The sequence below is a fragment of the Vidua macroura genome, chromosome 32, assembly GCF_024509145.1.
Source record: "Vidua macroura isolate BioBank_ID:100142 chromosome 32, ASM2450914v1, whole genome shotgun sequence".
Taxonomy (NCBI): Eukaryota; Metazoa; Chordata; class Aves; order Passeriformes; family Viduidae; genus Vidua; species Vidua macroura.
Genome location: NC_071602.1, coordinates 567,071 through 637,262, shown reverse-complemented (window position 1 = coordinate 637,262; position 70,192 = coordinate 567,071). Strand labels below are relative to the sequence as shown.

Here is a 70,192-nt window from a genome sequence, read left to right as displayed (position 1 = left end):
TCCAAGGCCTTCCCCTGGAGCAAGCTCAGGCTGCCAGGCCTATGGTTCCTGGATCATCCTTCCCACCGAGCCTTCCTGTGCACAGCTGTTCCATTTGCACCTTTGTGCTCAGCTCGGACTTCTCCACTGAACCACGAGTGCTGGGGAAGGATGGAGAGCAGCCTGGCAAGCTCTTTCTCCAGCTCCCTCTTTACTCTCAGGGAGGTAGAACATTCCACAGGAAAGCAACTGCTGCCACAAGGAGCGGGTGGCCTCAGGCACCTTTGGCAAGGAAACAAGGCCTTTGTTTGACAGAAGGAAGCACAAGCAATTCACATGAGTAAACAAGTAATGAGCACAGACATACCGAAGTATTTAGCACCAGTTAGCATAAGAAAAACCTGGCAGGCCTAACTTGACCTGAGAGTGACTTGACAAAAAGCTTTAGCCATAGTCTACCAGAAGAACTAAGGGCAGGTGTGGAGTCAGCCCTGTGCAGGGAAGCCATGAGGAAGACTTTGTGCTGCTTTGGGGCATGGAGACGGCTCCTGGCCAGGGCCTGGACATCAGCTTCAAGTACAGCAATCTGACACAATGTATTTCTAACCCCCTGCCTATCGAATCACCTCAGCAGTGTAAAGATGGATGGTATGTTTGATACAATTGCTACATCAACCCCCTGAAATTTATAGGTGGTGGAGAAACATTTCAGTGGGTGCAGACCCCTGCCCTCCTGCCAGGTCAGTAAAAGGGCTTTTGGCAGACAGTGCATTTGTCTGCCGATTTCTTTGAATAAGGGAGACCCCTCAGGACTGCTGTATCCTGAGGGAACACCGTTGGCCTTGACCTGTAGGCACCTGCACAAGCTTAAAATCAGCTGCCCCAGCTTGCAGGACCTCTCTTGGCCAGCATCCTGACGTGGATGCAGGACTGCTGCGAGGCACTGCTGGGACCCAGCGGGACGGGACCGGCTGTCTCGTGTCCACGTAGCACCCCCTGACACAGCCAGGGTCATCCCAAAACCAGAGAAACGCTCACGTGTCAGCACAGGGGAGCAAGGAGCACTGGGCTCCTCTCAGGGTATCTCAGCTGGGCTGGCTCCACAACACAGCCCCATTTTAAGGCCTGCTGATGCCCAGCTGCCAGAAATGCCTACCTTGCTCTCTCCAAGATGCACAGGGAGAGCCAATGAGCAGGACACCTTGGGAGGCAAACCTTCCCAGCCTTTTCTGAGGCCAGGGACACACCAAGATCAAACAAGACTCTCCACGCTGCGTGGTCCACACAGCCCAGCTCTGTGCTGGCCCTGGGCCACAGCAGCATCCACCAAGCAAGAGGCAAATGCATATTGCCAAGAGTTGAAACGCAGCAGACAGGGAAGATGTGAAAAGTGTGTGCATAAAGGCCTTTTAATTCACAGCTCTCAAAGAGAGCTTTGGGGCTCGTGGCTGGACAGAGGCGCTCCTGCTCACACCTCTGTCCAAAGGTGTGGGAGGGGTCCCCGCCCTCCCTTGGGAGGCAACTTCAATATAGCCAAAAGTTGTCAATCACATGCTGTTTCCCTCCCCAGTTGAGGCTGTCTGTCAAAGCTTAACACACTCCCCAGTTCTAGAAAGTTCTTCTGTTCTGTTAATCCCATTGGACCCTGTTAGAATGCCACTCCTCTCCTGTATCCCGATTGGTTCATTACATATCACCCCATCCCGTCTCCTCCCCTCTATCCTTTACCCATTGGTTGATTTGTCCCCTAGCCACTCCTATCCCTCTGCCCTTATATTCTCGGTCCCGCCCTTGTACTGGGCTCCCCAGAGTCAGCCTTCCCTTCGAGAGGTTGCTGTTCCTTGCCTTCTCCTCCTGCTCTCTCCTACAATAAACCTCTCGGATCCTGCTGCTCGGGAGACGTCTCGTCTTTATTTGGTGGAGCTTTCCGGGTTTCATCTACCCCTCCCTGCGGACCGGCCAGCCGAGGATCACTCCCCGGACTGGCTGGGAACCCAGGGAACCCCCGGAGGACCTAAATTTTATACAATTGGCGCCTCGAACACGGTGATCGCTGCCCCGGTCTCCGACGAGCGTCTCCTGCCGTGTGAGGATCTGTGACCCTGCGCTGTGGGACTACAAGCGCCGTTCGCCGCCAATCCCAGGAGTAGCTGTTCTTCTGTTTTAAGAAGACTCCTATCTCCTGGATCTGCTGACAAGTCGTGGATATCCGACCCTGCAGCTTCAAGGGAAGCCCCGGATTCCACGACACCAGCAGAGCTCCACTACCCCGCCTCAGCTTTTCTTTTCGCCACGTCGTAGTTGGGTGAGTGCAGCTGCTCGAGGAGAGCAGCCGACACAGGCTCTTATCCTTTCCTTTTTTCCTTTGCTCGGGTGGGGATTCTCTTCTGCAGCAAGGAGATGGGTAACCGCCTCTCCCCTGCAAGACGAGACTTTTATTGCCAAGTTAAAGCTACCCTTCAGTTGGGGAATGTTTCTTTTAATAAGCGGGTCCTTAAATCTTTTGTTATTTTCATTTTTGATCATTTTCCAGATGCCTCTACTGAGGATGTTCTTTCTATTTCATTCTGGGGAAAAGTTGGGCGTTATATTTATGATTTACAAGTTTCTGGGAATTTTAGGGTCGGGAGATTTTTTCCTATTTATGATATTATTTTTAATTTAGTTAAACAAAAAGGGGAAAGTTCGGGTCCCAGTTTTCCTACCCCTTATTCCGCCCCCCTCGCTCCTAACCCCATTTCCCCTAAGGGTGGATCGGGAGATAGATCCTGCCAAAATAAGGCACAGGGTTGCCACCGTCTCCCTGCTGCCTCCCGTTCCACTCTGTCCTTCTCTTGTGCTGGGACTGGCCACCCCAGCACGAGCCCTATCCATTCCCTCGATCCTCATGCCCCCAACCCCAGTTTTACTCTCAGTTCCAGTTCTGTTTTAATAACACCTCAAAATGGCGGCGGCCTCGTGGCCGATTGCCCTGAGACACAAAATGGCGCCTCCTCCTCCTCAACCCCTCCGGTTCCCGCCACTTTACCATCTCCGCCCCCTTCGTCGGTTGCCGCCCCCGCGTCGGGTCCCGCCCCCCATCACGCGTCGATCTCGGTGACGTCGGGACCCTCCCACCCTGCCTCCCTAGCCACACCCCTGGGCGGGCCCCTGGTGGGTGGGACAGGCCTACCAGAAGGCCACGCCCCAGTAGGTGGGTCAGGCCATGCCCCAGTGGGTGGGTCAGGCCACGCCCCCTCTCCTGCCACTTCCGGTTCCCACGCTACCGGAACTGGAAGTAGGCCTTGCCGGAAGCAGGCCATCTTGGCCTGCAGGGTCTCTCATAATCAGGACCCACCGGCAAGGGAGAGGCTTCGAGCCCTAGCCTGTCCTGCCTCATCTTCAGAAGAGGATGAGGACAGTGACGACCCCCGGCCAACAACCAAGCCAGGGGAGGGCTGGGCCCGGATAAGAGCCAAGGCCATTAGGGATGGGGACCTAGATCTCGCCAGGGATCTAGGCCCAATCGCGGCTCCGGTTAGGCTCAAGAGGGGGAAGGAACCGCGGTGGGAACAGCTGCCATATACGGAGGTGAAGGAATTGAGGAAGGCAGCCAAGGACTATGGGAGAAATTCCCCGTTTTTTAAAAACATATTGGACCTTACTTTTACTGGACATACTTTGGTGCAGCATGACATTCGATATATAGCGAAGGCTCTGCTGTCCCCCACAGAATTTCTTCTGTGGGAAATACATTGGAAAAAGCTATTAAAACCTATTCTAACCAAATACGACCTTAAGGAGGTGCTGGGAGATGGCGTCGAGGGCCTGGAGGCACTGGCAGGGGAAGGGGAATTTAGTAAACCAGAAGATCAGATCCTCCTTCCCGACAATCTGCTAACTGACATCCGAGAAGCTGGGAAGGAGGCCCTACTAAAAATACCTGATGGAACCACCCCTCTCCAGAACTTCACATCCATCCTCCAGGGCCCTGATGAGACTTTTATTAAGTATATTGACAGGTTAAAGGAGGCTATAGACTGGCAGATTGAGAACGTCGAGGCCCGAGAAGAACTGCTGCGCAAGATGGCCTTGACCAACGCTAACCCGGAGACAAAGAAGATCCTGCGAGCTCTCCCCCAGGATCCGGAGCCGACCATCGCCAAGATGGTCGAGGCGTGCACAAAAGCGGCATCGATGGAGCAGACTGTGGCGTTTGCGGTGAGCAGGGGTGTGGGGGAGGCAATGGTGGACCTCATGAACACGCGCTGCTTTGGCTGCGGCCAACTGGGCCATATACAAGCCAATTGCCCACACTGGCCACCAGAGAGGTCCTACCCTCATTATAACCCCTCCCCGAGACCCCCTTACAGGAATCCTCGTTATCATCGGCCGGGAAACGGGAGGCGGAGCGCGCTGAGGGGCCGCGCTACGACAACAAATGGCCCGTCCCAACGCCCTGCGCTGCCATCGCTCCCGAAGAACCACTGCCCCAACGGCACGTTTCTCCGGACATCCGCAGCCAGGAGGACGGGCTCCGGCTCTTCAGACGGACTCAACAACTGAACAGTGCCCGCCGCCAAGTCCTCCGGAGTTCTATCCACATCATGTTTCCGGATGAGGACTTAGTCCGTGTCCCGGTAGGATTCCTGCCGCCACCATACTGCGACCACCCCGTCACAGTGCTGTTCATCGGGGACTCCATCAGCACGCCGGACGACCTCACCATCATCCCGGAGGTCGTCTACTTCGAGCCAGGGGCAGAGCTCAACGTCTCCGTGGTGTGCCATCATCCTCCGTTCTCTCTGCCGAGAGGGTCTCCTTTAGCTCTGTGCTACATCTTACATCTGCACTTCAAGGACACTGGTTGCAACATTCTATCGGACTTTCCTACCGATCATATGCACTTCAATGACACTGGCTGCAACATTCTATCAGACTTTCCTACGGATCAAGACCCTTCTGCTTTCTTCATTCAGAACGTTAGCAGACAAAGACCAATTATTAAAACTACTTTTATCTTTCAGGGGAAAAACATTTCGTTGGACCTGATGGCAGACACCGGTGCGGACGTTACCATCGTCCCTCAGGCAGAGTGGCCGCGCGACTGGGAGTTAGTGTCCCCTTGTGGCACAATCTCCGGCGTGGGAGGAGCCGTCAATTCCCGACGCAGTAAGCACCTCGTGTGTGTAGAGGGGCCGGAGGGCCAGATTGCCACCATTCGGCCTTTTGTAGTTGCATCCAACATCAAATTATTAGGCAGGGACGTATTGTCCCAATGGGGTGCCCGTCTCGACATCCCTAGCCCTGCGTGGGATTTTTAGTCTGGGCCACTGCGGAGCGCACCTCCCCACCGCTTAATTGGAAAACTGATACACCAGTGTGGGTGGACCAGTGGCCCTTGCCAATCGAAAAACTTAATGCGCTCAACGAACTAGTAGAGGAGCAGGTGCGCCTGGGGCATTTAATACCTTCCACCAGCCCCTGGAACACACCTGTCTTTGTTATTAAAAAGCCCGGCAAAGACAGGTGGCGCCTGCTCCAAGACCTACGCAGGGTTAATGATGTTATTGAAGATATGGGACCCTTGCAACCGGGCCTTCCCTCTCCCTCTATGCTGCCCCGGGATTGGCAGCTCGCAATCCTTGATATCAAGGATTGTTTCTTCAACATCCCGTTATACCCCGGAGATGCTCCCAGGTTTGCGTTTTCGGTTCCCTCTATCAACCGAGGTGAGCCGTACAAACGGTATCAATGGACCACTCTGCCACAGGGAATGAAGAATTCCCCAGTGCTCTGCCAAACCTTTGTGGCACAGGTCCTTTCCCCAATTCGTTGCCTTTTTCCAGAGGCCATCATCCTTCACTATATGGATGATATTTTGATTTGTGCTGCTAGCTCAACATATCTACAAGCAGCCTTGGACAGGACCATTAAAGCCATTAAAGATGCGGGGTTTCAAATCGCAGAAGACAAGATCCAGCTGTCGTTCCCCTGGAAATACCTGGGCTTCCTGATTACGGGAAGGACCGTCGCGCCCCAGTCTCTTGTCATCAAGGACGACCCACGGACCCTGCGGGATTTGCAGCAGCTTTGCGGTACCATCACCTGGATTCAACCTCTCCTGGGGCTCACCACAGAGGAGCTGTCGCCACTTTTCCACCTGCTGAAAGGCGACGGCGACCTGGCATCCTCACGACATCTCACACCGGATGCCCGTGAGGCCTTGGAGAGAGTCGCAGCTGCTATCAAGTCCCGCCAGGCGCATCGGGTCACGCGGTCCCTCCCAATCCAGTGTGCCATCCTGGGTAAGTCCCCCAACTTACACGCCCTGCTATTCCAGTGGGACGACAGCCAGAGAGACCCACTCCTTATCATCGAGTGGCTGTTCCTCCCCCACCAACCCGCCAAGACAGTAACAACATTTCCTGAACTTATGTCTAAACTAATTATTAAGGCCCGCCAGCGCCTCCGGACCCTCGCAGGGTGTGACCCAGCATGCATCTATTTACCATTGAATTTGGACCAATTGGATTTCCTCTTAGAAACAAATGAAAATTTGCAGATTTCAGTAGACGGCTATCCTGGTCAAATTCTGATACATTATCCCAAGCATAAATTATTTAAAGACACTTTATATCTGGCTCCAAAAATTTTTAAAAGCAAAATACCACTAAAAAGTGCTCTCACGGTGTTCACTGATGGGTCGGGAAGATCCCACCAATCAGCGATCACTTGGAAGGACCCGGACAGTCAGAAGTGGGAATCTGACGTCCAAATAGTTCAGGGATCCCCCCAAATCGCTGAACTTGCAGCGGTTGTGAGAGCCTTCAGAAAATTCCAACAACCTTTCAATTTGGTAACTGATTCGGCATATGTAGCCGGGATAGCAGAGCGGGCCGAACATGCCCTGCTCAAAGAAATTCAAAACAAAACGCTCTATAGCTTGCTCTCAGAACTAATTTGGCTGATCTCCCACAGAGAGCAACCTTATCATATTTTGCATGTTAGGTCACACACAGACCTGCCGGGAGACATTACCGAGGGCAACCGGAGAGCGGACACTTTGGCCATGCTGGTGAACACCGCAAACTCAGCAGCTTTAGCACCCACCCTGCCAGATGTCCATATGCAGGCTAAGATGAGCCACGCCTTTTACCATCAGAATGCTCCAGCTCTATGCCGCCAATTTAAGATCTCTAAGGAGCAGGCGCGAGCCATCTTAGCCACCTGCCCCAACTGCCAGGCCCACGCATTACCATCAGTAGTGACGGGGGTTAACCCCCGGGGACTGGGGGCATTGGACATCTGGCAGACAGACATTACTCATTTTCCTTCCTTTGGGCGGCTCAAATATCTCCACGTGTCGGTGGACACATTCTCGGGGGCAGTGTTCGCTTCCACACACACGGGGGAAAAAACCAAAGACATTATAAAACATCTATATATGGCTTTCTCCACTCTGGGTGTCCCAAAAACTATAAAGACTGATAACGGACCAGGGTTTGTGTCCAAACAGTTAATGGAATTTGTGCAACTATGGGGCATTGACCATGTTACTGGAATTCCACACAACCCTACAGGGCAGTCAATTGTGGAACGGAAACACCAAGAGATTAAGAAATTATTAGAACAACAAAACGATTCGGCCATCACCACGAGCCCTGTAGAGAGGTTGTGCAAGGCCCTGTATGTTCTCAATTTCATGAACTGTTCAGACCGCGAGCCAAACCCCCCGATCCTGCGCCATTTCCATAATAACACCAGGGCGCAGTTGAAGGAGAGGCCTCCTGTGCTCATAAAAGACCCTGAGTCTAAAGTTATCAAAGGTCCATACCCTCTAATAACGTGGGGGAGAGGATATGGATGTGTTTCAACAGAACAGGGCCCCAGGTGGATCCCCGGAAAATTCATCAAACCATACCGGGAAGACATCTCTACAGAAAGCCAACCCCCGGAACACTCCCCCGAGACGCCAGCTCCATCAGAAACCGCCGTCGCGTGGAGTCGAAGGAAAAGGAAGAAGACTAGACCAGCCAGTATCGCCGCCAGGACCTTAATAACTAACCGACATTTCCCGCCGGCTTGGACTGTTTACCCTCTGACCCCATCCCCTACCATCCCTCACCCTTTTCCGTCCTACCACTTTCCTCACCCCTTCTTCCCTCATACCTGACCTGATTTTGTTTTCCTGTTTTGTTACTATTTCGATTTACATGGGGGAGGATGGGGATTCAAAGGGGTCACTATCCTTATTTCCGTTATATGTCTATTTATTAGATTTTGGTCCACCCAGAATGGCAGTCGCAGCAGCCAGAACACCCTGCAGTGACCGGCTTCCTGCAGCAGCACTTTTCATCATCGTGTGGTTTCACCTGGCAGGAAGCTGGATCGTACCACAGCCCAAAGAGAACGTCTGGGTCACGCTGGCAAAGTCCATCGGGCAGTAACAACTCTGCATGGCCATGGGAGGTGTAGACAACCCGTTGTCTACATGCCTGGTGGGAGTCCCCCTGTCGGAAAACGATTTTCCACTCACAGCTATGAAACCCAACTCGGCGGACTCCTGGGGGAGTTGGATAAGGACACTACCGCAGGCACCACAGGAACCCCAGGAATTGGACCTACTGGGGTCCACGAGGGCTCATTTATGCATTAGATTCTACACTAAGGCCCCTCAAGGAAAAATAGAGTATAACATAAAAGAGGTCACACCAACTGATAAAAGATCTATTAATGAGTGGTGCAACTATACTAGCCCAATTCTGACCAAGTCCTACCCATACCCTAAGGAGCTCCCTCGGGGTGTGTTTTTGATCTGTGGGGACAGGGTGTGGGCTGGGATCCCCTCTAAGATCAAAGGGGGTCCCTGTAGCCTTGGCAGGCTTACTACCCTAACCCCCAACAAAACACAAATTCTTGATTGGAAAAGGGGAAGTCAATCGGCACGCCAAAAAAGATCTTATGGGGAATTCGACCCAAATTGCGACTTGGAAATTTATGATTGGGGCAAAGGAAAGAGGGTCGCCGCGTCCATTTTTTTACCGTGGTATGCGGCAGCAAAGGCCCTCGGTGAGATTTCTCACCTAGGGTGTTGGATGAGTAAGCAGGCCAATGCTACTTCTGCCGCCTTATCAGATCTCTTGGCGGAAGAAGAGACCACCAGGAATGCCACCTTACAAAATAGAGTGGCCATCGACTTTCTGCTGCTCGCCCATGGCCACAGTTGCGAGGACTTTGAGGGGATGTGCTGCTTCAATTTGTCATCAAAGAGCACATCCATCCAAGCCAGCATCCAGCGGATCCAGGCGTTGGTAAAGGACTTAAAGACTGAAACTGGGGCTGTGGACGCTGTGAACAAGATCTTTTCTCAATGGGGTGTTCCTGGGTGGGCCATTCCAATTGTTAAAGGTTTAGTTTGGGTTTTAATCATAATTTTCTTAATCTCTGTTGCGTTAACCATCTTTAAGAAATTGTTAACTAGGACAATGGGAAATGTTTTTTTAATAAACCAAAAAGGGGGAGTTGTGGGAGGGGTCCCCGCCCTCCCTTGGGAGGCAACTTCAATATAGCCAAAAGTTGTCAATCACATGCTGTTTCCCTCCCCAGTTGAGGCTGTCTGTCAAAGCTTAACACACTCCCCGGTTCTAGAAAGTTCTTCTGTTCTGTTAATCCCATTGGACCCTGTTAGAATGCCACTCCTCTCCTGTATCCCGATTGGTTCATTACATATCACCCCATCCCGTCTCCTCCCCTCTATCCTTTACCCATTGGTTGATTTGTCCCCTAGCCACTCCTATCCCTCTGCCCTTATATTCTCGGTCCCGCCCTTGTACTGGGCTCCCCAGAGTCAGCCTTCCCTTCGAGAGGTTGCTGTTCCTTGCCTTCTCCTCCTGCTCTCTCCTACAATAAACCTCTCGGATCCTGCTGCTCGGGAGACGTCTCGTCTTTATTTGGTGGAGCTTTCCGGGTTTCATCTACCCCTCCCTGCGGACCGGCCAGCCGAGGATCACTCCCCGGACTGGCTGGGAACCCAGGGAACCCCCGGAGGACCTAAATTTTATACACAAAGGGGGGAACACACCCTGCTGCAGGTGCTTGGCTTGGTCTGCATAGGTCCAGGCGGATGCCAAACCTGCTCTTCACAGCCTTCTCCCTTGCCCTGCCCCTCTGCCAAGTGCAACGAGCCTCAAAGACTGAAAGGACCACAGAGAGACAAAGGGGGACACTTGCACCTGCCTCCCTGGGAAGCACTTCCCTTGAGAAGCAAGCCCCTTTCCTCCAAAGGCATTTCCCCAAACGTGTAGCTTTCCTGGGGAACACCAACACACTCTTAAGAAAAGCTGGCAAGGCTGAATGACTTCAGGTCCTTTCAGGACAGGCAGTCCAGCTGTAGCTCCTATTCCCCCAAGTGTGTTTCCAGGTGGAGGTTCAGAGGTGCAGCCCCAGGCCCTCTACAAACACAAGCTGCCCGCTGCCTCTTCACCTGCCTCAACTCCTGCCTGGGGTCACGGCAGCAAAACCAGGCTGTTCCAGCCAGAGCCCAGAGCCCTGTTCCCGCAGGATGCTCTTGCCAGTACCTTCCTGCAAAGAAATATCATCTAGGATATCATGCCCTGGTTCCACGAGAAATTCCTCTACCCATTCCCCTTTTTCTTTCTGGACAACCCAGGCTCTATTTGTAATAGATTCTAAAGTTTTCTTTACACAACAAAATACTGCCAAAGATAATAAGCACAGCAAAAGTGACAAGAAGGATTCTACTTCCTTCCATCAAGAAGGTTTTCAGCCATCCACTAATTCCACATTCCTTGAGCCATTTGTCCAAAGGATTTTCAACAATAGTAAGCTTTTTCATATTCTCTTGAAGTAGAGAAAGTCTCTTGTGAATGGAAGCAGAGTGATCAGAAAGATTCATGCAACACATTCCTTCAAAATCCTCACAGCGATGTCCTTGAGCCAGTAACAAGAAATCAGTTGCGGCACGATTCTGTAATCCAGCGTGTCGTCTACTGCCAACGTCAGTGGTGAGCTCACTTAATATTTTGCAGGTGATATTACTTTGTTTCCCTGTCCAACAAGCCAGTCATCTTATTAGTTCACAAGCTCAGGCGGAAGCAACTCCTGGTGCAAAAATTGATGCTAAAATGACAGATGGTCATCCCCACAATTGAACATCATCTCTACAGCCAGGTCCTAGTTCTAATTGGTGTACGCTACGCTTAACACGTTGAGACTTGTGACTTATGTTGAGTACCTGTTGGATGCTGGGGCAAATGATGTTAATTTGCCAAAGTAACACGGTCCTCCTGCTGCTTTGCAGGTATGGCAGGCCAGGCATGATCCCCACAAATGAGGAATACTCCTGGAGGTTACATCTGTGCCGTGGCCCTAAACCATGGAACAGGCCAAATCCAATTGTCACAAACAGCAGGAATGTTGTTGTACCAAGGGGATCCAGGGGCAATGCAAGTACTATTACTTCTTGGTTTGAATGCCTGAAGGATTTCGGAGCTAATGTCCTTTCTCTGAAATCCAAAAACTAGACAGTAATTTCCTGGAGCAGACCCTAACATGTCAAGCTCCTGAGGTTCTTTTTATACCTGTAACATTCAGTCCTTTTTGCAATTAAGAATGCTCGGGACCCTAGGGGGGTTGGTCGAAATGTTGAGTTGTTTGCAGCAATTAATTGGAACGCCTTTTGTTTCATTTCATTGTTGTGGATATTCTTAGTTCAGTCAGAGAGAAAAAGAGAGATTTCTACCAGGCTGGGCCTGGGAGAGAGTTGGAAAAGAATGTAAAGAATTCACTATGTCTCTTGTTGTTCATATTGTTTATAGATATATTCTGCCACCGTGCATCATTCAGAGCGCACCCATGGTGTGAGATGATTTTACTTTAAGACCAATGAAATTTGTCTGCACAATGTTCTCACTAAAGAGAGTGGTGCATTTGAAATAAATCAGTTTTCCTTCTCGCCTTCTGAACTGGAGTTCTTTGTTCCTGTCCTGCTACAACAACAACAACAGGCGGTAGTACAAAACTCATCTGCTGCTTGTTCAGGCTTGGGATATACTTTATGTTTTGTCCAAGGCCTGATTTCTGTGAGATTGTTCAAAGGAACTCCGATGAAGCAAGTACAAAAGGGATCAGAGGGGGTAGCTAGTGATAAACAGAATGATTTTTGCTCTGTCTGATTGGCCCAGGTAACCCACATATTTGTTCATGGTTGGATGTTAATCCATGCTGTCTTCTTCAAGGACAGTTTTGTCAGTCCTAACTGCCCTATAATCAAATGAAACAAGAATTTTGTAATTTTTGTTCCTAACTGGTAAAATGAACACCACAGGCCAAGAACTTGCGTTCTTTTTGTGGCTAAGACAACAGTGTAAGCCTTGGTTACAACATGCCAAAATAAACCTTTGTATAGGCCTTCAATATTTTCTGGTATCCATGTTTCTGGAAAAGGCTGATCTGGCTCAAGGTTCAGAAATGCTCTACCAGGTTCTTCAAAGGTAATACTAACAATGACATCTCAGCAGTCTGAGCACAAAGCATGATCATTTTGCAAGTGGTTCCACTGTATAACAAAATTCTTTCTACAACTACTGCAATGTACCACTATGTCAGCCTGCTTTCCACAATTCTCACAAGCAGAATTTTTATAGCACTTTCTTAACACAGCATTACAAGCTAGCAGTCCAAATGATTGTGCTGCTATGACTTTTGACACGACGTCTTCTCTGGAAGGTGGGATTGGTCCGAGTTCTTTGTGGAGTCTCTTGAAGATTGGGAAGAAGTAGAGTTGATATCGATATTCCCTTCATTCTTCTGAGGTTGACATGCAGGGCAGACAAATCTGCTAGGGACCCACAAAGGTTCTTTACCTGTGGAAATACAGAAATATCCTTGACCAATAAAGAACACTGGACTGGGTCCTTCCCAGTTGCCCGTAGTCACATGTTTTTATAATGAACTTGCATCCCAGGAATGGTTTGATTTTGACTGTTTTGAATAGCCTGATGATGTATAACAACAGGAGGCCCCTCTCTTCCTTCTGTTAGAGACAAGTAATTCCATGTAAAAATTACTTTATTTAACCGTTTACTTGCATCCATCTCAGTTGTCTTTTCTTTCCTCAAGTATTCTTTTATTGTGCGATTTGCTCTCTCGACTGCGGCCTGTCCTGTAAGGGAGTGGGGAATTCCCCTGGCATGTTTCACCCCCCATGTTATCATAAATCTAGCAACCCATGAACTACTGTAAGCAGGACCATTATCTGTTTTGATTTCTGCAGGCACTCCCATAACTGCAAAACAGGCTGTTAAATGTCTTTCAACATGAACTGCCTTTTCTCCAGCCTGGGCAGTGGCCCAAATGAAGTGAGAGTATGTATCAATTGTTACATGGACACATCTAGACTTTCTAAATTCAGGAACGTGTGTTACATCCATTTCCCAAAGTTGGAATGCTTTTAAACCTTTTGGGTTTAAACCCTATACCAGGCCCATGATGACTACACTGAGGACAGGAACGAACAATTCCTTTTGCATCTGCCAAAGGGATTCTGTTCTGTCGATGCAATGATTTTGCATTTGGATGAAACATTTTGTGAAAAATGCCAATCACTTCCTTTTAGAATTTTTAAAAGTTTAATAATAATAAAATGGTTATAGAAATAGCAATACAATTAGAGCAATAAAAATATAGAGTTAGGACAATTACAAGACAATTAAAAGCAAAGAATTACAGACGTCAGGATGTTCTTGGGCACTAAGCCACCAAAAACATGCCTTGCGAGCAAAGGAATATCCCTTAAAAGCAACAGCCTGTTGCATATTCATCTATCTCATATATGATGCATAAATTCCTTGCTAATTAAGAACTTTTCTGGTTTTTGTCAACTTCTTCCCCTTAATCCTGGTGCTTCCATAAAGATGGAGAGAAGGTAGAAGAATGTTTGTCTTTTCCGATAAGGAGGCCGTAACTCTTTGTGTCCTGTCACTGTTATCTCTCTGCGGAGAGTTTCTTGATTATCTTATCCCTTTCTTGAGCTAGTAAAAAATCTTACATTGCAGAGTTTCCATGTTAACATTATGTTATAACCTAAAACTATATTTAACACACCACTCGAGAATTAATACAGCATAACTGTCTACTATTACGCATATCATATTCATTTTAATATTAGTGAAAAGCCAGTCATAAAAGATGCATTTTCACAATTTCATGGCTGTTTCGGGCTTCTTTGAATTTGTTTCTTGGAGGTGTTATTGCAAAACAACTGACTGCTTCATCTGCTTGTGCATTGCCTTTGCCTAATCTAATGTTCCACTGATGGCTTCTGATATGCATCATGCAGAATTCTTGCTCTCTTTGCTGAAGCGTGGTATGTAACTGTACAAACAGTTCACCAAGCTGCTGATTTTTTCTTTCTCGTAGCAAAGCATCTTCAATGCACTGCACTACGCCGACTACACACAATGAATCTGATGCTGTGTTTACAGGCGTATCTTTCCAGTTTCCAAAGCCCAGCACACGGCTTTCAGTCCTAAGGTTTGGAGGCTGTCTCTCTGTTGCCCAAGGATGATGTGCTTCTGCCAGTGATTTTCTGATTGCCACACACATGCAGCCTTCTTCATTTTTCACCCTGCATCTGTAAACACCATTGGCGCTTTAACTGGCCTTTCAGAACAGAGTGGCCCTTTGACCCGTATCGTTCAAGCATCTTCCAAAGAGGCCCTTTTGGTCGATTATTATGTACAGTTCCTGTAGAGCCTATCAAGGCTTCTTGCACTTCAATCGAATGCCACAGGAGCCATTCCAAATCATCTCCACGGACCGGCATGCTGATGTCTGCAGCCTCAGCTCCATCTCGTTCAATGATTCTGTCCCTCCCTTTTCTTACCAAAGCTGCTAATGCTTCTGACCGACACGAAATAGATGCCATAGTTGCATTGGCAAAAACACCCACTCAAGAATGATGGCCGTGTCCTCCCCCTTTTTCTTTTGCCATTGTAGGATAATGGCAAGGGGAGAAGTGGTGGCGTTGCAGATCAGAAGAGATAATGGCTGATCTGGCAATCGGCGATTACTCCATCCTGTTTGAATCTTACGAGCTACTGCGTGCAGGGCAGCCTGTTGTTCTGGTGAACAGGTGTGGGGACTATGTGCCTTGGTGCCATGCAGCCAAGACTGGAAGGGGAGGAGGTCATCACTGGTGATGCCAACTAGATTACGAACCCATTGTACGTCTCCCAAAAGCCTTTGAGCATCATGCAGGGTACCAATCTGTGCAGTGATGGTTACCTTTTGTGGCCTGATCTGAGCGTCCGAGATGAGCCAACCCAGGTATTTCCATGGTACAGAACGCTGGACCTTTTCAGGGGCGACAGTCAGTCCACAGGAGTGCAAATGGTTGATGATCCACTCGAATTCACTATCTGTTAAAGCAGATTTGGCAGCAAACAAAATGTCATCCATGTAGTGATAAATGAGCATGTGAGACCATCGCTTTTGCACAGGCTGAAGTGCCGAATCCACAAAGATTTGACACATACTTGGACTCTTTCTGGACCCCTGGGGTAAAACTCCCCATTCATAGTGTTTGGCAGGGGCTGCACGGTTGACAGATGGCAGAGTAAATGCAAACCTCTGTGTATCATCAGGGTGTGAAGGAATTGTGAAAAAGCAGTCATTTAAGTTTATTATAATTATGATTTGCCAATTTTGTGGGATCATTGTAGGAGCAGGAAGGCCACTTTGCAGTGCACCCATACCTAACATGTGATCATTAACTTTTTGTAAATCATGCAAAAGTCTCCACTTGCCAGATTTTTTTCAGAATGACAAATATAGGAGTGTTCCACGGGCTTGTGGAAGGTTGAATGTGACCTGCGTTTAGCTGTTCCTGCACTAACTCTTCTGCAATGCGCAGCCTTTCTGAGGTCATCGGCCACTGGTCTACCCACTCTGGTTTTTCAGTTAACCATGTAATTTTTAGAATGGGCGGCTGCCGCCCAGTGGCCGTGGCACAAAATGCTGATCTGTTGTCAGCACCAGTCCCGGTTGTGACAAAACATTTTTGGGTATGGTCTTTGATTAAGGTTCAATGTGAAAAACACATCATATCCAGGGGATCCAAAACCTTTATTTCCTCTTACTTTAACTACTTGGCCTTGTTTTTTGAGTTTTTCAAAATACTCTCAATGTGTAAGAAAGTTTTCATAGGGAAGTATTTGTGCAATCTTGCTGCCTTTAGGAATTGTTACAGGTGGCTGTAAAGCACAGGCCATGGTTTGTACTTGCCCTATGAAATCTGCATCTATTACTTCGGGTAATGCAATTACTCCTTGTTTGCTTGTTGACGACCTGCCAAGTAAAAGCCCTCCGGCTGGAGACTCAGCCCTGAGCACAGGGCCTTTTACTTCAGCTGGAATCAATGTTACCTCTTTGTTGCTCAGGGTTACCTCTACTGTGGTTGCCACGTCCACTCCGAGACTCCCTCGGGTGGCTGGGACGCGCTGGTATAGGAAACCGTATTTTTCATCTGTGTCGAAGGGGTGTGTTGGGTTGAAGGGGTCTGTACTTGTGTCTTTGTGCGGAGACAGGTCGCGCTGCTCTGCATGTTTCTTGACGGTTTGTGAGTACAGGCAGCGGTGGCATGAGTGTCAGAGTTACACACATGACACCAAACAGTTTTGGAACAGGTTCGCCACATATGCCCAAATTCACCGCATCGGTAGCAGGTAGCAGTTTTAATCTTTCTCTTATTTTGACCTTTTTTTTTTAGCTTGCTTGCCTCTGTTTCCAGACAGAGAAGCTGCAATTACATGACCTTGTTCCTTTAATGTTTCTTTCATCACTGCCGTGAAGGCGGCTGTCTGATTATTCTGTTCTGCCCGAGTGGCTCTCATAAGCATTTTGTCAACTGGGCTCCATTGGGGTAATGTTGCCAGGATTGCTCTCGTTCTGGCATTTGCTCCTTCAAAAGCGAGAGTGCGGAACATATGTTCCTGGAGTTCAGGAGGCAAATCTGCATTATCTTTTATTGCTGCTGACAGACGGTCTAGGAATAGTCCACAGGGCTCTGTTCTTCCTTGGCGGACAGCGGTCTAAGGTGCAAGTTTTTTCTTATCAGGTACAGACAGAAGAGCTCAGTGGGCTAAAGTCTGGGCAATTTGGTGCATTTGAATAGGATATGGTAGCTGAACTTGTGTGTTAGAATAGGGTCCTTGCCCAGTTAGCATGTCTGCCTGTATACCATACAGAGGGTCTCCTACTATTAAATGTTTATTTGCTTCTTCAACTGCTAATCTTTTCCATTCTCTTTCAAACAACAAATACTGAGACAGAGTGAGGAGAAGGGAAGCAACTCTTGCACAGTCAGCAGGGACAAGGACATCTGCTGTAGAAATAAACGGAATAATTTGTCGGGTAGCTTCTGATCGAATACCATGGGTAGTAACTGCTTGTTTTGCTGGTTGCAATATTTTCCAATCATGAGGTTCCCAATTGGCTTAATTATTACTGACTATTACAGGGCAAGCAAGAGAACTGGCAGCCTGCCATTCACCTTCTATGATAGCATCTCTAATCACACACAGGGGTGTCGGAATAGTCTTTAGCACTGACACAGTCTCTGTTCGTTTTTCCAATTGTTCCTGCCGTATGGATAATTCTGCTAATTTCTTTAACACTTCTTGAATTGAGTCATTAGAATCCTATTTTTTAGCTTTGTACTTAGATTCAGAGCACTTTGACCTTCCAACTCTATCTTTTTCCTCTCCCTCGGACTCAGCCGACAGCATAGATTCGTCTGATGCTATGTCAGGCAAAGGAGGGCACAGGGAAGGGCAGCATTCTTTTCTTTTCCCGTCTGCCCGCAAGCTGAAGCTCCCTTTTTCGGCCTTGCATCACCCACTGCCTCAGGAATTTCTTCTATTTCTGCTGCTTCAGGCACTGCTTCCATATCTCTGGCTTCTCTTGAAGGGGGGATCAGTTACTTTTTCTAATTTTTGACCAGCTGCAGCAGACTCTGATGGGGCAACCTCCTCTTTTTGTGATGGATTATTTAGCAACTCTTGCATATTAGAGCAAACGGGGGCAGAGATTCCTTTCATGGGGACCTTTCCAACTCCAAAAATGTTAGCGAGACGTGATGGCTTGGAAGGAACTTGTTGCTTTGCTCCACTCTCATCGCCTCGCAAATCCTCAATGGCTGCGGCAGCTACCTTTTTCTCAGCTTTCATAGTCTCTGAAGTATTGGTGATAGATTTCCAAGTAACTCCTAACTCCCTTGCTTCTTTTCCATTTTTTCCACCTTCTATCATGACATCCCGGGGGAAGTTTCCTACCTCTTGCCACTCAGGTTCACTAAAGAGCAAGGCAGGTTCAGAAAGCTTTCCTTTTTTTTACATGCCCATTTTATTAGGGCTATTACTTCTTCTTCTTTGGTGTCCTCACCTCTCTTTGAGAGGATAGTTGTCAGTAATTTAACTGCCGTGTCTAATTCCATCGTGGTCTTACCTTGGCAGGGGCTTGATCGGCCGCTCAAGCTCCGGACTCTGCTCTTGCGTTTGCCTACCAGGCCTCTCCTGCCTCCAGCTCTCCAGCTCCCAAATCAGGTGCTTGCCTGATGCTTGGGAGCCTTCCGCATGTAAGTGATCCGCATTTAAGCAAAGGAGTCCCTGTTCATGGTGCCAGTATGAAGAGGGTCCCACGGAGAGCCGGCCGGAGTAATGACACTCAAACCACTATGGCTAGATGTCATCCTCATTTATGGTCTAATTTATCCATATTTTATACCTTACTGCCTTACATCATACAATAACTAATTAACATTCATTGGTTAAGGTCATATGATTACATCTACAAGTCACTTATTGATTGGCTGTTATACTACAAGCGTCTGATCAGGTTATAGTACGTGACAGTTTTCAGCATCCAGCACAGACTATTGTATTCATACAAAGCTTATTGTCTTTCCAAGGATATCCTAAATTCTTCTAAAGTAACTAAAGTATCTCCGTAATCTGCAGGCCAGGGTTGTCCAGTTCCTGCAAAGAAATGCCATCAAGGATATCATGCCCTTATTCCATGAGAAATTCCTCTACATTTCTCTAATGTCACACAGCTGGTCTCTAATGTCACAGCCTGTTCTGTGATGTCATAGCCTGCTCTGTGATGTCAGACCTCTGCCCTGTGATGTCACAGCTGACTCTGTGATGTCACAGACACAGCCTATGATATCATAGTTGTGTTATGACCTCACATAACCCACTCTGTGATGTCATATCCCACTCTGTGACCTCATGTTCCCAGATGAGAAATTGTCTCCACCTGCTGAGCACACACAATGCTCGTTCTGCAAAACCCCGGGCCTATGGAAACCACACAATGCCCATTGTGTGAGAAGGGGAACTGAAATTCACCAGCCTCAGTGTCCTGCCAGCTCAGCCAGGCTGACGGGAACATTGGGGTCCACGACCACCAGGGACCACCAGAGAGACCCCCAGGACAGAAGAAGGCATGCAAAATGAGAGGGGAAATGTGTTCATGATTCTGGGGAAATGATTATCATCTGTGTGTTTAGTCCAGGACAATCAATGAATATGTGTGCAAAATACAGAATATGAACAGAAACTTTCCTGCACTCAGCATGCTTGGCTTTGGGAGGAGCTCTCCCCCGTGCATCCAGCTGAATAAAGAATGCTGCTTCCTAATGTTACATCGGGGTTAAGGAGTTTTCTGTTTTACCGAATTTTTGGTAACTCCCACTCCCAAGGAAAGCTCTGCCTCCTGCTGTTCACAAACAGAGAAGGGCTGGTGGCAAATGTGGTGCTCAGAGGCTGCCTGGGGCATAGTGACCATGAAATAATCAAGTTTTCAATGTTCTGTGAAAGAAGGAGGGGCATCAACCAAACTTCTACACAGGAATTACGGAGGGCAGATCTGGGCTTATTCAGGATGCAGATTTGGAGAGTAGCGAATCAAGTACTGATTCTTTCAGGGAAACAGCCCTTAAAAACAAAGAGGTCCAGGAAGGATGGACACATCTCAAGAAAGAAATCCTAAGGGGGAAGGAGCAGCCTGTCCCTCTGTGCCCAAGTTGAGCCAGCGAGGAAAAAGGACTGTTCGGTCTGTGCATGGAGCTATTGTTGGAACTCAGGGAAAAAAGAGGGTGCATCAACTTTGGACAGAAGATCAGGCATGTCAGGAAATCTTTAAGGATGTTGTTAGGTCGTGCAGAAAGTAGAGTGGTGAAAAGTCAATTAGAGCTTAAGCTGGCCACTTCTGTGAAAAAGAATAACAAGTGTTTTAAAAATAAACTAATAGCCAAAGGAGGGATAAGTAGAACTTCTACTCTTTATTGGATGCAGTGGGGAATAAAGTAACTAAAGATAAGGAAAAGCTGAGCTGCTTAACTTGAGCCACCTTCTTTGCCCCAGTTTTCAACATTAGGACAGGTCATGCTCAGGACAAGTGTTCTCCTGAGCTGGTGGATGGGGACAGGGAGCAGAACAGCTCCCTGGAATCCAGGAGGGAGCAGTTGGGGACCTGCTGAGCCACTCAGATGCTCACAGGTGTCTCTGGCACCAGATGGGATCCATCCTAGGGGCATGAGGGAGCTGGTGGATGAGCTCCCCAAGCTGCTCTCCATCATTTAGCATCAGTCCTGGCTCACCAGGGAGGCCCCAGAGGACTGGAGGTGCCAGTGTGAGCCCATCCCCAAGAAAGGCTGGAAGGAGGATCTGGGGAACTGCAGGCCTGTCAGCCTGACCTCGGTGCCCGGCAAGGTTCTGGAACAGATCACCCTGAGTGCCATCACAGGGCACCCACAGGATGGCCGAGGGATCAGAGCCAGCCAGCGTGGATTTCAATGTCTGCATTGATGATCTGCATGAGGGGACTGAATCCACCATCAGGAAATTTGCAGATGACACCAAGCTGGGTGTGAGTGTGGATGTGCTGGAGGGTAGGAGGGCTCTGCAGAGGGGCCTGGACAGGCTGGATCCAGGTCCAACAAGGTGAGGTTTAACAAGACCAAGTGCCGGGTCCTGCACTTTGGCCACAAAAACCCCTGCAGAGCTACAGGCTGGGGCCAGAGGGGCTGGACAGCAGCCAGGCAGAAAGGGACCTGGGGGCACTGATGGACAGCAGGCTGGACATGAGCCAGCAGTGTGCCCAGGTGGCCAAGAAGGCCAATGGCTCCTGGCCTGGATCAGGAATGGTGTGGCCAGCAGGAGCAGGGCAGTGATTCTTCCCCTGTACTGGGCACTGGTTGGGCAGCACCTCGAGTGCTGTGTCCAGTTCTGGGTCCCCAATTTAGGAAGGACATGGAGGGGCTGGAGCGTGTCCAGAGAAGGGCAACAAGGCTGGTGTGGGCTCTGCCACACGAGTCCTGTGAGGAGCAGCTGAGGGAGCTGGGGTTGTTTATCCTGGAGAATAGAAGGCTCAGGGGAGACAAGGCAGTGTCAGGGCACAGGTTGGACTTGATGATCTCCAAGGTCTTTTGTAGCCTGGCTGGTTCTGTGATTCTCTGCAAGCACCCTTGGAGCAGTTGCAGGAGGAGCCCTGGGCCTCCTCTTCAGAAGCTGCAGCAGCCCAGGTCCCTCAGCTTCTCCTCACAGCCCCAAAGCCCATCCTGTCAGTCCTGCAGAGCCTCTGCAGCCCCTCCTCATTGCCCAGAACAGGGAGCCCCACAGGCAGACACAGCAGCCCAGATGTGCCCCCCTGGCCTGGGGTGCCTCTGGCAAGGGAGCAGCACGAGGCAGTGCAGGAGCCTGCAGACAATTCCTGCAGCACTTGTGGGATGATCCTGCTCCCCAAGGGACGTTCCCATGGTGCCAAGTCAGGAACTGCAATGGGGAGTGGGGCCAGAGAGGAGAGGGCAAACAGGGATGGGCTGTTTGCAGGGCAGGGAACAGGGCTGGGCAAGAGAAAGAAATTTGTAGAAGGAAGTAAAGAAAGCAAAGGTGAAGCCAAGGAAATGCTCAGGGCAGTTTGGGGGTGGCTGCCAGGCAGCCCTGGCTCTGAGCAACAGCGTCTGCAGTGGGACAGGGAACTCCCAGCTGATGGGAACAAACTTTCTGGCTGAGTGCAGAGGCCAGGACAAAGCTGAGTGGTTTCCCTGGCGTCCCCCAGCCCTTCCTGGCCCCAGGGGCTGATGGCATTTGTGCTCCCTCAGGTTCATGTCCCCACAGCAAGGGCACGGGGGTGCTCCCGCCTGCTGTGTGCAATGCAAACAGGGGCTCCTGAGCCAGTGCTGCCGTGTCTGTGCCTGCAAGGATGGGGCACTGTGTGAGCTGGGGGAGAGGCCAGGGCTGCAGAGGGGGGATGTTGTTGGCAGCTCCACGAGGACGCTCTGGGATGCTGCCCTGGGCTGTGCAGCACACTGGGGATGGATCAGCCCCTGCTCTGCTGCTCCTTCCCATCTCCCCCAGGGCCCTGGCAGAGCACCAGCCGTGCTGTTTGCCCCCAGCCTGCCCACAGCCAGCCTGGGGCTGCTGACGGGGGTTTTCTGTGCTGAGCATTGGCCTGGCTGTGTTCTTGAGAGAGCCCGGGCAAGGAGCCTGGAGCCCCCAGGCCCTGGCCTGAGGCGTCAGCGCTGCCCCAGCAGTGCCCATGGCCTGTCCCTGCTGCAGCCCCGGCACTGCCACCCCCGGGACTGTGCCCGGCCCCGAGAGCACTCAGGCCCTGCAGCAACACCAGGGCCACCAGGGCAGCGGGGCAGGGCCACGGGAGCAGCACTGGCAACACCAAGTGCTGCTGCTGCTGCTGGGCACAGCTGCTGTGCCAGCACTGATCTGCCCCCAGCTCTGCACACAGACATTGCTGCTGCAGCTCCACAGAAGGCAACAAAAGGTGGATCTCCAGTGAAAACTCTGGAAAACTCTGCTGGGAGATGCTTTCGTTCATTTAAAGTGGCTGAGGGCACAGCTCCTCATTGACACAATCTGAAGCCTCAGCAAAGGTGGAGAGAAACAAAATGAAAAATGGCACAAGCAATGGCATTTCTTTGTGGACAACGTTAAAAAACCAAATCAGAGGAATAAAAAGAAGAAACCAACCTCAAAACCCAACATGAAATATCAAAGATGAATTTTATTACAAATGATTTGCAGAAATAGGCCATAAGTCTACTGTTTCTGAAATGGTCCATGATCAGTCTCCACAGTTGCAGCCTTGAGCTCCCAGTTCCTCAGGCTGTAGATGAGGGGGTTCAGGGCTGGAGGCACCACTGAGTACAGAACTGACACTGCCAGATCCAGGGATGGGGAGGAAATGGAGAGGGGCTTCAGGTAGGCAAATGTGCCAGTGCTGAGAAAGAGGCAGGTGGAAAAGGATTTGGGCTGTCCCTGCTCAGAGGGGATCCTCAGCACAGCCCTGAAGATCTGCACATAGGAGAAAACAATGAACACCAAACAGCCAAAAGCTAAGAAGGTAGTGAAAACAGAAACGCCGAGTTCCCTGAGGTAGAAATATGAGCAGAAGAGCTTGAGGATGTGGGGGATTTCACAGAAGAACTGGCCCAGGGCATTGTCCTGGCACAGGGGCAGGGAAAATGTATTGGCCATGAGCAGCAGAGCATTGAGAAAGGCAGTGGCCCAGGCAGCTGCTGCCATGTGGGCACAAGCTCTGCTGCCCAGGAGGGTCCCGTAGTGCAGGGGTTTGCAGATGGACACGTAGCTGTCGTAGCACATGATGGTGAGAATGGAAAACTCTGCTGAGATGAAGAGAAACAGCTGAGCAGCACATGCTGAGTAGGGGATGGTGCTGGTGTCCCAGAGGGAATTGTGCATGGCTTTGGGGACAGTGGTGCAGATGGAGCCCAGGTCGCTGAGGGCCAGGTTGAGCAGGAAGAAGAACATGGGCGTGTGCAGGTGGTGGCCGCAGGCTCCGGCGCTGATGATGAGGCCGTTGCCCAGGAGGGCAGCCAGGGAGATGCCCAGCAAGAGGCAGAAGTGCAGGAGCTGCAGCTGCCGCGTCTCTGCCAGTGCCAGCAGGAGGAAGTGGCTGATGGAGCTGCTGTTGGACATTTGCTGTGGCTGCACAGGGGGACCTGTTCATGGAGAAAGGACAGGGAAGAGTTAGAGGAGATACCTGTAACCAAAATCAAAGCCATTTCCCATACACCCTCCTCTGTAGCACACATGGACACAAAGTTCTGGGGTTTTCTTTATAAGCTCCCCAATATTTTTCCTAGTATTCTTGTATATCAAAATCTCTGCATTTCTGCTTCCCCAGGGAGAACAGAGCAAGTTGTGTGAGGCAAAGTGATGAGAGGAGAGTGAGGGGAGATGGTCTGTCATTCTGACCTGTTCACACTTTCTCGGGGCTTTAACCTCTCTCAGGTGGAGGGTGATCACATTCTCCTACTTCCCCTAAAATGTCACCAGGTACTGCTGAGAACAGATGGATCCACCACAGCCCAGCTCCACATTTGTAGCCAAGGACTCACATTGCTCATTTCACCAACCCAGCAACATTTTCAGTGTCACAACACCTCTGTCTTTCCCCATCAATCTTATAACTCAGAGATGCTCTAGGACAGGTTTGCATCCTGGATTGGAGCTCCCAGCTTGGACTGAAATCTCAGGGAGACTTCCAAGTGTCCTTCTGATGGCATTGGATGAAGGGAGATGCAGCTCCTTCCCTGGCTGCACTGCCAGCATTGCCCAGAGCCGGGCCCTGGGGACAGCTGTGTCACCCTGAGCCAGCTGTGCCCCCTGCCAGAGCCCCCAGTGCCGGGCAGCTGCTCCCAGCCCTGTGCTCTGCAGAGGGAACTGGGCCCGGGGCTGCAGAGCTGCCTCACGGCTCTGCTGCAGCTCTGCCTGCACAGGAGGGGCTGCACGCCTTGGAGCCCCGGCCCTGAGGGCAGAGGCTTGGCTGGGGGCACAGGAGGGAGGGGGCTTGTGCAGAGGGAGGGGCTGCACTGGAGGGGATCCTCTGCACATCTCTAAACTCTCCCTGCCATAGCACTAATGGGTTTTGTTCTCTCTCCTTGTCTGATCTCCTCTCTGCTTCCTGGAGATTTTCCTCCTGCAGGTGTTTGCCTGTGCCTGATCTCTCCGTGCCAGCACTCAAAGACCCCAAATCTCTGTGCCCTCTCCTTGGCCTGACAGAACCCTGCCTGTTTGCAGGGCACTGGCTGGGGGCAGCTTCTGTTTGCAGCTTGGAGAAAGGAGAGCTCAGACTGAGCCTGATGGCTCCAGCAGAGGTGATGCTGCTGCTGTCCATGGGCAGAGTGGCTGAAAGCACATTAGGGATCTCCTGTGAACCTACTGATCACTAAAAGTAACAGTTCAGATGTCTCAGGTGCTTTTCAAAATTCACAATCAACCTTTAATATTTATCCCCCTTCCCTGTCATTCTCCAATAGCAGGAAACTGAATACAAAGTCTTAGGAGCCTATTTCCTCATTTTTGTCAAAATCCTTGCCTTGGAAATATTCCATGACTGATCAGAACCCCCCCAGCATGTCAGAGCTTCATGAGCATTTCACCTGCCCTGCACCAGAAATACTCAGAGTTGTACTTACAGGGTCTGTGGGCATTGGGATGTTCCAGCTTGAGGAGATCACTGCAGGAGCTGCAGCTGCCTTGTCCTGCAGCCAGAGGTTCGTGTGCCAAGGGCTGGCAGTGATTCTGCCCCAGGCACTTCTCAGCACCTTCCCAGCCCTGACTGATTGAAGCTCTCTGTGCCTCTGGGCTGTGCCCGGGCTGGCTGCAGGCAGTGCCCCAGCCCTGCTGGGCTGGGAGAAGAGCTGCTCATCAAGAGAAATGTGCTTTTGAAGCTCTGCTTGGTTGCCAGGATCACCCTCTGTGCCAGGAGCCTGGCCCAGCTCAGCAGCACAGACACAGCACAAGGACTTGAATGACCCTCTGGGGCTTTGTGCTCAGGCCCTGAACATCAGGCCCTGAGAGGGAGCTGCAGAAACCTCTCTGTAGGAGGAGGGGTTGGGGAAGGCAGTCTAGGGTTGCCATGGGAAACAGCAGTTGTATGAGTTCTCCACCCCCTTTGGGAAGAGAATTGTACCCTCCCCCGTCCTGTCAGTTATTGTTCAAGTCTGCCCCTTAGCCTAGAATCTTCTCTGTTCCACGTTTTCCCTTTGGTTCTTCCACCAAGAACACTCCTTTCCCTTTTCCCCACTGGTTAATGTTATATTTCCCCTCCCTTTAGCCTTCTCCCGATTGTACCCTCGAATGCTAAACCCTCCTACCCCTACGCAGTAAAAGAATCCCCACCCCGCCCTTCGGGGCTCTCGGAATATGCCTCCCTTCTGCTTCGTTGTCTCCCTGTCTTCCCCTTCTGCGACCCTTCAATAAACGAGCAGGATTCCAGCAGCCCGAGTGTCCCTCCCGTTCTTCTGGTGGACCCTCAGATGTACCAGCTATCCGAGCTTTGTGCCGAGTAGCTACAAGCCCCCACGGCTCGGCAATCATGGAACTTCGTGGAACCAAGGCTCCATTGTTACCGTCCAAAATTAAAAATAAAATTTTGACATCATGGACCCTCGTGAAACCAAGGCTCCATTATTACCCTCCAGAACCGAGGAGACCCTTGTGACATTGTTATGGACAAATTCAATTGGGGAGGCTAATTATAGATAAATCAATTAACAAGAATTTATTAAGCAAGCGGTATTAAGCAAAAAACAGCGCTGGGCGGCCGGGGAGTTTCCACTCTGCCACGGCGCACCTTCCCCCTTTGACCTTTTTGTTTTTATAGTCCCCCCTCTTTTTCGGTTGACGTATTTTCTCTCGATGCACTCTGCGCCGGTGCAATTGGTTGCTAGGGGGTCCTTTTTCTCTCTGCCCTTGGTGATCATAGGGATGAAGGCTCCTTATCTTCTTTGCCGGTTGTCCTTGGTCTAAAAGTTAGCTTGTATATAGTTAGTTACACAGTCTTCTGTGCTAGCTGCATTTGCACAATTCTTAAGCAGAATACTTGTTGTTTATCAAACCCCCCCCCTTTTTTTTTTCTCCTCTTTCTCTTCTCACAGTCTGAAATTCTCTATTCAGTTTAAATTCTTATTTTCTTTCAATGTTCGTTTTGATGAACAAAGACCTTTTTATTACAATCCCTCCTCTTTCTCTTTACCAATTTGTTCATTAAAACGCTTTAACTCTTGGTGGCTTAAAACCAGGGTTTCATCTACTTCTGAGTCCCTGGGCAATGCTTCGTACCTCTCCCTAATAAGCATTAGATGAGCTGCCTCTAGTCTTCCTTTTACAATGTCTATGATTTTATTAAAAATGCAAGGTCCGATAGTTAAACCTAGTAACAACAATATCACAGGACCTGCAAGGGTTGATAGTAGCGTGGTAAGCCAAGGGGAGCTGTTGAACCAAGTCTCATACCAGCTTTGCTGTGACTCTCTCTCCCTCTTTCTCCATTCGAGGCCTTCCCTTAGTTTAGTCATTGTATCTCTCACAATTCCCGTGTGGTCTGCATACACACAGCATTCCTCCCTAAGGGCAGCACATAATCCTCCCTGTTGCAAGAATATTAAGTCCAATCCTCTACGATTTTGTAATACTACCTCTGACAGGGATCTTACAGACTTTTCAAGGGCTGAGATCGACTGTTCAATGCGGGCTAAGTCTTCATCTACAGCAATCCTCAAGGAATTAAATTCTTGATTCTGTTTTACTAATGATGCCACCCCGGTGCCAACACCTATTCCACCTACAATCATTAGGGTAGCCACTGCCAAGGCTGTGAAGGGTTCCCTTTTTGATAAGTGATGTTCAGAAGTGACTTGAGCATTAAACACATATTCCTCAGGATGATAAATGATTTTAGGGACTATTACCACTTGTATGCAAAACTCAGAGACTTCGTTGAATAGGTCAAGAGCAATACAGGGTGTAAGCCCCCCTCTGGAGCATATCCATTTAGTATTTTTGGCTGGAATCAACCATTTTGCCGGGTTACCCTTATGCTGTGCTTTACTGACTGTTTTACACAAATGTTTCTTTTGCCACGGGACTCTCCCTATGCATCGTCCCTTTCCAGTTACTGCTGCTAACGTTATCCCTTGGGTTTGGGGGTCTTTCTAGTTACATTGTGGCGGATTGCTCCCATTAACTCGCTTGGGTTTCTCATTGAGCCCTACTGCCTCATAGAAAGGAGGTTTAATATCAAAGCACAGCCAGCATTGTTCAGTAATGTTAGGTTGTGTTACATTGAGGACTTGGTACGCTGCCTGCATAAGTTTCCAAAGGGTACTTTGCTGGGGATCCGGGGTCGGGAGTATGAGGGTCTCGTTTCTGGGCATTGTGGTGTCACTGGTCCCTATAGCTGTCTCGGTTAACTTCTCCTCAGCAATTACAGAGTTAGGGCCTATGGGTAGAGGATCATGTGGTAGGATTTCCTTTTTTATTTGAATGTACCCTCCACGATCCTTACCCGGTTCCCAACACCTTACTCCCCAAGTTTTTCCTACCAGCCATCCTGGGTCCAGGGGCTTGAGCACCTGTATTTTCAAGGACCTACAATTCCCCATATACAGAATTTCTCCTTGAGTGCCATACCATGGAACTTTGCATCCTTTAGGATACCATGAGACCTGTAAAAATTTATCTGGATGGGTGACAGCCCAGGCAGTTGCTATGGTTTCACAGCCCCAATATCCACACAGATATTCCCCAGGGTAATTACAATATCCCCTCCCAGGATTGGAGCTAGGACACCAATAGATAGCGTGGAAGTCAGGTTTACTCCATCCCCACACAGAGTTCACCAAGTCCTCATTAGTAACTAAAAAAGTAGGAGCTACAGTGGTGGCATTTTGCTTAACAACTTTCCCTTGGTCTATTTTGGTCAGAGTCCAATTAAATGGCTGGTGTGCATAGTCCCCTTGTACAGGCCAGGTACAACATATAACTAATATGTACAGAATTTGCCAGCAAGGGTGGAGTCCAAACCGCCCCAGAACTTGATTATCATTATTTCCCCCTTCCCACTGTTTGGTTTGACATGTTATTGCCGGGCTCACCTTTACCCTTGGGAGATCAGTACCCTTGAGGCAGTTCTTGAAATACCTTTGAATTGTCCCAGTTTGAGGGCTCTTTCCTCCACTGCTTCTTATCCCTCTGCCTCGCTCGCCGACCCGGTTGCTTCGAGCCGCGAGGTGTACCATCTTCTCGGCAGCAAGGATATTCTTCAGGAGGACCCTTACTCTGTTTTTGCTGCCTCTTTTTGAATGATTCCCAATTCTTATCCTTCACTTGCGGTGAATTACACTGAATTCCTGGTAAAGTCTTCCGGCAATTCCCTTTTATAATTTGAACAATTAGGGGAATTGGTTCATTAGAGTGGTAACAACAATTTTCAGGCCTAGCCCCCTTAGTAAACACCTCCCACCACTCTTGGGATTCCCTTGGTAGGGTCCCGTTCTCTTCTCCAATCTCTAGGACTGACTTTGTCAGTTCTCTTTCTAATTGGTAACACCCTTTACAAATACCCCTAGGAGGGGTACCTCTATAACTATGGACCCACCACCGTTCCTGGCAGATTTTACAAATATAGCATACAAAAGGGTAACAATCACAATCCTTATTTGTACAATAGACTCTAAAATCATCAGTTATAGGATATCCATAATCCAATATCTCACTATACCAGCTGGTTTGTACAATTTTTACTGAGTCCATTAAGTCCGTTTAAATGTGACCTTAAGATCTCCGGGTTGGCTGGTTATTCTCCAGGGGTCTTCGGCAGCAGCAGCAGTAATCGGTCCCTTTATTCGGCTCGCATGTGTCCATCCCTTTTCAGCGGTTCTGACTGCAGTTTCTGTAGTAAGTAAAACAACATAGGGGCCTTCCCAGTTTGGGATTAGTGAGGTTTCTTTCCAAGTTTTTATTAACACCTTATCATCTGGTTTTATATTATAAAAGGGCCTTTTTAAATCAGGAAGACTGAGAACCGGTGCATTTACTAATTCTGCCTTGAGGTCCTGTAGTTTTTCCTCATCTTCCCGAGTCCACTTAAGCAAGCCTTCTTTTGTTAGTTTCTCATATAGGAATTTTACTTTCCCGCTAAATCCCTCTATCCATTGTCTACAGTACCCAAACAATCCTAACAGCTGTCTAACCTCCCGCTTTGTCCTTGGCCCTGGCATAGCTAAGATTCCCTTAACCCTTTCTGGGTCTAGTTTCTTCGTTCCTTGACTCAGTCTATGTCCGAGATATTTCACCTCTTTTTCCACAAATTGTAATTTGGATTTTGACACTTTGAGTCCTTTCAAGCTTAGAAAATTGAGTAATCTTATACTCTCTTCCCTGACAATTTCCTCTTCTTTCCCAGCTACTAACAAGTCATCTACATACTGAATCAGGACAGTCCCTTCTCTCAACTGAAAATCTGTAAGCAGCTGCTCCAGTGCCTGGCCAAATAAATTAGGGGACTCTGTAAACCCTTGTGGGAGTACCGTCCAACGGAGTTGTTGTTTCCTGTGGGTGTCTGGGTCTTCCCATTCAAAGACAAAATAGTCCCTACAACTTTCTTTAAGGGGACATGCCCAAAATGCATCCTTTAAATCTATAACACTATACCACTGATTTTCGGGGCCTAATTTACTTAATAAAGTATGAGGGTTAGTTACTACAGGGAATCTTTCTACAGTCCTTTTGTTAATTTCTCGTAAGTCATGTACCAAACGGTATTTCCCATTGGGTTTTTTAACAGGAAGGATAGGAGTATTAAAAGGAGACATGCAGGGTTCTAATAACCCTTGTGCTTTTAATCTTTCAATTTCAGGTTTGACCCCTTTCCTTCCTTCATTTGGAACTGGATACTGCTTAACTCTAACTGGGACTTCAGGATTTCTTAATGTTATCTCAAAAGGTTTTATGTCCAATCGGCCTGCTTTTTCTGGGGTATACCACACTTCAGGGTTAATTTTCTGTTCGTCCTCTACCCGAAGAGGACATAATTTAATATTTAGCTTCTTGTCATTTATGTCGATTCCAATTCCTAATTCAATCATCAAATCTCGTCCCAGTAAGTTATAGTCAGCCTCTGGAACTAACAACAGTGATCCTATACCTATTTTGGAGCTGGTTTCAAAAATCACGTCTTTGATTACAGGCACTTTAAAGGCTTCCCCTTTTGCCCCAACTACCTGTATTGTTTCTCTTGATAATTTACACCCTGAGGGAAGGGTTTGAACCGTTGATCTCTCAGCTCCTGAGTCCACAAGAAACTCATATTCTTGCTGCTGGGGACCAATTTTTAGTTTTACCAGGGGCTCTGTTTTTTCCTGGGTCCCCAGCAAATAGAGCCCCTGACCCCCTCAATCTTCCTTGAATTGCTTTTCATCTGCCAACCTTTTTCTGCATTCCCTCCGAAAATGCCCTCTCTTACCACAATAAAAGCAGCTTCCTTGTCCACTCTCCTTTTCTCTTCTCCCTTTTTCTACCTTCTGGCCCTTCGGCTTACTTCCCTGGAACTGACTAAGCGTTCCCCTCTGCCCTTCACGTACCACAGCCATCATCACTCTTGCTTGTTTCCTATGTCCTTCCTCCTCTCTCCGTACATACACTTTCTGAGCTTCCCGCAACAATTCATCCAGGCCTCTACCATGCCAATCCTCAATCTTTTCCAATTTTCTCCTAATATCAGGCCAGGCTCTGGCCACGAACTGGGTCTTTAACAACATCTGTCCTTCTGGAGTGTCAGGATTTACTCCAGAGTACAGCTGAAAAGATCTCCGGAGCCATCCTAACCATTCCGTGGGGTCCTCATCTTTCTTTTGACTCTCACAAAAAGCTTTATTCACATTCTGCCCCTTAGGGACTGATTCTCTGATCCCCTGGATAAGAATTGTTCTTAAGTCTGCCATATGTGTCCTATGCAGGGGATCTTGCTTATCCCAATTAGGACGCTGTAAAGGCCATTTAGTATCTGCTTGGGGTCCTGCCTGATGGTCTCTATCCCAAATTCTCATACCAGCTGTCCTGATCATCCCTCGCTCCTCAGATGTGAATAAAATCCCCAGTATTGACTGCATTTCGTCCCACGTATACACGTTGGGCCCCAGAAACTGATCCACCCGCTCTGCAACTCCAAGGGGGTCTTCCAATAGATGTCCCATTTCTTTCTTGAACTCCCTCACATCTCCTGAATTAAGAGGTACCTCTACATAACCTATTCCCGGAATTTGGGCTGGTTGTCCCTGCTGACCAGCATTAGGATTAGGGATCATTCCCAAAGCTACTTCCCTTAATGGATATAGAGCTTGCCTTTCCCTCTCGCTTTTCCCCCTTGTTAGGCTACGAGTAACACGACGATTTTCCTCAGGGACCGGTTCCAGGATTTCTACTTCCTGGTTTTCAAAATCCCCCCCTTGATCTAAATTGGGGTAGACTACTGGTGGTGCTGGTGGAGGTGGAGGAGGGGGAGGTATGTATAGTAGAGGGGGTGCAGTTGGAACCTCCTCAGGCTTTTTATTTTTCTTTTTTTTTCTTTTTCTCCCTGGGTGCTTAAGGCAAAAAGTTTTGCTCTTGTTTTCCCCACTATCCAGAGAGCAGCGTACTTGCTCTCTTCCATATCAAAAGGTTCTTTAGAATTTACATAAATGTTTAATGCCTGGCAAATCCAGTCCTCGAAGCTTCCAAACACTGGCCAAAATAAATTATCACCACGGATTTGTTTCCCTCCCCATACTTCCATACAATAATGTATCATTTTTGCCCTATCCTTCCCTTTTCTTGAAGGGTATTCATCCCAAGATTTTATTATTAAACCTAACGGACTGTCAGGTGGTATCTGGGGAAACTTTACTGGGGTCCCCGTCCCCATGGAATCAGAGGGCTTGCTTTTCCTCTGTCCCATCTTCCAGGACACCTTCACACACACACATACTCGCAGCCCCCTCTTCGTGGCCCAGCCCCTCTCGGGGTCTGGAAACCGCACTACTTAGAGGTCCACACTTGCCTCGTCCTAAAAGGACGTCTCGTACGTTATGTCCTGGGATCCCAACCCCAACCGAGCGGATCCCACTTTTATACTCACGCTGTCCTGCGTCTTCGCCCGGGCTTCGTGCACAAAGATTATGGGGTTACCGGTATCCCTTTTGCTTAATACCGAATTTAGGTTCGTCGGTAAGGGCCCGAGAAGGAAAAGCCTGCACCAGGGCCACTGAAAAAGCAGCGGGGCGCCTCCCTGATTAGGAATTCCTGCCCGTTTGCCCTTATCCGAGTCACGGCACCAAATTTGTTATGGACAAATTCAATTGGGGAGGCTAATTATAGATAAATCAATTAACAAGAATTTATTAAGCAAGCGGTATTAAGCAAAAAACAGCGCTGGGCGGCCGGGGAGTTTCCACTCTGCCACGGCGCACCTTCCCCCTTTGACCTTTTTGTTTTTATAGTCCCCCCTCTTTTTCGGTTGACGTATTTTCTCTCGATGCACTCTGCGCCGGTGCAATTGGTTGCTAGGGGGTCCTTTTTCTCTCTGCCCTTGGTGATCATAGGGATGAAGGCTCCTTATCTTCTTTGCCGGTTGTCCTTGGTCTAAAAGTTAGCTTGTATATAGTTAGTTACACAGTCTTCTGTGCTAGCTGCATTTGCACAATTCTTAAGCAGAATACTTGTTGTTTATCAAACCCCCCCCCTTTTTTTTTTCTCCTCTTTCTCTTCTCACAGTCTGAAATTCTCTATTCAGTTTAAATTCTTATTTTCTTTCAATGTTCGTTTTGATGAACAAAGACCTTTTTATTACAACATCATGGAATTTAGTGGAACCAAGGCTCCACTGTTACCCTCCAGAACCAAGGAGACTATTCTGACATCATGGAACCTTGTGGAACCAAGGCTCCATTGTTACCGTTCAGAACCTAGGAGACCATTGTGACATCATGGAACCTCGTGGAACCAAGGCTCCATTGTTACCGTCCATAAACGAGGAGACCCTATCGACATCATGGAACCTCGTGGTACCAGGGCTCCATTCTTAACAGTCCAGAACCAAGGAGAGCATTGTGACATCATGGAACCTCGTGAGACCAATGCCCCATTGCTACCGCCCAAAATCTAGGAGACCATTGTGACATCATTGAGCCTCTAGGAACCAAGCCTCCATTGTTCCTGTCCAGAATTAAAGAGACCATTGTGACATCATGGAACCTCATGGAACCAAGGCTCCATTGTTACCTTCCAGAACCGAGGAGACCATTGTGACATCATGGAACCTTGTGCAACCCAGGATCCATTGTCAAGTACAGAACCAAGGAGACCATTGCAAAATCATGGAACCTCGTGGGAAGAAAAGGGAAGAAAAGCCCCATTGCTACCATTCAGAACCGAGGAGAACATTCTGAAATCATGGAACCTCGCGGAACGAAGACTCCATTGTTCCCATTCAGAACCAAGGAGACCATTCTGTCATCCTGGAACCTCGTGGAACCAAGGCTCCATTGTTACCTTCCAAAACCATGGAGACCCTTGTGACATCATGGAACCACGTGGAACCAAGGCTCCATTTTCATGTCCATAGCCAAGGAGACCATTGTGACATCATGGAACCTCGTGGAACCAAGGCTCGATTGTTACTCGCCAGAACCAAGGAGACCATTGTGACATCATGGAACCTCGTGGAACCGAGGCTCCATTGTTACCGTTCAGAAAAAAGGAGACCATTGTGACATCATGGAACCTCGTGGAACCAAAGATCCATTATCAAATACAGAACCAAGGAGACCGTTGCGAAATCATGGAACCTCGTGGATCCAAGGCTCCATTGCTACCATCCAGAATCGAGGAGACCATTCTGACATCCTGGAACCTCGTGGAACCAAGGCTCCATTGTTACCCTCCAAAACCAAGGAGATCCTTGTGACATCATAGAACCTCGTGGAACCAAGGCTTCATTTTTATCATCCAGAGCTGCGGAGACCATTGTGACATCATGGAACCTCGTGGAACCAGGCCTCCATTTTTACCGTCCAGAACCAAGGAGACACTTTTGACATCATGGAACGTCGTGGAAGCAACGCTCCATTGCTGCCGTCCAGAACCAAGAAGACCATTGGGACATCATGGAACCTCGTAGAACCAAGGCTCCATTGTTACCGTCCAGAACAAAGGAGACCATTGTGACATCATGGAAGCTCATGGAACCAAGTCTCCATTGTTACCGTCCGGAATCAAGGAGACCCTTGTGACATCATGGAACCTCGTGGAACCAGTGCTCCATTGTTACCCTCCAGAACCAAGGAGACCATTGTGACATCCTGGAACCTCATGGAACCAAGGCTCCATTGTTACCTTCCAGAACCGAGGAGAGGATTGTGACATCATGGAACCTTGTTCAACAAAAGATCCATTGTCAAGTACAGAACCAAGGAGACCATTGCGAAGTGTTGGAACGTCGTGGAACCAAGGCTCCATTGCTACCATCCAGAACCGAGGAGACCATTGTGACATCATGGAACGTCGCGGAACCAAGGCTCCATTTTCATGTCCATAGCCAAGGAGAGCATTGTGACATCATGGAAACTCGTGGAATCAAGGCTCCATTGTTACCCTCCAAAACCGAGGAGATCCTTGCGACATCATAGAACCTCTTGGAACCAAGGCTCCATTGTTACCGTACAGAACCAAGGAGACACTTGTGACATCATGGTACCTCGTGGAACCAAGGCTTCATTGTTAACAGTCGAGAATCAAGGAGCCCATTGTGACATCATGGAACCTGGTGGAACCAAGGCTCAATTGTTACTGTCCAGACCAAGGAGACAATTGTGACATGATGGAACCTCATGGAACCAAGGCTCCATTGTTACCGTTCAGAACAAAGGAGACCATTGTGACATCATGGAAAGTCGTGGAACCAAGACTCCATTGTTACCGTCCGGAACCAAGGATGCCATTGAGACATCATGGAACCTCGTGGAACCAAGGCTCCATTGTTACTCTCCGAAAACCAGGAGACAATTGTGACATCATGGAATTTAGTGGAACCAAGGCTCCATTGTTACCCTCCAGAACCAAGGAGACCATTGTGACATCATGGAACCTCGTGGAACCAAGGCTCCATTGTTACCGTCCAGAACCAAGGAGACCGCTGTGACATCATGGAACCTCGTGGAACCAACACTCTATTGTTATCATCCAGAACCAAGGAGACCATTGTGACATCATAGAACTCAGTGGAACCAAGGCTCCATTGTTACCCTCCAGGACCGAGGAGACCATTGTAACATCATGGAACCTCGTGCAACCAAGGCTCCATTTTTATCGTCCAGAACTGCGGAGACCATTGTGACATCATGGAACCTCGTAGAACCAAGGCTCCATTGTTACTGTCCAGAACCGAGGAGACCATTGTGACATCATGGAACCTCATGGAACCAACACACCATTCTTTCCATCCAGAACCAAGGAGTTTATTGTGACATCATGGAACCTAGTGGAACCAAGGCTCCATTTTTAACATCCAGAACCCTAAGAACATTGTGACATCATGGAACATCGTGGAACCAAGGCTCCATTGTTATCGTCCGGAACCAAGGAGATCCTTATGACATCATGGAACTTCGTAGAACCAAAGCTCCATTGTTGCAGTCTGGAACCAAGAAGATCCTGGTGACACCATGGAACCTTGTGGAAGGAAGGCTCCATTATGGCCATCCATAACCGAGGAGACCATTGTGACATCATGGAACCTCGCGGAACACGGTTCCATTTTTACCCTCCAGAACTGAGAAGAGCATTGTGGAATCATGGAATCTTGTGGAACCAAGGCTCCATTGTTACCTTCCAGAACCATGGACACCATTGTGACATCATGGAACCTCGTGGAAGCAAGGCTCCATTGTTACCCTCCAGAACCAAGGAGACCATTGTGACATCATGGAACCTCGTGGAACTAAGGCTCCATTGTTACCCTCCAGAACCGAGGAGAGCATTGTGAAATCCAGGAACCTCGTAGAACCAAGGCTCCATTGTTGCCATATAGAACAAAGGAGACCATTGTGATATCATGGAACCTCAAGGAACCAAGGCTCCATTGTTACCGTCCAGAACTGAGGAGACCGTTGTGACATCATGGAAGCTCATGGAACCCAGGCTCCATTGTTATCGTCCAGAGCCGAGGAGACCATTGTGACATCATGGAACCTCGTGGAACCAAGGCTCCATTGTTACAGTCCATAACCGAGGAGACCATTGTGACATCATGGAACCTCGTGGAATCAACGCACCATTGCTACCCTCCAAAATTTAGGAGACCATTGTGACATCATGGAACCTCGTGCAACCAAGGCTCCATACTTTCTGTCCGGAACCATGGAGACCATTCTGACATCATGGAACCTCATGGAACCAAGTCCCCATTGTTACCGTCCAGAATTAAAGAGACCATTGTGACATCATGGAACATTGTGGAACCAAGGCTCCATTGTTACCGTCCAGGACCAAGGAGACTACTCTGACATCATAGAACCTCGTGGAACCAAGGCTCCATTTTTACCGTCCACAACCAAGGAGACTAATGTGAGATCATGGAACCACATGGAACGAATGCTCCATTGTTACTGTCCAGATCCCAGGAGACCATTGTGATATCATGGAACTTCGTGGAACCAGGGCTCCATCGTTACCCTCCAGAACCAAGGACACCATTTTGATATCATATAACCTCGTGTAACCAAGGCTCCATTATTACGAGTCGAGAACCAAGGAGACCATTGTGACATCATGGAACCTCATGAAACCCAGGATCCATTCTTATTGTCCAGAACCAAGGGGACCATTGTCACATCATGGAACCTCGGGGAACCAAGGCTCCATTGTCACGTCCAGAACCGAGGAGACCATTGTGACATCATGGAACCTCGTGGAAGCAAGCCTCCATTGTTACCGTCCAGAAGCAAGGAGACCATTGTGACATCATGGAACCTCGTGGAACCAAGGCTCCATTGTTACTCTCCAGAACCGAGGAGACCATTGTGACATCATGGAAGCTCGTGGAACCAAGCCTCCATTGTTACCATCCAGAACCAAGGAGACCATTGTGACATCATGGCCGACTGAGCCCGGGGATACCCCAGACCATCGGACATCCTGCTCTGTGTATAAAGTGGGGGAACAAGGAGGAAGGGGGGACATTTGGAGTGAGGGTTTTTGTCATCCCAGGTAACACTTGCCAGGATGGGGCCATGTTTCACCAGAGAGCAGGGTCGACACCAAAGACACAGACACCAACCTAAGAAATTGTGTCGTTTATATCATGCAAAACAGCAAAGAATCACAAAAGGATAAGCTCAGCAAAGCACATTGTCATTAGCAAAGTATTACAAAAGGAGCAGCTCAGCAATGCACCCACCCATCACTACTCAAGATTGCCTGCAGTGATGAAGAAAGATCCAGCCCCAGTCACCCTCAGGCTTTGCCATCCCCCAGATCCAACCTCTCTGTAAGAGGGCCCAGCTTGTACACTGTTAAACAAACAAGCTGACATCACTGCTAGTGTGGGAACTTGTGGTTTCATTCTCCCGTTTGCTTTCTCCCAAAGCCTGGCCAGGACTCAAGGAGGAACCAAGGGAGGTGACTTTGATCCTACAGCCCCAAACAAAGCCAGATGGGGCCTTGTCCTGCTTCTAAATACAGGAAGAAAAATACGTCTTTCAGAAAGGAACAGATACATAGATCCTATTGCTAATAAGACTTTGTTAATGAGCGGGCACAAATATAGCATTTGGTTTGAAGGCTCATGTGGAGCTCAGCTTTGGCCCAGGGCCTGTTCTTCAGGCCTCAGTCAGGGCCTGGTGCTCAGGCCTTGGAACTTCAATCAGTGCTTTGATCTATACAGGAGGTACAAGGTTCATAACAACTCTTTGGATAACAGAGCTTAGATTTAGGTGTTATGCATAAAGGCAGTGCCTCTTCTTCTTCAATTAAGTGCTGTTCAAGTTCATTACTCAGAGCTATCATTTGATTCCTTTTAAAATATGCCTAGTTAGATGCTATTCTCTCTTCTTTATCAAATGCCCCTTTTTTTCTTAAGACTGTGTCTCTTTTTAGACAAGTCTCCATTTCCAGCATGAAGTGTCACAACAACTCGAATACAGAATCATAACACACCAAGTGCTCACACTGCAAGGATCACAGTGACTGCATGAATTCATTTCACAGCAGCCTCCAACTTAGAAGCCAATCCCAGCATGAAGAATTTTCTTCTTGCTGCCACTCTTCTACTGATTGTTCTATTGAGGCCATTCCTGATTGTTGGACCTCAAACCCAGCACTTATAGACATTCCTGCAACATTCCTGTCCCATGGTAGCACAGGTTCCTCCTTGGCCAGCAAGCAGATAGTCCAAGGCCATGCACTTCTGTAGAGCCCTATTTGTGTTTTGCTCTTGGATATTTTCACAGGAGCATCTACTATTTCTTCTAATAGTTGATTTAGCTCATTCATGCAAACTCCACAGGATGAGGCAGTGCACGTGGGGCACAGGGTGAACCAGATCCTTTTGCTTTCTGAAACCCACGGCACTCCCTGGGGGGAAAGTGTTCTCTTGGCGCCAGCTCTTCCTGGTGGTTGTTGCTGAAGGACCCGAAATGGTGGCCCTGCAGCTGGGAGTGGTGAGACACTGACACTGACCAGCTCCAGCACTCTGAGTTCTACTGGCATTGGGAGTGATGGTAAAGCAGAGAAATCCTCTCACACCGTGGCCTCTAGAACTAGAACAGGGTTTGGTTTCTCCGGAAGGGAAATCCTAGTGAATCCTGTCAAAGTGATCCTTGTATCCCTGTGTTCCACAGCAGTTTTCTGTAACTGTCCCTGCTCTGACTCCATTACGAGGCAGAGCCCATGGACAGAGTTCTGGCCACCCCACAGGGTGGGCCCTCTAAGGGAACCCCATTCCTCCCAACTGCAGCTGAGAACACACCCAGCCATCAGTGACATTGAGTACTTTGGCTACTTTGAGCTTTAAATTTTCAAAACAGTTTCCATGACTAATCCTTGGTGAACCTCTAGAGGTGTTTGTGGCAAAGATTCTGGCTGACTCTCAACATACAACTTACAGATATCAGCAGTACTTCAGTGACAAGGTGAATCATTCTTTTTCTTCAATCTCATGCAGGATAAGGACAATAATTCTGTTGTCCATGAAGCTGGCACCTTTTTAATTCCAGAAGAATGCCCCCGAGGTCCTTTGCTTGTCCATTGGGGCAAACAGAGAGATTTGGTCTGGCAGCATGTGTAAAACAATCTCCTGTAATATCTACTTGTTCTCACACAGAGCACTTGGCTGCAGGGACACATTCCCATCGTTCCTACCCAGGTTTCAGGATTCAACCAGTGCTGTCTTTCCCAGGAGCTGTCCTTTCAGCTGCCTCGGGAGGGCCTTTTGGCCTCTGGACCCACACTCTGGTTCCATTCTTAGCACTGCTGGATCCAAACCCTTTATCTCCACCAGCAGCAGTGATTTGAGGTGGATCTCCTTTTTCCCAATTGTTTTTAAAACTGACAATATCAATAATTGTGCTACCCTGTCGTGGGTTTGAATAATCCAATCTTGTTCACTATTGTTTAACCAATTTCCTTCAATTTCTCCTTGAAAATCTGCATCAGTTCCTCCTCCCATGATATGAGCACTTTGCAAGGCCAAGCTCCAGTGAACAGTTATGGAACCAAAGTGTCCTGGAGGAATCTGGATTCCTGTTCCTGTCTTGTTAACTCTCATTTGCTTCTGATTTATCCTAACTAATTCCAATGCATGAAGGTCCAGCCCTGCAGCCTCTGAGCTGGCCCTGCCAGGGCCATCACAGCCAGAACAATTTCCCAGGCAGTCCAAGTCTCACTGTCCATGGCTGTATTTGCAAATTGGGAGCAGCTGTGCACAGCCAGGGGGTTTCCATTTCCCCAGGGGGCCATTGCTAAGGGCATGGAGCACATCTGGGAGATGGCTTCTCCATGGGGACAGGTTCCCATCTCCTGCTTTTGTCAACTGCTCTTTTAGCAATCCCTTCACCCGTTCAACCAATCCTGCAGCTTGGGGATTGTCTGGGACATGAAAAACCCAGCAGTCTTAATCACTTTATTTCTCACAATAATAGAAAAAGCATTCTGCATCACAGTATCTGCAAATCCTATAAAAACAGCCAATTTCATCCCTTCCTCCTTTCTTCATTGCACACAATTCACAAAGTTTACCACTGACAGCTGGGTCTTGGCCAGTCCTTTTCTGTGGGGTATTCAGTGTCACAGTGAGCAGTCAAAGCTGTCAAATTAGTATTGTCAGCATTATTTCACATTATCAATTTTAAATTATACAGATATGAATACAGATAATTGGGTTATATTATATATAGCTATTATTATTATTATATCATTTGAACAAATGAACCTGAGTTCATGATTTAAACCTTCTTCTGTCACTCCATGTGGGAGTATTCTAACAACAGTTTTTCCTTCTGTTGGTGCTGTTTCCAATGTGCTGTTAACAAAATCCATCTCCGTCTTCCCAAACCCACAAGATCTTTTCCTTTTCCCATATGCAATTTTTGGATGCATTTTAAGACATCCAGGGGTTCAGCCTCTTTTAACCGACTGCCCCACTGCTCACACGGTGCTCTGACCTCAGCCCACTCCAGAGCCAGGGAACTCCAGGGAAGGGCTTCCCATCTGGGAATTCCTGATGGGACTGATTCCTCACATCTACATTTAAAAAGTGACATTTTGTTGTCATCTGGCCAGACTGTGCCACTTTTGTTTTACCAGTGGGCAGGGTCAGCACCAAAGACACAGACACCAACTGAAGGAATCAGTATCAGTTACTGTAGCTCAAAGCAGCAAGGAATCACAAAAGGAGCAGCTGAGCAATGCACCCAGCCATCACCACCAAAGATTGCAGCAGTGATTAAGAAAGATCCAACCCCAGTTACCCTCAGGCTTTACCATCCCCCAGATCCACACAGCAGCTGGGGAAGCTGTCACAGCCAAGGGCTGCAGAGCCACTCCCAGACTCTGGGAATTCCTGCAGGTGCCTCCAGCCACAGGTGAGGCTCCAGCCTCGCTGTGAGAGGGCCCAGCTCTGACAGTGCCGAATGAACAAACTGACAGCACTTCTGGTGTGGGAACACCTGGTTTCATTCTCCTCTTGGGTTCCTCCCAAAGCCCGGCCAGGGCCCAAGAGGAACCACGGAAGGTGACTTTGACCATACAGCCCCAGACAAGGCCAGATGTCAGATTTCATGGCCTTGTCCTGCTTCTAAATACAGAAAGGTCAATACATGTTTCACTAATGAGTGGATACATCTATCACAGCACTAATGACCATGCATATTTCATTAATGAGCAGATACAAAGACAACCTTTGGTTGGAAGGTTCATCCAGAGGCCACCTTTGGCTCAGGGCCTGTTGTTCAGGCCTCACTCAGGGCTGTTGTCCAGGCCTTGGCACTTCAGGGACGTGGTTTAGTGCTGGGCTTGACAGTGCTGCGTGACCGGCTGGACTGGATGAGCTCAGAGGACTTTCCCAACAGAAAGGATTCTATAATTCCATGATTCCATCTGCTGCATTCAGCCAGCTCCATGTTAGCAGCATTAAATTGCTCAGAAAGTTTCTTCTTGCTCATCCCTTGAGGCCTGAGGCTTCAGCCCCTTCAGCTCCTGGTGCTCAGCTGCTCATGCTGAACCAGATGAGTCGGAGAGAAGAACACAGTCCATCCAATTCCTTCTGGGACACGGAGAGGGGAGGCTGTGGAAACAGGAGCATTGTTTGCTGTGGCCTCCTCTCTGCCCTTCACGCCTTTCAGCGCTTTGAACCAGCCCAGAGCTTTCTCCAAGAGTGCAATGGAGCAGCTGTTCCTGCTCCCCACTCTGGCTCTCTCCAGTCTCTCACCTTGCCTGCTTTTGTCCCTCTTGCTGTGCCCTCTGCTCCCCCAGGGCTCGGTGGCTGCTGCCCAGGACTGTGGGACTGGCACAGATCCAGTGGGCGAGACCCTCCTTTCTCTGCCCTTGGAGCTGCCTGGGCACAGCAGCCTTTTCCATCTGGAAGCTCCCCATGGACAGCTGTCCCCAGCTCCGTTCCTTGAACAACCTCCAGGAGCCCAGGGCTGCCACCTCAAGTCCCTGCTGGCCCTGGGGGCTCCCAGGTGCCTCAGGCTGCTGTGACACCGCTGCACAGGGGAGGGAAGAGTGGCAGGGGCTGTGCTGAAAGTCAGCTCCATGTGCTGCTGCTGCTGGGGGGTCATTTGTCCAGCCCTGCCCCAGAGTCAGGGGGCAGATCCAGGCCCTGCTGCTGCTCCCTGGGGATCAGCCCCAGTTTGGGTGCTGCTGTCAGGGCCAGCAGGAGCAGTGGCTGCAGCAGCGGGTGCTGACAGTGCCCCAAGCCCCGGGGCCAGAGGGGTCCCTGGGCTGGGGCTGGGAGGGAGCTGCCCCTTGTTCTCCCCCTGCCTCACCCAGAGCTGGGCCAGGCACAAGGGGGGCAGCAGAGCCAGCGGGGAGCCTGCGAGTCTCTTCCAGCCCTGTCTGCTCCGAGTTTGGGCCTTGGAGCCTCAGGTGGCCAAAGGCAGCTGCTGCTGGTCCCTCTGTGTGCCCGTGTTCAGCAGTGCTGCTCCATCAGTCTGTGCCCAGCAACGGGGAAAAGCCTCAGCCCTGCAGGGCCAGGAGCTGCCGGGCTCTGCCTGAGCAGCTCAGCCAGGTTGAAGGGAGATGCTCCCCACGGGAACCAGGAGCAAAGGACACTCCTTTTATAGGACATGTTTTCTATTTAAAGGAAAAAAAAAAAAAAAAAAAAGAAAAAGCAATAAAAACTATATAAATATGAAAGATAAAAACAAAACCTAAGTGTGTTGTGAAAAAACTTCTCTAGCTTAGGATTAAGTGGTAACTGATCTTATGAAAAAGAGAACTCAGTTATTTACTTTATGAATGAGCTGATGGCATGGATCCATCTAACTGACCTCAGCAGACTTTTTAAAAGTTTTAGGGGTTTGTTTCCAACATTGTTATTTTAAATTGTGGTTGAAGCAAGAGGAAATTGCTTTGTGCCCTTCCAGCTTCAAGCAGGACTGGGAATCTAAACTCTGTCAAATCACAAACCCTTCAGAAGATGCCCTTGCTTCTCACCCTGTGAATGAGCTGCACATTCCCTTTGAAACTGTCAGGGGTTTCTTAAAGACACAAAGTCCCACTTAGAGCTTTTTGCTCTGGTTTGGAAGTGGGAAGGGCAATTCTCCATCCATCAGCTCCAGCCTGCACTGCCTCAGGAACACGGCCCACTTGCCAGGTTTGGCCCACTCATGGCACTTCTAGAGGAGGAAGAAAGTGCAACTGCACCATTCCAGCCAAAAAGGAATGGAGAGTGGGACAGACAAAACATCCTGGGGAGATGCAGGCATTCAGCTGGGACTGTGGAGACTTTAGTCCTTGCCAATGGGATGTGTGTCCCCAAGCGCAATCTCCTGGCCTGCAGGAGAGTCTCGCTCACCTGCCAAAGCAGAAAGCTCAGGGCTGTGCTCAGAAGGGGCTTGTCTGATGCAAAGCTGTCAGAGCAATGTGAGGGCAGAGCCAGCCCAGCTGTGCCCAGGGCTGAGCCCAGCAGAGCCCTGGCAGAGCCCAGAGCAGCCTCAGCACCCGCAGAGCCCGGCTGCAAGGAGAGAAACCAGAAAGCGCCCGTCACCTGAAGGCTCCTGTCCCCTTGTCCCAGCCGCCCGCAGTGCCCAGGCCATGCTGGCCGTGCCCAGAGCTGTGCCCAGCGCTGCCCATCACTGCTGCCTTTGGCAGCAGAGCAGGAGGGCAGGACATGTGCCCAGCCTGCAGCCAGCCACGGCACATCCAGCCCTCAGCAGCTGCCCAGAGCAGGATGCTCCTGTGCTCGCTGCCATCTCCCCAAAGCTCTGATCCCACCATGCCAAGCAGACGGGACCCACCTCATGCCATCCCCCTGTAAGAGACGGTCCAAACTTTCCTTCATTTGCCTCACGGCCGTCACAAGGACCCTGCAGACCCCTGACAGGAGTTCTGGCCTGGCTGGGGTGGACACGTGTTGAGGAATTGGCACAGCTGCCCAGCCCACAAGGAAGAGAAAGAACAAGCTGTCAAGTTTCGCAAACATTTGTCCTGCTTTGCTGCAAGAGTTCTGCTGCACACACAGTGTGGAAAGCCAAGAGAAGCTGCAGTTGGTGGCACATCTTGTGACAGAAGCTGCACCTCATTCCCCAGGAAAAGTTCTTGGAAAGAGCAAACAGGACTCCCAGGAGTAGAGTCTGGGAAAACTGAAACAGCTTTTAGGAAATGAAATGAAAATGGAAAGAAACAATCCAAGATGTTTTTCTCTATTTATTTTCATGCTCCCCTTTTCCATCTTGCACTACTTCTCTATGCCATGAATTCCAAATGCATCTCACCTCTAGGATCCATGACATGGCAAGGTCTAGACACTGGAAAATACCATGAGCTAGACACAGTGTGCCTTCCCCTGGTTTTCTTGGAAAGCAATGCTGTAAACTAAATGCAGTGCTTGGGTCAGGTACAAATTCTGCATTCAGGGAATGTGCCCCGACAGGGTTTGATCCTCAGCAGGGACAATGCACAGCAGCGACCGAGGGGATCCCTGTGCCCCTGTGCAGGAGTCCAGACTCTGGGTCTGGGCTGAACAGGGCAAAGTTCCCGTGTTTGGACAGGCTCAGGGGCTGCCCCCGGGGAGCGCGGGGCTGGGTGCGGGGGCGAGCGGGCAACGGACAAACGGACACGGGGACAAACGGCCCCGGAGCTTCAGTTGCAGCGGCAGCAGCGGCAGCAGCAGCAGCAGCAGCAGACAGAGCAGCGAAAGCAGCAACTTTGTGGAGTCCCTCTTGCTCCTCCTCTCCCTCTCCCGCTGTCCCGCAGCCTCTCCCGCTCTCCCGTTCCCCCTGTTCCCTCCTCTCTCGGTCTCTCTCTCCCCATGCCCGGCCGGGCCATGCCCCCGGCCCCCACCTGCATTTTACTTCCCAACTGCTCCCTCTTTTCCCCCAGTGAGTTCCCAGCACGTGGCAGTCTCCATCACACTGTTGCCTTCCTTGATGCCCCTCACCACGAGGAAGGCCAAGCCCCTGGCTTAGGGACTCATCCTGTCACTGGCTGAGGAGCAGCAATGTCTCAGAGGTCTGGTTGGATTTTAGTGGCATTCAGAGCTGCTCTCCAGCCCTCAACTCTCCTCACTGCTGAGCTCCCACTCCCTTTTCCTTGTCCTTTCAGCAGGATGAGCTCTGTGAATCCCCTTGGGCCTCCCCACTCTTCCCAGCCCATGCACCCACCTCAGCTAGGCTGAAGCTGCAGCTTCTCTGTCTCCTCTGGCACACCAGTCCAGTCCCCTGTGCGGGGAGCCCCAGCCCCAGAGCGCAGCACCCAACAGTGCAGTCCGGGCTCGAGCAGCTGCCCTGCAGCCCTGGCTTGGCTCTTGGTGGCAAGGGAATGCTCCCTGTTTGCAGCTGTCCCTGCAGGATAGCCCCAGGGCAGAGACCAGCTCCCACTGCAGCCCTGAAGCTTGGGGCAGACAGTGGTCCCAGAGCTGAGGTTCATGGGGAGCACCCGCAGCTGTGCCTGGCACTCTGTTGCCGTGTGTCGCAGTGCAGGCTGCCTTGTACTGGGTGAATGGACCAGCCCCTGCTTTGACTGACAGGGGCCTCGCCCATCACATCTCTCCCAAGGCTGCAGGCATTTCACAGGCCAGAATCTGAAGGGGCGCAGAGATCCGACCAGTGAAATTATCCAGACTGGCTTTTTCAAAGGCCCCTTAGAAGGAAGGGCTTGAGCACAAACGCTCTCTGATTGCCCCATGGACATTGGGCTGAGTGGTCTCTTTGGCTCCAACCCACTTTCCTCCTTGAGCCAACGTTACCCACTGCCTCCCACATCCCCCCCGTGCCTTCCCACTGCCTTGTCCTGTCAGGGCTTTCACAGCCCCTCATCCCTTGGTGGCCCCATCCCCTCAGGGTCTCCCTCAGCCCGGCCAACCTGCCCGGCAGCAGCGCCGCAGCCCCACAGGAGCTCCCGAGGAGCCCCATCCAGAGGCACCTCGGAGCCCTCAGCAATGCAGCCAGCAACACACGGGCAGGAGGACACAGATGGCCGTTCCTGCCTGGGACAGGGCTTGTGGCCATCTCCAGGCACCGGTCTCACAGGGATCCCTGGAACTCCGGCCCCTGCCCACCGGCTCTGTTGGCAGCACAAAGGCTTCAGCAGAACCACCAAAGGCCAAGGGGCTTCTGGCCATTTTCCCTGCAAGCCTGCACATGCCTGGGCAGCTTGCTGAGCCCAGGCACCCTTTGCTCCCTCTTCCCCTATGCCCTGCAGAGCCTGGGCAGCAAAAGAAAGATCCTGGGAGTCTGTCTATTACAACACATCCTATATTTATATTCTACAGAAAAGCAAAAAGAACGAAAGAACAATCTTGAAGATATTAAACACTCCTGCTGGCTCAGGTGGCCCCAGCAGACAGAGCCTCTGGGATCAGCACTCTGCACAGCTCCGGCAGCGCAGCCAGCCGAGCCCCAAGAGACGAGGCCGTGTCCTCCATGCCCTGCGCAGCTGATCATGCAGGCTGTCCAAGAGGGAATATCCAGCTCTCTCTACTGCCTGGAGGATGTACAACGTTTGAATTGCCAGGCTTCCAACGGCGACGCTGATGTCATTTGCCGTGCCTTCAAGGGCTGAAAGAGAGAGCAACAGAGCCATGGTCAGATCCCGGATCTGAGGGGACCCGAGGAGACCTCCCTGCCAGGGCCATCCCAGCCGGCTCCGGCCATGGCCAGCAGGGAATAAGGGACAAATGGGATCAGCCCGAAGCTGCTGGCCACAAATCCCCCAGGTGGCCCTGAAATCTCCGTGTGCTCTGCCCACGCCGCCCCTCGTCCGCACAGGGAGCAGAGCCCTGCGCAGCCGGGGCACGGCTTGCAGCTCCCCCGCCAGCCCCGCTGACAGCCCGCTGCCCTCACTCACCCTCACAGATGAGCTGGAGCTCTTCCTTCTTCCCCCTCAGCTGCCGCCCGGCCATCCCTGCCAACACAGAGCCCGTCACGGCCCAGCGGCACAGCTCCCTGCCAGCGGCGCTGCCAGCCCTGTGGCCACACGGCCTCCTGGCCCGGCAGGGCTCAGCCGGGCCCTTGCCGCACGCTGCCGCCCAAGGGCACGGCTGCGAGAGGGCGGCAGCAGCGCCCAGGCCAGCCGGGGCTCCACCCCGCCGGGCCCGGATGGCGCTGCCGGGGCAGCAGGCGGGGCTGGGGCCGAGCTGCGGCGGGGCGGGGAGGGAGCCCGGCCTCGCGGCTCACCCAGGAACCTGATGGCCGCCTCTCGCAGGGGCTCCTCTGGGCTCTCCAGGTAGGGCATGGCCTGGCGCAGGTGCTCGGCCGCTCTGCTGCTGTCGTCTGCCAGCTGGAGAGAGCGGCAGGAGGGAAGGCTTGGCGCGGGCTCAGCCCCTGGACCGGGCACTCCCTGCGCCCAGCCCCAGCCTCCCCTGCCCGCACCGCCGTGAGCTCGGGCCCACAGGAGCCTGGAGAAGAGCCCGCGCCGCCTCTGGCTGCAGCAGCGGGCAGGGGCACAGCTGCCAGCCCCGCACACTGAGCACCGCGCTCAGGGGGATTCTCCAGCCTGAGGCTGGCACTTCCAGGCCATCCTTACCAGGCACTCGGTGAACTTCCACAGCTTCTTGTTCTTCACCACTTTTTCCAGATCCCTCCTCTTCAGGAACTGGGCCACACAAAGCAGCGTTTCCTGAGAAGCCTGGAGAGCAGCAGAGACGCGGAGATGGCCCCACAGCCCAGGGCGCAGGACCTGTGTCCCTGTGCCAAGGCCTGGAGGAGGCTGCAGCCCAGCAGGCGCCAGGGCAGGAGGCAGCTGAGCCGCCTCCCAGGGGGACAGCAGCAGCCCACGAGTCCTCACCTGTGCCACACGCCCATCCTCGTCATGGCAGTGGAAGAAGAGTGGCAGCAGACTCTGGTGCACGTGTGTCTTCAGGGCCTTTTTGTCCTTTTGCAGTGGAAGAGACACCAATGTTTGGAAGAGCAGGATGGAGAGCAGCTGCACCTGGCTATTGTCCTGTATGAAAGGAAGAAAAAAAGACCTGAGCATCGGCTGCATGGGGCTCAGCTTGGCTCAGGCCTGGAAATCCACAGGGCACAAAGTGTCCGGGCAGCAGCCAGTGGCTGTGGCTGGAGGCAGCGAGCCTTACGTGGTCAAAGAGTGGCAGGAGCGCCTCAACCAGCCGCAGTGCAATGGAGCTGCCTATCAGCATGTCCTTGTCCCGGGAGATAAAGCTGAGGAGCGTGACTGTCATGCTAACTATCTCTCCATCTGCGTCGCACAGGAGCTCCACAAGACTTTCAGTCAGGCTCCCCATTTTTTCACTCTGTGCGGAACACAAGTTTGTGAAACGCCATCCTGCTGCCGCAGGGCCTAGAGGCCAAAGGGCTGTTGCGGAGCACTTGGGCAGCTGAAGCAGGAGGCAGGAGAGCTGGGAGCAGCTGCCCCAGTGCCTAAAGCCCAGCAAAGCCCAAGCGACTGCATTCCCGAGCGCAGCCTCAGCCGCTGCCCCCTTCTCACCATCGAGGGATTGTCAATGAGCTTGAGAAGGGCCCTGAGCGCCAGGCGACGCCTGTCCCTGCACTTGCTGTGCAGGTGCCTTGACAAGATTTGCAGGACTCTGTTAGCACTGCCTCCACTCAAGTTCAGGCACTCGAGGACCTGAAAGGCACAGGGCAGTGACAGGGGACCCGGCCGGCAGGAGCCCGGAACCGCACAGGGCCGGGCCCAGGCAGCAGCACAGGGCGCGGGCACCCGTCCCAGGCAGCTGCGGCTATGAGAGGGCAGAGAGCTGGGAGGCAGCTGAGTGAGGCAGCGCTGGCCATCAGGCTCACCTCCACAAGGAAGGCCAGGGCGGGCAGCTCCCAGCGTGGCTCCAGAGTGTTGAGCAGCTGGAGCAGGTAGCGAGCGATCCGGGAGCACAAGGGGATGGAGACACGGGATATCTCCCTGGCAGGAGAAAAAGTAACCAAGACTTTGGGCCGGGGGACAAACCTCTCCCAGGACAGACTCACAGAGGTCTGGTCTTTCCCCAGCATCCTGCAATTTGGGGATTCCCAAATCCCTGGGCTATTTGGGAGGCAGCTCCTTGTGGGTACCCTCCTCTGCCAGCCTTTTCCAGTCTGCTTGGCTGTGCCTCGGTGACAAGGCCCTCTGGCCCACAACCACTGGGACTGTGTGGGGCACCCTGGGCACAGAGCACAAATGTCAGAGGCAGCGGGGAGAAGGGGGTCTCACCTGGCCAGCAGACCCACGGCATAGTGGTGGGTGTCAGCACACAGCAGCGTGTCCCAGCCACGCTTGCGTTCCATTGCCAGCACCACATCCTCGTGCTCCATTTGGCAGAGCAGGGACTTCAGGGTCCGCACTGCAAACCTGCATGCAGAGCAAAGCCCAGGTCAGGCGGGGAGCACTGGCTCCTGCCCAGGGATGTGGCAGGGACAGAGGAGTGGGATGGAGTACCTGTTGGGGCTGGTGGCAAGGCCGTATTGCTGCTGGCATCCCTTCCAGAAGGTATCTACCTCCTCTGGCATATCCAGAGTGCTGAAGAACACTTGGAAGAGCAGCTGCACAAGTAGGTGGGGGAAATACACCGTCACCATCTGTGGGACACAGGGCACCTGGAGGATCTTCCACATCACCACAGTTGCCTGCAAAGGACAAAGTCCCCCGAGACAGCGCTCAGTGCCGAGGTGTCCGTGTGGCAGGGCCCGAGCACGGGAGGGAGAGGCCCGGAGAGACGCAGGGGGAGCAGCGGGCCTGGTGCCCCTGAAGCTTCCCCGAGGCCGGGTTTCAGCCCAGCGCCTGAGGCAGGGAGATGCAGTGGGGCAAGGAGGATGGAGAGCTGCTGGGCAGGTGGCCTTGGGGCCAGCAAAGGCCAGTTGCAGAAACTCACAGCCAGGACAAAGACACCAGTTTTGCCCCCATCAGAGGTGAACGTGCTGTGCTCTGGCCAACTCCCCAGCACATCGAGGAGTATCAGCTGCACTGGCTCGGCAGTCCTGGGCGAGCACATGATGCTCTTCCACATGGTGAAAGCAGCTCTGTGGGGTTAGAGCTCTGTCTCAGGGGGGTCTGGGACACAGCACCGTGGCCTGGGCAGCAGCGGGGACCTGAGCTGGCTGCCAGCTCTGCCTCTGCCCACTGCCCCTCGCCAGCAGCGCCCAGGCAGCCCAGGCCTGTGGGGACAGGCCCCTGAGGGGCAGCGAGGGAGCATGGCAGCAGGCTCGGGGGCTGAGGTGCCAGGGCTGGCAAAGGGAGCAGCCAGAGGGCCCTGGGGACTCTCTGTTGGTCAGACACCTGGCACAGGCTGTACAGGCTGATGGGCTGGGGAGCCCTGAGCCCTCTGGGCAGGTGGCCCCATACCTGTCACAGGATGGGGCCACACACAGGAGCGTCATTACTACATCGGCAGGCTCTTCTTCAGTGAGATCCAGGAGGGCCCTGTTCAGTCTCTGCTCAGCAAACTGATTGTCCATGAGCCACACGTGGATGTACCTCACCATGGCGGGCACCTGGAGAAGGCACGGGGAGACTTGGAAAGCTGCCAGAGGGAGGAATGTCCCCAGCTTCCCCAGAGAAGTGCTTCCCTTCCCACCACACTGCCATGGCCTCAAAGGCTTCCAGGGACCAGCAGATGTGGCTTGGGAGGCCAGGCAATTCCTGGGAGGATCAAACCCTCAAACCACAGGCTGCTTATTTGCTTTGGATTGCAAAACCCCCCCTCTATGAGCATATCCAGCAGGGCAGCACAGGTCTTGGTTTTGAAGGTGTGTGAATATGCTCTGAGCCCTTTGCCCATGGTGCTGGTCTCTTCCTCCTGAATCCTCTTGATGAATTTGCAAACCAAGTGTAGGAGAAGGGCAGGAAGCCAGGGATGTTCCACGGAATGCTCCAAGCGCGGTGCTCGGCTGAGCGGTGCCAGCAGGCCCAGCCCAGGTGGGGATGGCTGCAGGTACCTCCACTGTTCTGCGGAAGAGGCCACGGGCGGGGTCCTGCTCTTGTGTGCGGTCCACGGCTGCATCTGGCAAAGAGCGAGCGCAGCCAGAGCTGAGGGGCTGCGGGAGAGGCTGGAGAACACGGCCCAGCCCTGAGCTCCCCAGGCAGGGACAGCCCCGGGATGCCACAGGGGATGGAGCACAGCCACTGCGGGGTGTCTGCCCGGCCCCTCTTCTGTCCTGTCCGTGGGCATGTCCCCAGGGGATGGGATGGGATAGAATGGGATGGGATGGGATGGGATAGGATGCCATGGGATGGGATGCAGTGGGATGCCATGGGATGGTGCCAAGCTGGCTGCAGGCACCAACCCTAAGCCCAGCTCTGCCACTCACCCTCCTGTAGAGTCTTGAACCGCACCACCTCTTTGATCTCCTCTACTGCAGCAGCTCCAGGGCCTTCTTCCTCCTCCTGCACCCAGGCCAGCTTGGGCCCTCTCAGGGATCTCTGCTCCATGGCAGTGACTGGATTTGAGGCAAGTTGCAGGAGAGATGCCTTGGAAAAGCTCCGAGTCAGCAAGTCCTGCAGTCGTGCCTGGAAGGCACCTTCAAGACAGAAGCCTCAGGAAGGCTACAGGACAGCAAGTCCTGCACTCTGGTCTTGAGGGCTGCTGCCACAAGGACAGGAGACTCCTGTCAAGGATTGATTGTGGTCAGGCCTCGAGGGCACCGGTGGCAGGGATGGGAGATGCCTCCGGGGCACCAAGTCCCACGGTCTGCCCTCAAGGGCACCTGCAGAAGAGAAGCCTCGGGAAGGCCACAGGTCACCAAGTCCTGTGGTCTGGCCTCGAGGTCAGCTGCAGGAATAACGCCTGGGAAAAGCTCCGGGTCAGACACGAACGAGTGCGCTGTGCGGGGGCTCCTCACGGCACCGCTCTGTCCCGTCCTGTCCCGTCGCGTGCTCCAAGCACTCTGGCGTGGTCTTGTCACCGCCAGCTCCTATGTCACCCCGTGTCACAAAGGGCCCTTGGACACGCTGTCCCGTTCCATGACACGGTGACCACGCTGCACCGTGTCACAAAGGGCCCCTGCACACACTGCCCCCTGCCCTGGGGCCACCCCCGACCCACCCAAAGTGGCCCATGTTGGAAGGAATTCCTCACCCCAAGTGTCTAAGAGAGCCCAACAGGGTCTTTAGGAACGGCTGAAACCATCAGCAAATGCTGCCCTGCTCTGTGGGCTCAGGGCAGCAGAAGGAGCCCCCAGGGCTGCCGACGCAGCTGTGCTGGGAAGGGCACGGGGCCTTCCACAGAAGCTGGCACGGCCTCCTTGGGACACGTCCCGGCTGGTGGCCATCCTAAACCCGCGGGTGTGACACAGACAAGGAACGTGTGGGCCAGAGCACCAATGCTGCTTGGACCCCTGGGGCCCGGGGAGCGCTGACATCAGCAGGTGTGGCAGAGTCCCTGCCCAAGCAGACCTGCCACCCCCTGGGCCCTGGTAGCTCTGGTGCCCTTCTCCTGCCCCAGAGACCTGTGCCTGTTGGGGGCTTCTGTGCCAGAGGGAGCCAAAGCCCACGTGCACTGGGGGCTGCGCTCCTGCCTGCAGGGGCTCTTGGCAGGAGCACCTGGAGCAACTGCTGGCAACACTTGGTCTCTGTCAGAAGCTCTTACTCCATGCTGAAATTATTTTCTCATTGAAGTTCTTGCCTTCTGCACAAAAACACCTTAGTGGCCAAGGCACGGAAGAATCTGGCAAGTAAGAATCCTCAGTTCAGGAAAGCTTTCCTTCCTGTTGTTCAACTCAAGTAGTTCCAAAAATTTGCAAGCTTCCCAAATTAATTGGGATGGCCTGAGGAGGTGAAGATTTGGAATTTTGCTTCCCATCTCAAAGCAGCAACTCATTTGCCTTAACCTCATCCACTGAGGGTCACTTCACAGAACCCAACACTACACAAAAAAAGGGCAAAAACAAGGGCCATTCTTTGGTTTTCTATGAAGGGATGATAATATCCTAATTCTCTTAAGGAATAAAAGCTCTCAAGAAATCAAAGTCCACTCAGTGGTACAAAATTAGCCCAGAGAAATGAGTAGATGGCAAAAGGGCGAATCCTCCCCCTGGTACAGATATCAAAGTGGCCAGTAAAGTGCAGCTCTCTCCTCTTGTTCCCTGCAGCAGAATCAGGAGCATGAAGAGGAAAAGTCACAGATATTCTTTCTGCCCTCCCTAACCAAAGCTGTGCCAAAGCACAGATGCTGCCTTCCAACTGACTCCAATTCCAGCCTAGACCTCTCACCTTCCACACAACTCCTTCTCCAACACCCCACCAGCACCAACCCCCCCAAACTCCCGCACAGAAGCCCTCAACACCCTGCCAGGAGCCCCAGCTGTCCCCGTCCCTCCGCAGAGCTTTCCCAGCCTCCAGCAGACGCCCTGGTTCCCTGCAGGTGCCGTGGGATGGCACTCAGGAGGATCTGCTCCAAGGCCTTCCCCTGGAGCAAGCTCAGGCTGCCAGGCCTATGGTTCCTGGATCATCCTTCCCACCGAGCCTTCCTGCGCACGGCTGTTCCATTTGCACCTTTGTGCTCAGCTCGGACTTCTCCACTGAACCAGGAGTGCTGGGGAAGGATGGAGAGCAGCCTGGCAAGCTCTTTCTCCAGCTCCCTCTTTACTCTCAGGGAGGTAGAACATTCCACAGGAAAGCAACTGCTGCCACAAGGAGCGGGTGGCCTCAGGCACCTTTGGCAAGGAAACAAGGCCTTTGTTTGACAGAAGGAAGCACAAGCAATTCACAGGAGTAAACAAGTAATGAGCACAGACATACTGAAGTACTTAGCAGCAGTTAGCATAAGAAAAACCTGGCAGGCCTAACTTGACCTGAGAGTGACTTGACAAAAAGCTTTAGCCATAGTCTACCAGAAGAACTAAGGGCAAGTGTGGAGTCAGGCCTGTGCAGGGAAGCCATGAGGAAGACTGTGCTGCTTTGGGGCATGGAGACGGCTCCTGGCCAGGGCCTGGATATCAGCTTCAAGTACAGCAATCTGACACAATGTATTTCTAATCCCCTGCCTATCGAATCACCTCAGCAGTGTAAAGATGGATGGTATGTTTGATACAATTCCTACATCAACCCCCTGAAATTTATAGGTGGTGGAGAAACATTTCGGTGGGTGCAGACCCCTGCCCTCTTGCCAGGTCAGTAAAAGGGCTTTTGGCAGACAGTGCATTTGTCTGCCGATTTCTTTGAATAAGGGAGACCCCTCAGGACTGCTGTATCCTGAGGGAACACCGTTGACCTTGACCTGTAGGCACCTGCACCAGCTTAAAATCAGCTGCCTCAGCTTCCAGGACCTCTCTTGGCCAGCATCCTGACGTGGATGCAGGACTGCTGCGAGGCACTGCTGGGACCCAGCGGGACGGGACCGGCTGTCTCGTGTCCACGTAGCCCCCCCTGACACAGCCAGGGTCATCCCGAAACCAGAGAAACGCTCACGTGTCAGCACAGGGGAGCAAGGAGCACTGGGCTCCTCTCAGGGTATCTCAGCTGGGCTCGCTCCACAACACAGCCCCATTTTAAGGCCTGCTGATGCCCAGCTGCCAGAAATGCCTACCTTGCTCTCTCCAAGATGCACAGGGAGAGCCAATGAGCAGGACGCCTTGGGAGGCAAACCTTCCCAGCCTTTTCTGAGGCCAGGGACACACCAAGATCAAACAAGACTCTCCACGCTGCGTGGTCCACACAGCCCAGCTCTGTGCTGGCCCTGGGCCACAGCAGCATCCCCCAAGCAAGAGGCAAATGCATATTGCCAAGAGTTGAAACCCAGCAGACAGGGAAGATGTGAAAAGTGTATGCATAAAGGCCTTTTAATTCACAGCTCTCAAAGAGAGCTTTGGGGCTCGTGGCTGGACAGAGGCGCTCCTGCTCACACCTCTGTCCAAAGGGGGGAACACACCCTGATGCAGGTGCTTGGGTTGGTCTGCATAGGTCCAGGCGGATGCCAAACCTGCTCTTCACAGCCTTCTCCCTTGCCCTGCCCCTCTGCCAAGTGCAACGAGCCTCAAAGACTGAAAGGACCACAGAGAGACAAAGGGGGACACTTGCACCTGCCTCCCTGGGAAGCACTTCCCTTGAGAAGCAAGCCCCTTTCCTCCAAAGGCATTTCCCCAAACGTGTAGCTTTCCTGGGGAACACCAACACACTCTTAAGAAAAGCTGGCAAGGCTGAATGACTTCAGGTCCTTTCAGGACAGGCAGTCCAGCTGTAGCTCCTATTCCCCCAAGTGTGTTTCCAGGTGGAGGTTCAGAGGTGCAGCCCCAGGCCCTCTACAAACACAAGCTGCCCGCTGCCTCTTCACCTGCCTCAACTCGTGCCTCAGGTCAGGGCAGCAAAACCAGGCTGTTCCAGCCAGAGCCCAGAGCCCTGTTCCCGCAGGATGCTCTTGCCAGTACCTTCCTGCAAATGAATATCATCTAGGATATCATGCCCTGGTTCCACGAGAAATTCCTCTACCCATTCCCCTTTTTCTTTCTGGACAACCCAGGCTCTATTTGTAATAGATTCTAAAGTTTTCTTTACACAAAAAAATACTGCCAAAGATAATAAGCACAGCAAAAGTGACAAGAAGGATTCTACTTCCTTCCATCAAGAAGGTTTTCAGCCATCCACTAATTCCACATTCCTTGAGCCATTTGTCCAAAGGATTTTCAACAATAGTAAGCTTTTTCATATTCTCTTGAAGTAGAGAAAGTCTCTTGTGAATGGAAGCAGAGTGATCAGAAAGATTCATGCAACACATTCCTTCAAAATCCTCACAGCGATGTCCTTGAGCCAGTAACAAGAAATCAGTTGCGGCACGATTCTGTAATCCAGCGTGTCCTCTACTGCCAACGTCAGTGGTGAGCTCACTTAATATTTTGGAGGTGATATTACTTTGTTTCCCTGTCCAACAAGCCAGTCGTCTTATTAGTTCACAAGCTCGGGCAGAAGCAAAATTTGGTGCAAAATTTGGTGCAAAAATTGATGCTAAAATGACAGATGGTCGTCCCCACAATTGAACATCATCTCTACAGCCAGGTCCTAATTCTAATTGGTGTACGCTACGCTTAACACGTTGAGACTTGTGACTTATGTTGAGTACCTGTTGGATGCTGGGGGCAAATGATGTTAATTTGCCAAAGTAACACGGTCCTCCTGCTGCTTTGCAGGTATGGCAGGTCAGGCACGATCCGCACAAATGAGGAATACTCCTGGAGGTTACATCTGTGCCATGGCCCTAAACCATGGAACAGGCCAAATCCAATTGTCACAAACAGCAGGAATGTTGTTGTACCAAGGGGATCCAGGGGCAATGCAAGTACTATTACTTCTTGGTTTGAATGCCTGAAGGTTTTCGGAGCTAATGTCCTTTCTCTGAAATCCAAAAACTAGACAGTAATTTCCTGGAGCAGACCCTAACATGTCAAGCTCCTGAGGTTCTTTTTATACCTGTAACATTCAGTCCTTTTTGCAATTAAGAATGCTCGGGACCCTAGGGGGGTTGGTTGAAATGTTGAGTTGTTTGCAGCAATTAATTGGAACGCCTTTTGTTTCATTTCATTGTTGTGGATATTCTCAGTTCAGTCCGAGAGAAAAAGAGAGATTTCTACCAGGCTGGACCTGGGAGAGAGTTGGAAAAGAATGTAAAGAATTCACTATGTCTCTTGTTGTTCATATTGTTTATAGATATATTCTGCCACCGTGCATCATTCAGAGCACCACAATGGTGTGAGATGTTTTTACTTTAAGACCAATGAAATTTGTCTGCACAATGTTCTCTCTAAAGAGAGTGGTGCATTTGAAATAAATCAGTTTTCCTTCTCACTTCTGAACTGGAGTTCTTTGTTCCTGTCCTGCTACAACAACAACAACAGGTGGTAGTACAAAACTCATCTGCTGCTTGTTCAGGCTTGGGATATACTTTACTTTTTGTCCAAGGCCTGAATTCTGTGAGATTGTTCAAAGGAACTCTGATTAAGCAAGTACAAAAGGGATCAGAGGGGGGTAGCTAGTGATAAACAGAATGATTTTTGCCCTGTCTGATTGGCCCAGGTAACCCACATATTTGTTCATGGTTGGATGTTAATCCATGCTGTCTTCTCCAAGGACAGTTTTGTCAGTCCTAACAGCCCTGTAATCAAATGAAACAAGAATTTTGTAATTCTTGTTCCTAACTGGCAAAATGAACACCACAGGCTAAGAGCTTGAGTTCTTTTTGTGGATAAGACAACAGTGTAAGCCTTGGCTAAAAGATGCCAAAAGAAAGCTTCATACAAGCCTTCAATATTTTCTAGTATCCATGTTTCTGGAAAAGGCTGATCTGGCTCAAGGTTCAGAAATGCTCTACCAGGTTCTTCAAAGGTAATACTAACAATTACATCTCAGCAGTCTGAGCACAAAGCATGATCATTTTGCAAGTGGTTCCACTGTATAACAAAATTCTTTCCACAACTACTGCAAGGTAACACTATGTCAGCTTGCTTTCCACAATTCTCACAAGCAGAATTTTTATAGCACTTCCTTAACACAGCATTACAAGCTAGCAGACCAAATGATTGTCCTGCTATGACTTTTGACACGACGTCTTCTCTGGAAGGTGGGATTGGTCCGAGTTCTTTGTGGAGTCTCTTGAAGATTGGGAAGAAGTAGAGTTGATATCGATATTCCCTTCATTCTGCTGGGGTTGACATGCAGGGCAGACAAATCTGCCAGGGACCCACAAAGGTTCTTTACCTGTGGAAATACAGAAATATCCTTGACCAATAAAGAACACTGGACTGGGTCCTTCCCAGTTGCCCGTAGTCACATGTTTTTATAATGAACTTGCATCCCAGGAATGGTTTGATTTTGACTGTTTTGAATAGCCTGATGATGTATAACAACAGGAGGCCCCTCTCTTCCTTCTGTTAGAGACAAGTGATTCCATGTAAAAATTACTTTATTTAACCGTTTACTTGCATCCATCTCTGTTGTCTTTTCTTTCCTCAAGTATTCTTTTATTGTGCGATTTGCTCTCTCGACTATGGCCTGTCCTGTAGGGGAGTGTGGAGTTCCCCTGACATGTTTCACGCCCCATGTTATCATAAATCTAGCAACCCATAAACTACTGTAAGCAGGACCATTATCTGTTTTGATTTCTGCAGGCACTCCCATAACTGCAAAACAGACTGTTAAATGTCTTTCAACATGAACTGCCTTTTCTCCAGCCTGGGCAGTGGCCCAAATGAAGTGAGAGTATGTATCAATTGTTACATGGAGACATCTAGACTTTCTAAATTCAGAAACGTGTGTTACATCCTTTCCCCAAATTTGGAATGCTTTTGAACCTTTTGGGTTTAAACCCTATACCAGGCCCATGATGACTACACTGAGGACAGGAACGAACAATTCCTTTTGCATCTGCCAAAGGGATTCTGTTCTGTCGTTGCAATGATTTTGCATTTTGATGAAACATTTTGTGAAAAATGCCAATCACTTGTTTTTAGAATTTTTAAAAGTTTAATAATAATAATAAAATGGTTATAAAATAAGCAATACAATTAGAGCAATAAAAATTTAGGCTTAGGACAATGACAAGACAATTAAAAGCAAAGACTTACAGACGTCCGGATGTTCTTGTGCATTAAGCTGCCAAAAACATGCCTTGCGAACAAAGGAATAACCCTTAAAAGCAACAGCCTGTTGCATATTCATCTATCTCATATATGATGCATAAATTCCTTGCAAATTAAGAACTTCTCTGGTTTTTGTCAACTTCTTCCCCTTAGTCCTGGTGCTTCCATAAAGATGGAGAGAAGGTAGAAGAATGTTGTAAGTCTCCCAAAAGCCTTTGAGCATCATGCAGGGTACCGATCTGTGCAGTGATGGTTACCTTTTGTGGCCTGATCTGAGCGTCCGAGATGAGCCAGCCCAGGTATTTCCATGGTACAGAACGCTGGACCTTTTCAGGGGCGACAGTCAGTCCACAGGAGTGCAAATGGTTGATGATCCACTTGAATTCACTATCTGTTAAAGCACTTTCATCAGCAAACAAAATACCATCCATGTGGTAATAAATGAGCATGTGAGACCATCGCTTTCGCACAGGCTGAAGTGCCCAATCCACAAAGATTTGACACATACTTGGACTCTTTCTGGACCCTTGGGGTAAAACTACCCATTCATAGTGTTTGGCAGGGGCTGCCCGGTTGACAGATGGCAGAGTAAATGCAAACCTCTGTGTATCATCAGGGTGTAATGGAATTGTGAAAAAGCAGTCCTTTAAGTCTATTATTATTATTATTTGCCAATTTTGTGGGATCATTGTAGGAGCAGGAAGGCCAGGTTGCAGTGCACCCATACCTAACATTTGATCATTAACTTTTCGTAAATCATGCAAAAGTCACCACTTGCCAGATTTTTTTCAGGATGACAAATATAGGAGTGTTCCACGGGCTTGTGGAAGGTTGAACGTGACCTGCTTTTAGCTGTTCCTGCACTAACTCTTCTGCAATGCGCAGCCTTTCTGAGGTCATCGGCCACTGGTCTACCCACTCTGGCTTTTCAGTTAACCATGTAATTTTTAGAATGGGCGGCTGCCGCCCAGTGGCCGTGGCACAAAATGCTGCTCTGTTGTCAGGACCAGTCCCGGTTGTGACAAAACATCCCGTCCAATCAATCCTGGTAAAGTGTGTGGAAGTTGCATTACATAAGGTTTAATTACAATTGTTTGGCCGTCTTCAAACTGCAAAGTAATTAAGCCTTTACTTTGTTTTGGTGCTTTTGCTCCTCCCACCCCCACTGCTTGGGCAACTGGAGATTGTAATTCCCATGTCCGAGGCCACATATGTTGATTAATGATGGTGAGATCTGCTCCAGAGTCTGGTAATGGTTCTAAACTAATTTGTTGACTGCCCTTTTTCAGTTGAATTTTCACATATGGTCTTTGATTAAGGTCCAATGTGAAAAACACACCATATCCAGAGGATCCAAAACCTTTATTTCCTCTTACTTTAGCTACTTGGCCTTGTTTTTTGAGTTTTTCATAATACTCTCAATGTGTAAGAAAGTTTTCATAGGGAAGTATTTGTGCAATCTTGCTGCCTTTAGGAATTGTTACAGGTGGTTGTAAAGCACAGGCCATGGTTTGTACTTGCCCTATGAAATCTGCATCTATTACATTGGGTAATGCAATTACTCCTTGTTTGCTTATTGACGACCTGCCAAGTAAAAGCCCTCCGGCTGGAGACTCAGCCCTGAGCACAGGGCCTTTTACTTCAGCTGGAATCAATGTTACCTCTTTGTTGCTCAGGGTTACCTCTACTGTGGTTGCCCCGTCCACTCCGAGACTCCCTCGGGTGGCTGGGACGCGCTGGTATAGGAAACCGTATTTTTCATCTGTGTCGAAGGGGTGTGTTGGGTTGAAGGGGTCTGTACTTGTGTCTTTGTGCGGAGACAGGTCGCGCTGCTCTGCATGTTTCTTGATGGTTTGTGAGCACAGGCAGCGGTGGCATGAGTGTCAGAGTTACACACATGACACCAAACAGTTTTGGAACAGCTTCGCCGCATATGCCCAAATTCACCGCATCGGAAGCAGGTAGCAGTTTTAATCTTTCCGTTATTTTGACCTTTTTTTTAGCTTGCTTGCCTCTGTTTCCAGACAGAGCAGCTGCAATTACATGACCTTGTTCCTTTAATGTTTCTTCCATCGCTGCCGTGGAGGCGGCTGTCTGATTATTCTGTTCTGCCCGAGTGGCTCTCATAAGCATTTTGTCAACTGGGCTCCCTTGGGGTAATGTTGCCAGGATTGCTCTCGTTCTGGCATTTGCTCCTTCAAAAGCGAGAGTGCGGAACATATGTTCCGGGAGTTCAGGAGGCAAATCTGCATTATCTTTTATTGCTGCTGACAGACAGTCTAGGAATAGTCCACAGGGTTCTGTTCTTCCTTGGCGGACAGTGGTCTAAGGTGCAGGATTTTTCTTATCAGGTACAGACAGAAGAGCTCAGTGGGCTAAAGTCTGGGCAATTTGGTGCATTTGAATAGGATATGGTAGCTGAACTTGTGTGTTAGAATAGGGTCCTTGCCCAGTTAGCATGTCTGCCTGTATACCATACAGAGGGTCTCCTACTATTAAATGTTTATTTGCTTCTTCAACTGCTAATCTTCTCCATTCTCTTTCAAACAACAAATACTGAGACAGAGTGAGGAGAAGGGAAGCAACTCTTGCATAGTCAGCAGGGGCAAGGACATCTGCTGTAGAAATAAACGGTATAATTTGTCGGGTAGCTTCTGATCGAATACCATGGGTAGTAACTGCTTGTTTTGCTGGTTGCAATATTTTCCAATCATGAGGTTCCCAGTTTGCTTAATTATTACTGACTATTGCAGGGCAAGCAAGAGAACTGGCAGCCTGTGTCATGGTTTGACATGTTATCAGGAACAGAGCAGAGCAGGCCCAAGCTTAATTACAAAGGAAAAAAAACTCTATTAATCTTCTACTACTATAGAAGACACACACGCTAAATCCAGGATGAGGACCCTCTAAAACACCCCTCCTCCTCCCAGTTTCTTAAACAACCACCATGAAACATCACCCGGGATTCCTGATCAAATTACCACCCTTCAGATAATCAATACTTAGTCTATCAAGGGAGAGAGGAGTCTCTCTTGCGCCATAGACCCCACACCCCCCCCCCCTCCCCGGTCCCAGGAAACACAATTGCCACCTCCTGTGTTTCCATGTCACACATGGCAACCGCCTGGAGAAAATCTGCCAGTGTGACACTCTCCTTTCCATGTCACAGTGCTCTCACCACCGTGCATGGACAGACTGCCCATAGGGCTCCTTTAAGGATGCTTTGCTATGGAGCAAAAGAGACAACAGTTCAGCTTCTCACCTTGGGACTACAGTCCCCCCCATTTTCCCCTGGGGCCAAGGGTCTAGGAACAGAGATCATCTTCTTCCTGAAGACAGAGGGCATCACCATTCCCTCCTCAGCTTTCCTCTGTTCTTGCCATTCCTGTGCTGTTGGTTGCTGAAGGAGGTCTCCTTGGGTCACCACTGCATCCTCCTAAAATGCAGTCTCTATTGCAGGAGTGTTTGGCTCAGTCTATGGCTAACAAGAAAAGTCCAGCCAAAAGCTACTCCATCATCTCCTCCTACCTAAAAATTTCTTCTAACATCTCAGGTCCCAGACTGTCTCTCTTCTACTACAAATCGAGGAGGAGTAATATTTTACAAAGCCCTCATTTCTTGGAAAGGGTTAAAAGTTCAGACTCCCTGGACAGCTGAAATCTCTGCCCAGAACTCGCAGCTCCCACACTGGGCATCATTCCCCCCCTTTCTCCTTCTCCTCTGCCGGCAAATTTCCAGGTGCCGTCAGGGTCTCTGTCTCTTTCCCTCTGTGGGGGGGGAACAAAGGCATCTCCGCTTCTCTCCACCCTTCCGTCCGCAGGAGCTGGCTCGGTTCCAGACCCTCAGCCCCTCGGCCTACCTGGACAAGGCCGCGTGGCTTCCCCTCCCGCACCCAGCCTAAGGCTGGGCAGGGGAGAGTCTGCAATCTCTGACGACCGGAACCAAAGAGACAGTTCCCCTGGGAGTTCTTGCTTTTAACCCCCTGTGTTCTCAGAGGCGTGTCCATACCTTCAGTGGTCACTCCAGGTCAATATCCAAATTGGTCAATATCCAAACCAGACCATTGATTGGTTTGACCCAACTTCTTGAAAAAATTCACTTCCATGTCAAACCACGACACCTGCCATTCACCTTCTATGATAGCATCTCGAATCACACCCGACCATCGCTGTTGAATTGGATCTTTTTCCGGCCTTGGTGCCTGCGCGGGTATTGCAAGGCATCCGGGCATGGGTGGAGCAGTCGGCTCCTCAGGGGGTGTCACAGGGACTGGGACGGAAAGGGGTGTCGGAATAGTCTTTAGCACGGACACAGTCTCTGTTTGTTTTTCCAATTGTTCCTGCCGTATGGATAATTCTGCTAATTTCTTTAACACTTCTTGAATTGAGTCATTAGAATCCGATTTTTTAGCTTTGTACTTAGATTCAGAGCGCTTTGACCTTCCAACTCTATCTTTTTACTCTCCCTCGGACTCAGCCGACAGCATAGATTCGTCTGATGCTATGTCAGGCAAAGGAGGGCACAGGGAAGGGCAGCATTCTTTTCTTCTCCTTTCTGCCCGCAAGCTGAAGCTGCCTTTTTCGGCCTTGCATCACCCACCGCCTCAGGAATTTCTTCTATTTCTGCTGCTTCAGGCACTGCTTCCATATCTATGGCTTCTCTTGAAGGGGGATCAGTTACTTTTTCTCATTTTTGACCAGCTGCAGCAGACTCTGATGGGGCAACCTCCTCTTTTTGTGATGGATTATTTAGCAACTCTTGCAAATTAGAGCAAGCAGGGGCAGAGATTCCTTTCATGGGGACCTTTCCAACTCCAAAAAAGTTAGCGAGACGTGATGGCTTGAAAGGAACTTGTTGCTTTGTTCCATTCACATTGCCTCCCAAATCCTCAATGGCTGCGGCAGCTACCTTTTTCTCAGCTTTCATAGTCTCTGAAGTATTGGTGATAGATTTCCAAGCAACTCCTAACTCCCTTGCTTCTTTTCCATTTTTTCCACCTTCTATCCTGATGTCCCGGAGGTAGTTTCCTACCTCTTGCACTCAGATTCACTAAAGAGCAAGGCAGGTTCAGAAAGCTTTCCTTTTTTACATGCCCATTCTATTAGGGCTATAACTTCTTCTTCTTTGGTGTCCTCACCTCTCTTTGAGAGGATAGTTGTCAGTTATTTAACTGCCGCGTCTAATTCCCTCCTGGTCTTACCTTGGCAGGGGCTTGATCGGCCGCTCAAGCTCTGGACTCTGCTCTTGCGTTTGCCTACCAGGCCTCTCCTGCCTCCAGCTCTCCGGCTCCCAAATCAGGTGCTTTCCTGATGCTTGGGAGCCTTCCGCATGTAAGTGATCTGCATTTAAGCAAAGGAGTCCCTGTTCATGGTGCCAGTATGAAGAGGGTCCCACAGAGAGCCGGCCGGAGTAATGACACTCAAACCACTATGGCTAGATGTCCTCCTCCTTTATGGTTTAAATTATCCATATTTTATACCTTACTGCCTTACATCATACAATAGCTAATTAACATTCATTGGTTAAGGTCATGTGATTACATCTACAAGTCACTTATTGATTGGCTGTTATACTACAAGCGTCTGATCAGGTTATAGTACGTGACAGTTTTCAGCATCCAGCACAGACTATTGTATTCATACAAAGCTTATTGTCTTTCCAAGGATGTCCTAAATACTTCTAAAATAACTAAAGTATCTCCGTAATCTGCAGGCCAGGGTTGTCCAGTTCCTGCAAAGAAATGCCATCAAGGATATCATGCCCTAGTTCCATGAGAAATTCCTCTACATTTCTCTGATGTCACACAGCTGGTCTCTAATGTCACAGCCTGTTCTGTGATGTCATAGCCTGCTCTGTGATGTCAGACCTCTGGCCTGTGATGTCACAGCTGACTCTGTGATGTCACTGAGACAGCCTATGATACCATAGTTGCGTGATGACCTCACATAACCCACTCTGTGGTGTCATATCCCACTCTGTGAACTCATGTTCCCAGATGATAAATTGTCTCCACCTGCTGAGCACACAAAATGCTCGTTTTGCAAAACCCTGGGCCTATGGAAACCACACAATGCCCATTGTGTGAGAAGGGGAACTGAAATTCACCAGCCTCAGTGTCCTGCCAGCTCAGCCAGGCTGACGGGAACATTGGGGTCCACGACCACCAGGGACCACCAGAGAGACCCCCCAGGACAGAAGAACGCATGCAAAATGAGAGGGGAAATGTGTTCATGATTTTGGGGAAATGATTCTCATCTGTGTGTTTAGTCCCAGACAATCAATGAATATGTGTGCAAAATACAGAATATGAACAGAAACTTTCCTGCACTCAGCATGCTTGGCTTTGGGAGGAGCTCTCCCCCGTGCATCCAGCTGAATAAAGAATGCTGCTTCCTAATGCTACATTGGGGTTAAGGAGTTTTCTGTTTTACTGAATTTTTGGTAACTCCCACTCCCAAGGAAAGCTCTGTCTCCTGCTGTTCACAAACAGAGAAGGGCTGGTGGCAAATGTGGTGCTCAGAGGCTGCCTGGGGCACAGTGACCATGAAATAGTCAAGTTTTCAATGTTCTGTGAAAGAAGGAGGGGCATCAACCAAACTTCTACACAGGAATTACGGAGGGCAGACCTGGGCTTATTCAGGATGCAGATTTGGAGAGTAGCGAATCAAGTACTGATTCTTTCAGGGAAACAGCCCTTAAAAACAAAGAGGTCCAGGAAGGATGGACACATCTCAAGAAAGAAATCCTAAGGGGGAAGGAGCAGCCTGTCCCTCTGTGCCCAAGTTGAGCCAGCGAGGAAAAAAGACTGTTCTGTCTGTGCATGGAGCTTTTGTGGGAACTCAGGAAAAAAGAGGGTGCATCAACTTTGGAGAGAAGATCAGGCATGTCAGGAAATCTTTCAGGATGTTGTTAGGTCGTGCAGAAAGTAGAGTGGTGAAAGGTCAATTAGAGCTTAAGCTGGCCACTTCTGTGAAAAAGAATAAAAAGAGTTTTAAAAATAAACTAATAGCAGAAGGAGGGATAAATAGAACTTCTACTCTTTATTGGATGCAGTGGGGAATAAAGTAACTAAAGAAAAGGAAAAACTGAGCGGCTTAACTTGAGCCGCCTTCTTTGCCCCAGTTTTCAAAATTAGGACAGGTCATGCTCAGGACAAGTGTTCTCCTGAGCTGGTGGATGGGGACAGGGAGCAGAACAGCTCCCTGGAATCCAGGAGGGAGCAGCTGGGGACCTGCTGAGCCACTCAGATGCTCCCAGGTGTCTCTGGCACCAGATGGGATCCATCCTAGGGGGATGAGGGAGCTGGTGGATGAGCTCCCCAAGCTGCTTTCCATCATTTCTCATTAATCCTGGCTCACCAGGGAGGCCCCAGAGGACTGGAGGTGCCAGTGTGAGCCCATTCCCAAGAAGGGCTGGAAGGAGGATCTGGGGAATTCCAGGCCTGTGAGCCTGACCTTGGTGCCCGGCAAGGTTCTGGAACAGAGCACCCTGAGTGCCATCACAGGGCACCCACAGGATGGCCGAGGGATCAGAGCCAGCCAGCGTGGATTTCAATGTCTGCATTGATGATCTGCATGAGGGGACTGAATCCACCATCAGGAAATTTGCAGATGACACCAAGCTGGGTGTGAGTGTGGATGTGCTGGAGGGTAGGAGGGCTCTGCAGAGGGGCCTGGACAGGCTGGATCCAGGTCCAACAAGGTGAGGTTTAACAAGACCAAGTGCCGGGTCCTGCACTTTGGCCACAAAAACCCCTGCAGAGCTACAGGCTGGGGCCAGAGGGGCTGGACAGCGGCCAGGCAGAAAGGGACCTGGGGGCACTGATGGACAGCAGGCTGGACATGAACCAGCAGTGTGCCCAGGTGGCCAAGAAGGCCAATGGCTCCTGGCCTGGATCAGGAATGGTGTGGCCAGCAAGAGCAGGGCAGTGATTCTTCCCCTGTACTGGGCACTGGTTGGGCAGCACCTCGAGTGCTGTGTCCAGTTCTGGGCCCCCAATTTAGGAAGGACATGGAGGGGCTGGAGCGTGTCCAGAGAAGGGCAACAAGGCTGGTGCGGGCTCTGCCACACAAGTCCTGTGAGGAGCAGCTGAGGGAGCTGGGGTTGTTTATCCTGGAGAATAGAAGGCTCAGGGGAGACAAGGCAGTGTCAGGGCACAGGTTGGACTTGATGATCTCCAAGGTCTGTTGTAGCCTGGCTGGTTCTGTGATTCTCTGAAACCACCCTTAGAGCAGTTGCAGGAGGAGCCCTGGGCCTCCTCTTCAGAAGCTCCAGCAGCCCAGGTCCCTCAGCTTCTCCTCACAGCCCCAAAGCCCATCCTGTCAGTCCTGCAGAGCCTCTGCAGCCCCTCCTCATTGCCCAGAACAGGGAGCCCCACAGGCAGACACAGCAGCCCAGATGTGCCCCCCTGGCCTGGGGTGCCTCTGGCAAGGGAGCAGCACGAGGCACTGCAGGAGCCTGCAGACAATTCCTGCAGCACTTGTGGGATGATCCTGCTCCCCAAGGGACATTCCCATGGTGCCAAGTCAGGAACTGAAATGGGGAGTGGGGCCAGAGAGGAGAGGGCAGACAGGGATGGGCTGTGTGCAGGGCAGGGAACAGGGCTGGGCAAGAGAAAGAAATTTGTAGAAGGAAGAGTAAAGAAAGTAAAGGTGAAGCCAAGGAAATGCTCAGGGCAGTTTGGGGGTGGCTGCCAGGCAGCCCTGGCTCTGAGCAACAGCGTCTGCAGTGGGACAGGAAACTGCCAGCTGATGGGAACAAAGTTTCTGGCTGAGTGCAGAGGCCAGGACAAAGCTGAGTGGTTTCCCTGACGTCCCCCAGCCCTTCCTGGCCCCAGGGGCTGATGGCATTTGTGCTCCCTCAGGTGCATGTCCCCACAGCAAGAGCACGGGGGTGCTCCCACCTGCTGTGTGCAATGCAAACAGGGGCTCCTGAGCCAGTGCTGCCGTGTCTGTGCCTGCAAGGATGCGGCACCTGTGTGAGCTGGGGGAGAGGCCAGGGCTGCAGAGGGGGGATGTTGTTGGCAGCTCCACGAGGATGCTGGGGCAGTGCTCACACCTCAGGCCAGGGCCTGGGGGATCCAGGCTCCTTGCCCTGGTTCTCTCAAGAACACGGCCAGGCCAATGCTCAGCACAGAAAACCCCCGTGAGCAGCCCCAGGCTGGCCGTGGGCAGGCTGGGGGCAAACAGCACGGCTGGTGCTCTGCCAGGGCCCTGGGGGAGACGGGAAGGAGCAGCAGAGCAGGGGCTGATCCATCCCCAGTGCGCTGGACAGCCCAGGGCAGCGTCCCAGAGAAAGGAACAACCAAGTGACACCACTGAGAGCTTCTGCAGAGCTGCTGAGCTGGCCCAGCCTGGGCACATCTGACCCACAGGGCAGCGCTTCAGACTAGAAAAGCCCCGTCCCAAACTTTAATGGCAGCCTCTCCTGACATTTCCCTTCTTGGGGGCTGTGGAGATCCCTCCCTGCAGTGGGGACACCCCTCAAGGTCACTGCTCCATGCCGAGCCTGAGATTTGCCCATGCTGGTTGGTCTGGGGGAGTGACATCAATCTCTGCTTAAGAACTGGTTTTCCTTTCATACAATTGCTTCAAAATTTAATACAATTGCTTCCTGTTTCACCCTCAGTGTCCCCGCAGAAGAACAGGGCACCTCTCAGGCAGTTCCAGAAGCTCAGGGTTCTCATTTCATGAGGAATCTGTGGTGCAAATGGCCTTGTCAGAAGGATAAAAGCAGAAGCAATGGACTAGAAAGAATTAGAAAAAATCACCCTTCTTCCAGACAAAGTCCACCAAGTCATTCCTTACATTTCTCCTTTTCAAATCTTTCTGTCACCTACTCTCAGAGGTCCAGCTTGTTCTGGTGCTTATCATGAACTGACTGTGCTCTTGATTTATACCAGCACAGGAGATGTAGAATCACCAAACTGCACACAGAAACAAACTCCCTCTGTCAGCCCATTTTCATCTTCTAGATCACCTTCCAGGTGTCCATGGAGATGTGGAAATCATTATCACACACCTCTCCATTTCTGGCTGCAGGCTCTAGAGATTCTTTCTCTGAATTCAGTCAGGCTTGTATTCCCTAACAAGTCCTGGTTCCACCTCCTGTTTTCCAAGGCTGGAACAGTCCCAATGAAAACCTCACCAGTGGCATAACTCCCCAGCTCAGCAGGAAAAGAAAACAAGCTGTCAAGTTCTCCAAACCTTTGGCCTGCTTGGCTGCAAGAGTCCTGCTGCACACACGGTGTGGAAAGCCAAGAGAAGCTGCAGCTGGTGGCACATCTTGTGACAGGAGTTCGACCTCGTTCTCCAGGAAAGGTTCTTGAGAAGAGCAGACATCACTGTGGAGAAGATTCCTGGAAAACTGAAATAGCTTTCCAGAAGTGAAATGAAAATGGAAAGAAACAATCCAAGATGTTTTCCTCTATTTATTTCTCTGCTCCCTTGTGGTAGATAGGGACAGGCGAACGGAAAATCTCGGGATGTGATGGAAAGCAAGACCCTTTCCCCCTCATCCTGCTATAAGTGATCAATCACCCCTGAAGCATGCAGCCCCTCCTAACTCCAGTAGTTTTCCACTCCTTACTAACCCTAGCCAGACCCACCGTCCCCTTTTGATGTA

At 50.5% G+C, this 70,192-nt stretch overlaps 2 protein-coding genes and 1 long non-coding RNA gene across 3 annotated transcripts; all 3 read right to left on the bottom strand.

Annotated features, from left to right (window-relative positions):
• Window positions 1-12,675: 12,675 nt before the first annotated feature.
• On the bottom strand, window positions 12,676-26,213 carry LOC128820926 (olfactory receptor 14J1-like). The gene is made up of 3 exons (XM_054001767.1): window positions 26,208-26,213; window positions 23,190-24,022; window positions 12,676-12,789 (listed from the first exon to the last, which is right to left on the bottom strand). The coding sequence occupies exons 2-3, from the start codon at window positions 23,997-23,999 to the stop codon at window positions 12,676-12,678; spliced, it is 924 nt and encodes a 307-aa protein (XP_053857742.1). The 5' UTR covers window positions 24,000-24,022; window positions 26,208-26,213.
• Window positions 26,214-29,593: 3,380 nt separating this feature from the next.
• Window positions 29,594-33,691, bottom strand: LOC128820915 (uncharacterized). The gene is made up of 2 exons (XR_008440997.1): window positions 32,983-33,691; window positions 29,594-29,760 (listed from the first exon to the last, which is right to left on the bottom strand). It is a non-coding gene; the product is annotated as an uncharacterized LOC128820915 (long non-coding RNA).
• A 13,640-nt stretch (window positions 33,692-47,331) lies between these two features.
• On the bottom strand, window positions 47,332-52,436 carry LOC128820925 (maestro heat-like repeat family member 5). Its single transcript, XM_054001766.1, has 12 exons — window positions 52,316-52,436; window positions 51,944-52,008; window positions 50,448-50,635; window positions 50,223-50,360; window positions 49,820-49,934; window positions 49,506-49,646; window positions 49,135-49,311; window positions 48,846-49,001; window positions 48,585-48,686; window positions 48,236-48,338; window positions 47,907-47,963; window positions 47,332-47,617 (listed from the first exon to the last, which is right to left on the bottom strand). Exons 1-12 carry the CDS (start codon window positions 52,434-52,436, stop codon window positions 47,418-47,420), a joined length of 1,563 nt encoding a protein of 520 aa, XP_053857741.1. The 3' UTR covers window positions 47,332-47,417.
• Between the last annotated feature and the right edge of the window lie 17,756 nt (window positions 52,437-70,192).

Excerpts from the sequence above, each read along its gene's own strand:
- LOC128820925 (XM_054001766.1), bottom strand. The coding sequence starts at position 52,436 with ATGGAGCAGAGATCCCTGAGAGGGCCCAAGCTGGCCTGGGTGCAGGAG. Across the intron at positions 48,339-48,584 it reads GGAAGTTCACCGAGTGCCTG|CTGGCAGACGACAGCAGCAG; the intron begins GTAAGGATGGCC and ends CGCTCTCTCCAG. Across the intron at positions 47,964-48,235 it reads GGCGGCCATCAGGTTCCTGG|GGATGGCCGGGCGGCAGCTG; the intron begins GTGAGCCGCGAG and ends CTGTGTTGGCAG.
- LOC128820926 (XM_054001767.1), bottom strand. The coding sequence starts at position 23,999 with ATGTCCAACAGCAGCTCCATCAGCCACTTCCTCCTGCTGGCACTGGCA. Across the intron at positions 12,790-23,189 it reads TGTACTCAGTGGTGCCTCCA|AAGAATGAAGGGAATATCGA; the intron begins GCCCTGAACCCC and ends TGTCAACCTCAG.